At 36.9% G+C, this 69267-nt stretch overlaps 9 protein-coding genes and 1 pseudogene across 13 annotated transcripts in view; 7 read left to right on the top strand and 3 right to left on the bottom strand.

The window, feature by feature from the left end:
• The window catches only part of LOC137714719 (protein SMAX1-LIKE 6-like), a 4445-nt gene extending 3559 nt beyond the window's left edge, over positions 1-886 (top strand). The window contains exon 3 of the mRNA XM_068453862.1: positions 1-886. This exon is cut by the window's left edge and continues 1183 nt beyond it. Within this exon, the coding sequence (XP_068309963.1) occupies positions 1-707 (707 nt within the window). The 3' untranslated portion in view covers positions 708-886.
• Positions 887-5313: 4427 nt separating this feature from the next.
• Positions 5314-8817, top strand: LOC137714993 (zinc finger CCCH domain-containing protein 66-like). Its single transcript, XM_068454188.1, has 2 exons — positions 5314-5538; positions 6296-8817. Exon 2 carries the CDS (start codon positions 6317-6319, stop codon positions 8429-8431), a length of 2115 nt encoding a protein of 704 aa, XP_068310289.1. The 5' UTR covers positions 5314-5538; positions 6296-6316; the 3' UTR covers positions 8432-8817.
• A 1777-nt stretch (positions 8818-10594) lies between these two features.
• Positions 10595-12405, bottom strand: LOC137714994 (uncharacterized). The gene is made up of 2 exons (XM_068454189.1): positions 11502-12405; positions 10595-10970 (listed from the first exon to the last, which is right to left on the bottom strand). Exons 1-2 carry the CDS (start codon positions 12370-12372, stop codon positions 10642-10644), a joined length of 1200 nt encoding a protein of 399 aa, XP_068310290.1. The 5' UTR covers positions 12373-12405; the 3' UTR covers positions 10595-10641.
• A 14773-nt stretch (positions 12406-27178) lies between these two features.
• LOC137716160 (omega-3 fatty acid desaturase, endoplasmic reticulum-like) lies at positions 27179-29498 on the bottom strand (annotated as a pseudogene).
• Positions 29499-42190: 12692 nt separating this feature from the next.
• LOC137715799 (acyl-lipid omega-3 desaturase (cytochrome b5), endoplasmic reticulum-like) lies at positions 42191-45079 on the top strand. Its single transcript, XM_068455148.1, has 8 exons — positions 42191-42925; positions 43012-43101; positions 43409-43475; positions 43647-43739; positions 44001-44186; positions 44279-44359; positions 44490-44627; positions 44745-45079. The coding sequence occupies exons 1-8, from the start codon at positions 42429-42431 to the stop codon at positions 44934-44936; spliced, it is 1344 nt and encodes a 447-aa protein (XP_068311249.1). The 5' UTR covers positions 42191-42428; the 3' UTR covers positions 44937-45079.
• Positions 45080-46831: 1752 nt separating this feature from the next.
• Positions 46832-50895, top strand: LOC137716151 (putative disease resistance protein RGA3). Its single transcript, XM_068455553.1, has 2 exons — positions 46832-50498; positions 50620-50895. The coding sequence occupies exon 1, from the start codon at positions 47541-47543 to the stop codon at positions 50469-50471; it is 2931 nt and encodes a 976-aa protein (XP_068311654.1). The 5' UTR covers positions 46832-47540; the 3' UTR covers positions 50472-50498; positions 50620-50895.
• Positions 50896-51950: 1055 nt separating this feature from the next.
• On the top strand, positions 51951-53303 carry LOC137714210 (selT-like protein). 2 transcript variants are annotated; one of them, XM_068453479.1, is made up of 3 exons: positions 51951-52149; positions 52260-52333; positions 53138-53303. In XM_068453479.1, exons 1-3 carry the CDS (start codon positions 51967-51969, stop codon positions 53301-53303), a joined length of 423 nt encoding a protein of 140 aa, XP_068309580.1. In that variant the 5' UTR covers positions 51951-51966. The 2 variants fall into 2 exon arrangements, with proteins under 2 accessions (XP_068309580.1, XP_068309579.1); XM_068453478.1 differs by lacking the exon at positions 53138-53303 and adding an exon at positions 52625-53103.
• Positions 53304-55361: 2058 nt separating this feature from the next.
• On the top strand, positions 55362-64463 carry LOC137714872 (selT-like protein). Of its 4 annotated transcripts, none has more exons than XM_068454029.1 (4): positions 55362-55553; positions 63265-63332; positions 63629-63947; positions 64106-64463. In XM_068454029.1, the coding sequence occupies exons 1-4, from the start codon at positions 55377-55379 to the stop codon at positions 64214-64216; spliced, it is 675 nt and encodes a 224-aa protein (XP_068310130.1). In that variant the 5' UTR covers positions 55362-55376; the 3' UTR covers positions 64217-64463. The 4 variants fall into 4 exon arrangements, with proteins under 4 accessions (XP_068310130.1, XP_068310129.1, XP_068310132.1 ...); XM_068454028.1 differs by having other exon boundaries at positions 63265-63338; XM_068454031.1 differs by lacking the exon at positions 55362-55553 and adding an exon at positions 62964-63154.
• On the top strand, positions 58062-61259 carry LOC137715530 (putative disease resistance protein RGA3). The gene is made up of 2 exons (XM_068454882.1): positions 58062-61040; positions 61160-61259. Exons 1-2 carry the CDS (start codon positions 58096-58098, stop codon positions 61257-61259), a joined length of 3045 nt encoding a protein of 1014 aa, XP_068310983.1. The 5' UTR covers positions 58062-58095.
• A 408-nt stretch (positions 64464-64871) lies between the features above and the next one.
• Positions 64872-68607, bottom strand: LOC137714871 (internal alternative NAD(P)H-ubiquinone oxidoreductase A2, mitochondrial-like). The gene is made up of 8 exons (XM_068454027.1): positions 68024-68607; positions 67303-67516; positions 67047-67207; positions 66835-66900; positions 66433-66596; positions 65938-66052; positions 65538-65717; positions 64872-65455 (listed from the first exon to the last, which is right to left on the bottom strand). Exons 1-8 carry the CDS (start codon positions 68498-68500, stop codon positions 65303-65305), a joined length of 1530 nt encoding a protein of 509 aa, XP_068310128.1. The 5' UTR covers positions 68501-68607; the 3' UTR covers positions 64872-65302.
• Positions 68608-69267: the final 660 nt, after the last annotated feature.

The following is a 69267-nucleotide window of genomic DNA, read 5'->3' as shown; positions in this document are numbered from 1 at the left end:
GCCACTCTGTAGAGATTGAACCCCATAAATTTTCTGAGGAGATCATACTTGCCGCCAAGAAATGTCAAATGCAAATTCGGAATCATGGGGATGCCAACCAAAGCAAGGGCATGACTGTGACGGTTTCACCAAGAGAAGGAACCTCGAACCCATATTCTTCTGTAAATAAAAGAAAGCTGATTGACACCAATGCCTCCATAGAGCAATCCTCTGAACTACAGAAACGGTCCAACAAGCAATTAAGGAGCCTTCTCGATTTGAATCTGCCAGTAGCGGAGACAGATGAGAACATAGATTCTGAAGATTGTGACAGTGACTCCATCTCCGAAAACTCAGAAGCTTGGTTGGAAGGTTTCCTCAATCAAGTGGACGGAGAAGTGGTTTTGAAGCCATTTGATTTCGATGCACTTGCTGAGAAAATAGTGAAGGAAATCAATCATGAATTTAAGAAAATATTCGGATATGAGGTTCAGCTGGAGATTGATTTCGGAGTCATGGTTCAGATGCTCGCAGCTGGTTGGTTATCGGACAAGAAGAAAGCCGTAGAGGAGTGGGTTGGACAAGTTCTCAGCCGAACCTTTGTTGAAGCACGCCAGAAGTTCCGTCTCAATGATCATCCACTAATGAAACTGGCTGCTGCTGGAACTCTTTCCGTCTACGAGCAAGCTCCCGGCGTTTGCCTACCTGCTAGAATTAGTCTAGACTAATTTTTTGCTAAACTGTGCTTTTTGTAAGTACATGTACGTATACCGTAGCTTTTAGCATATAGCATTTGGCACTAGAAAAGCCTCTGTTTTTCTAATCAGTCCTATAATTTATTGGTAAATCCATTTTGTGCTGTATTAGTGACTTGTTTGTAAGAATGTAAATGTTCCTGTTGATCTACTACGACGGTTCAGTTTTGTAATTTGCATTGTGTTGTATTGTCAGTTTAGCTTATTTACTCGATGGAAAAACTTATATACATGCGATTGAGACGTCAAAGTGCTGGTATCTCAAAGCAATAACGTAATGTTACGCCTTTCATAGTGGTTGAGGTGAGTGTGATACCTATATATATGAGTCAGGCATCCTAAAGCTTAATTTTTATAACAATAATGCCACACTAGTGTAAGTGCAATATATTGTACCACACTCATGAGTTTGATATTTTGAACGCATGAGTTCAATAAATTTGTATCATGCTCAAATTTCCCGGCCTACTATAAAGATGTGATTCCTATATGTGTTCAATATATTGATGCCACGCTCACTGTTTCTGGCAAAGGTCTTAGGTAGGTAAATTAGACCACATAGAGTGGGCTAGGAATACCATAATACCAACGTCTTGCAGCCCATAGTTTATGTGCTTGGGCCTCTTTAGTCAATGTTTTGGGTTGGATCTCTGAACAACTCTCTGCCCCTCCTCTGTATTGGGGAACAAAACACTTGGGTCCGGATCCGAACTCAACGTAATTGTGTAAACATTAAAGTACACAATAAAAAAAGGTAGGGAATACAATAAAATTTAAAAACTCGTTTGGAACTATTTTAAAAAAAAAATAAAGCATTTTTGATAAAAAAAAAAAAAAAGAAAAAAAAAAGAAAGAAGTTTTTTGAATAAATTTTTAGTAAGAATGCAAGTGAATCTTAAAAAAAAAAACCTCTTAAATTGCTTTTGAAACAAAAAAAACATTTTATCTATAAACGATTTCAGTTATTTTAAAAATTATTCCAAGCGAGCTCTACACTCTCATTCCATTGTTTTGCTCATTTCTCCCCATGTTTTTTAAATTTTCCCCAAAACAAAAAAAGACCACACACAGCAGTGACACCTGTCCCTCTAGTAACATGACATTTGTGCATTGTTTGTCATCCAACTTTCCCTTCACACTTTATGAAAAAGAAAAAACAACAATTGAGATTTTGGAAGAAAGTGAATGTGAATGCATTCACTTTCTGAAAAAAAAAGGACAATTGAAATTACCCTTTCCTTTTAGCTGATTTTCTTCATAATTTTTCTTACTTTTATCATCTAAAGATAGGTAATTCGATCGTGTTCATACAAGTAATTAATTTTTAGTGTCGGAACGTTGTGTGAAATGAAATTCTACTACTTTACGTCGCTTTTTCACAAAGAATATTCAAATACTTTTCAATACTGTTTCAAAATACGAATAATAGCCGTAAAAAAAAAAACCAAAACAAACAAACAAACAAGAGGAGACCAAAAACAAGCATACACTGTTCCAGGTATCAATATCTAATTAGAATCTAAAAACTTTGATGCTGAAAGGATTGAACTAGAGTGATCACACACACATAAGATGTCGTTTTCCACCGAAGTAAACGACATAAAATGAAACCGACATGCCGCTTATCTTGTATTGCACGTAATATTTGATGTCGTTTTCTCACTTGCATAGTCAAATTTGGCTTTGGATTTTTGGGACACACTTTGAGCCGTTGATTTGTCCATTGTTCATGGATCGGAGGATGACCGTCCGATTGTCTTTGGGTTCAAGTTGGAAAGTTTGCTTTGAAGAAAAGTACCAAGCCATAAGATGGGGCTTGTCCACTTAGTCATCAATTGTCACTTCGCTCTTTGTCTTTCAACTCAACTTAATATTCCTGGCTTTTAAAAAATATTAAATGATTCCTATAACTCTGGTGTACTAGTTAATGTGCTCACGTTAAATGCTATATAACCAAGTACGGAGTGGATAACTGTTGAAAACATTTAAGTAGTAAGTCCACTTCAAGATGAGTGCTCTCCTATTTTTGACTTCTCAGAAGCCTCCAGTAGCACATCTAAGACAACAATGAGTTTTCTGGCCCTGTGAGGGTGGAGTAATAGAAGTTTTGAGAATTCTAGGTTGATTGTATCCCTTTAGTGGGTTGTGGTTCCCTTAAATGAGTATTATGGTCTTGCTGAGTGGTGATGACTTGATGTGGTTTCGTTGTATGACAATGAATTTTGTGTGCTACCAATACAAGTCTATTGTGTCTCTTGTCATTGTAACATGCATGTATTAGTGTCATTTGTTTCTATGTGCATACTTTGTACAAAAATGGATGGCTCTTGAGCTTCTATGTTAATTATGCCCTAGTTTGCTTCCAAAAACTTCATGTGTATTGCTCAATCATCATGTGGATGCTCTTATTGTGGACAACGTTATTTTTAACTTGGTAGCATATGATGCACAAATTTGGAACTTCCAGGATTTTTAGTTGGTACCAATTATCACCGTCACCGTCACCACTACTAGCATATTTTTTTAACTACTATCCCTCATTTATATATTAATGTTTCTATACACACGTTAAATTCTGCATTCAAATTTCATTGTTATTTTATGTTAATTAGACAAAAAAATTCACAAATATACAAAAATATAATTTTGTCATTTTATAATAAGAGAGCTGTTATTCTCATCCTAATGTCTTATCTTCCCACCCACATTTTTATGAATTTTTTAATTACAAATTTGTCAATTTGTAAAATGACTAATAAGGACCTTAGTTACTCCCTTTTGCAGTACTTTTTTTTTTTTTAATAAAAAAAAAAAAAAGTTTGGGCATGATAACTCTCACGCTATGTTTAGACGATTTGTCTCCCTTAAACCCTAACCCATCTTTCCCATCTCCTTTCAGTCAGAGAAAACAAAAAGAATGAACTTAGAAGATGATGTTTCTATTGGAAGAAGTAGATGATTATGTTTCTGTCGAAGAGGTAAAAGAAAATTTTATGTGGGTCATCTTGATTTGTCGAATCATATAATTGAAGTATAGCTCTGTGACTTTTTATTTCTATATATATATATATATATTAAGGGTTATTTTAGAAATAATAGTGGGTGAGAAAATAACATTTTAATTTTTTTATAATGGGTGTAAATATAACATGGGTGGGAAAATAAGACAATGAGGTGGGTCTAACAACTATCTAAAATAATTTTTGCATCCAAACACGTGTAAGGAATCAAATCATTGATTGGATTTTGTAATGACATATATATTCTTGGCGACTAAAATAATTACATATAGATTAAATTCAATTGTGTCACAATTGGAGCACTTACTAAATCATGACAATTACAACTTGTCTATAATTTTTATTTTATCTCACCATGTGTATTTCAACCTATTTATTTATTACAACTTTTTTTTTTTTTCAAAAAAAAGAAACAGAAATGATTGGGCCATAATAACAAATGCGCTCGTCCAAAAAAGCAATAACAAAAGTGCATGTCCGGTCTCGGTTTTTCGAATGTAGCAAGAAATGATACTTTTTACCTCGTCTCTTAAGAGGCAAAATCTTGTATATGTAATGAAGCAAGAGTAAATTAAGAGGAAGATTAGTACATGGTTTAAAGATGATGGCGATGATTAGGCTGAGATAATTGTGGAAAACAAGGCAATTTGCAAACCATTCAATTTAATTTTTTTTAAAAAAAGTCCAGAAAAAAGGGGACAACTTAAATGGGAGAGCCCCACGATGGTAGACTTTTTTTTTTTTGCCAAATTTATCTACCAGAAAAAAAAAATTCGAAGAAAAAGACTTTTTTGCTCCATTTATTACGTCCTTAATTTAATAAATTCAAATATTTATTAGGTTGCAGGCGAAACGAAAGCGAGGGTTCTAGAAAAAGCATCGAGCCTCTCTCATTCGTCGATGGCTCCAAGAATTCCAAAGTGCGCGGTGGACAACGACTACCACCCTGTACCGATAGCCTCACCGGCCGTCTCCACAACCCTTCGCTGACAGACAAATCATCGACCTTACAGTTGAAAAACTGCACTCCCAACAGGGAAGAGATCCCCATCTCTCTCCCATCAGAACCCACCAATTAATTAATTTAAATCATTAAAATTTAATTTAACGATTACAAATAAGAAGTTTTTAAAAAATTATTAATTGATTGGAAGGAATCTCCTCCCCTCCCAACACATTGATTCAAAATTACCAACCTATAAGATATCTCAGTCGTTTATGTTTCAGTGACAGTGGGCAAAAAACTATGATGATCTAGAAGCGAATTGGTTCTTTTCCTCCTCGGATAACGGACGGTGGAGGTATCGCCGCGTCATTTGTAAAGACAAAAAGGCGAAGAGCGGTGACCGTCCCGGAATCTGCACACATCACTCTGGTGTGGTCGGTTCCACAGGATCGTCGACACGCGGCCATCCGCTACTCGTGAGCTCTTAGATATTTTAAAAACGGCGGGACCCACTGGAATTTAAAAATAAAACGAATTTATTAGCTTCTCTTTTAATTTGCTTTTTTTTTTTAAAAATTTTCTGGAAGAAAGAAGTTGGGGGGGGAGAGAGAGAGAGAGAGAGAGAGAGAGCACTTGCATATTTAGTAGGCTCCTTCTATTTTTACTGGAGAAAATAAAAACCATAAAAACTCAGAAGGAAGGAACGAAAAGTCTCTGTCTTGGCTAATAGTTTGGTATTTTTGTAGAGTTAAAAGAGGAGGTTGGAGGAGTTGGGTTTTTTCTGAGCAACTCTGAGAGTTCTTTCTCCCTTTGTATATCATTTCTCTGCTGCAGTAAGGTATGCCCGTGCTCTTTAATTTTTGTGTGTTTTCTTTGTTTAATTCGATAATTTGGTGTGTAATACCACTTGGGTTTTTGTTTTCTGGAAGTTTTTGTTGATTTTTCTGTTTGGTTCTTGAGAAAATGGGTGTTCTGAATGAAAGTTTGGTTCTTTTTCTTTGATGGGTTTGTTTGTTATTTGTTGGGGATTAAAAAAGTTGGAAGAAAGAAGTAAAAGAATTGAGTTTAATTGAATTTTAGTTCTCTTTTACTTTGATGGGTTTTGTTATTTATTGGGATTAGAAGTTTGGGAGTAGAAGAATTTGTGTAAGAGTTGAGTTGTGGATTGGTTTACTAGAAGGGGGTAGAGAGAGAGAGAGAGAGAGAGAGAGAGAGAGAGAGAGAGAGAGAGAGAGAGAGAGAGAGAGCTGTATGTGAATTTTCTTTTCCCAGTTTCCTGGCAACCAAACAAGTTGGGGGTGTATTTGTTATGAGGGGCTGTGTTTGTAACAGATTTCTGTTTCAGTTTTTGCTTGAAATTGGGTAACATGTGCGTGTTGATAATATGGTTAAATGATGACACCAAAGTTTGAATTTTTATGTTTTGATCAAATCCGTAGCACACCTTTTCGAATCGATCTTTATGAATTTTTTTTTTTTATGCCTTTGGATGATTGAATTTCGCTCTTTGTTCGTGTATCTTTTTCCTCCATTAAGTGCCCATGCTTGTGATCTTGCTGACAGAAGGTGTTTGAATTGATGTGTTCTTTTTATAGGAAGAGACTGTCTTGAGATCCATGTGCAGTGGTTCCAAGAGGAAACCTTCTTCCACTGATATGGTCATGGAGCGTGAGAAACAAGAAGGGATGCGGTATAGCTTTTCGATTTTGCTTGAACTAGCAGCCTGCGATGATCTTGAAGGGTTCAAAAGGGCTGTCGAAGAAGAGGGTCATGATGTTGATGAGGCGAGCTATTGGTACGGGAGGCTGATTGGATCGAAGAAGTTGGGGTTTGAGGAGAGGACGCCCCTCATGATCGCTGCTATGTTCGGTAGCAAGAACGTGTTGAATTATATTCTTCAATTGTGTCTTGTTAATGTTAATAGATCCTGCGGTTCAGATAGAGCCACTGCTCTTCATTGTGCTGTTGCTGGTGGCTCTGCTGCTTCGGCAGAGGTTGTCAAGCTCTTGCTTGATGCTTCTGCTGATTCGAGTGCTCTTGATGCTAATGGAAACCAAGCTGGTGACTTGATCGCATCTGCTTATGGTTCGAGCTTCAATTCGAATAAGAAAGCTTTGGAGGGCATGCTCAAGGGTGTTCCCAGTATTGATGAACCTTTTGACTTCTCGGAGCAAATGATTAATGAGACAGAAGCTCAAGAACAGAAAGAGATTACAACTCCTCGTGCTTCGAAAGATGGAACGGAGAGGAAAGAGTATCCTGTTGATCTCTCTCTTCCAGATATCAAGAATGGGATTTATAGCACAGATGAGTTTAGAATGTATACTTTCAAGGTTAAGCCTTGCTCTAGGGCTTACTCACACGACTGGACAGAGTGCCCATTTGTCCACCCTGGAGAAAATGCAAGGCGGCGTGATCCAAGGAAATATCATTACAGCTGTGTTCCTTGCCCGGAGTTCAGAAAGGGGACCTGCAGGCAGGGAGATGATTGTGAATATGCACATGGTATTTTTGAATGTTGGCTTCACCCTGCCCAGTACCGCACACGTCTTTGTAAGGACGAGACAGGATGCACAAGAAGGGTATGTTTCTTTGCTCACAAGCCGGAAGAGCTTCGTCCCTTGTATGCTTCGACAGGTTCTGCTGTGCCTTCTCCGAGGTCATTCTCAGCCAGTGGTGCTTCTCTGGATATGGGGTCAATTACCCCACTTTCCCTCAATTCTCCATCCATGATGATTCCTCCTACGTCAACTCCGCCCATGACTCCCACTGGACCTTCTTCTCCTAGGAGTGGTTTCATGTGGCAAAACAATCCAAACTTTGCACCCCCTACCTTGCAGCTCCCAGGTAGCAGGTTGAAATCTACTCTTAGTGCTAGAGATATGGATTTTGACATTGACATGCTTAGCCTGGAGAAGGATCGCCGAAGGCAGCAACGCTTGATAGATGAGATATCTGGGTCCCCATCTAACTGGAACAATAGCTTGTCTCCTGCATCGCCCTTTTCTGCCTCTGGGAATCGAACAGGGGAATTGAATAGCCTGGGAGGAGTGAACCCTACTAACCTTGACGACATTTTTGGATCTGTTGATCCTGCAATTTTGCCTCAATTTAATGGCCTTTCGCGTGATTCAACAGCATCCCAGTTACATTCTCCAACTGGGATGCGCCAAAACATGAACCTGCAGGCCCGTCCCAGTTACTCTGCCAGCCTCTCATCCTCTCCTGGAAGGGCTTCTTCGATGTTTGGAGTTGATGCATCTAGTGCAGCTGCTGTTTTTAGTTCAAGGTCAGCTGCATTTGCAAACAGGAGTCAGAGTTTCATTGAGCGTAGTGCTGGCAACCGTAACACTGGAGTTTCTTCTTCTGCTGATTTTGGAACATTAAGGCCCTCTAACCTTTCAGATTGGGGCTCACCTGGAGGCAAATTAGACTGGGGTATGCAGGGGGAAGAGCTGAACAAGCTGAGGAAATCTGCTTCTTTTGGAATCCGAAGCAACGGAAGCAGTTTCCCAACAGCTTCATCCACTATGCCAACACATGGTGATGAACCTGATGTATCATGGGTTCAATCTCTTGTCAAGGATGGACCTCAACCCTCGCAACAACGTGGGCAATTTGGTTTCGAGGATCAGCAGCAGCAGCAGCATAACCCTAACAACGGAGGTCCAGAAATGCTCCCCGCTTGGGTGGAGCAGCTGTACTTTGAGCAGGAGCAGATGGTGGCTTAAATTGATGAATCCCCGGAGTGCTCTTTTCGTTGACGTTTAACTATGTTATTTTCTTTAGCCATTTTAAAATTTTTTATCGTATTCATCGTAAGTAGGTTGAAGGAAACCGGAGAAGAGAGGAAATAACCCGACGGAGAAGAGAGATAAGTCAGTGCAGAATGCAAGTTCTGTACGTAGTGTTTCCTTTTAATTAGTTCGTCTTCACTGTAATCTCCATGTGAAACTCAAGCTGAAAGATGCTGAAGAACATGAGATAGCCTTTCCCCAATGAGATCATTAATTATCAAGTTAATTAAGATGTTTTTGGTCGACTGTATAACCTTATATGTATCACCAGCTCTTACACTGATGAATTATTCATAAATTCATAATATTCATATCCATTTGGCCAACTTTATGTTTATCATGCTGAATTTTCTGTCTACATTTACTTGTCAACAGAAAGATATTGAGAATCTTGGGTGTCATCGAGTGTTTATACTCGTGCATCACTATTTCTCATCCTATGATTACATGATGAAAGAGACATGAGATGTGTTATCTTGTGATTAGACGATGAAAGAGAGATGAGATGTGTGGTGTGACACGTACGCACACGATGACATGGGAAAACCTTTCCTTCCCGTTTGAACTTGGAAATACAATTCCCCCTAACCCACCTCCCAATCTTGTGCAATCAGAAGTATCCAGCTTTTAAGACTTTTTAACTTACCGAAAAAAGGATTTCCACACCTTTTTTTTCACACTCATATTCGTTTATATCCGTTGATTCTCTTTTGATTCATTCAATCTAACAGTTAAAAACTACACTGGAGCGTAAAGATGACAAAATTGGGTGAAAATCACTTCCGTTAATCGATCTTTTCCTGAAATCTGCATATTGCTTTTTGGCTTTCCAATAGGTGAATCTCTTCCCAATCTTCCTAATCTCTGTACTTTTTCCACCTTTCAATCTGCTTTTTAGGAGTTGGGTAATTGCTAGTGGCATGAGCACTAGATAAAGAAAGGATTAGTGGCTTCAGTCCCAACACCCAGAGATGCCTTGGCCCACAAGTATCAACACTATACCTTAAATCCAGGGAATTTGATATTCTAAAGTTTCTACCCACTCATCTTCAAACAGTAATATCACAACACATGTACCCTTTTAGATTGAGGTTAAACTACCTACTTTATTACTACTAAACTAATAAAAAACCTCCCTTAATAAAGGTTGATATGGGGGGATTCACCCACCTTTTAATTTTCAAAACAAGAAAGCATTTTTTCCTCGACAGAATAACAACAAAGTTTGATTGTATGAATCTTAGAATGTTATTGTGCTCGATTTTATGCCAAATCTTCTGTTAACTTCAAGTACTCCATATTCATGATCGTATTTTCTAATTAGTGCATTTGTAGGTCTTTGTTTCACATGTTCAAATCACCTTGAATGATTTTCTCTTATCTTCAATTATGACTACTCCTACTTTACTTCACATATCCTCATTCTTAATCATGTCCTTGTTCATATGCCCACACATTCAGCAAAGCATTGTCATCCCGCTATACTTATTTTTTGCATGTATTGATGCTTGACTGCCCAACATTCCTTCACACAAAGCTTTAAGACTCTAAATTTTGGTCTTACTCTACCTCACGCTGGTCTTAATCATTTTAAAAGTTATCTTAGTCAGGCAGTCGTGCCGAAGTTTCTATCTTGATGGAGATCTCCATGAATATTTATTTACTCTAGTTTACCAACTCAAGGTTATTTCTCTTGAAACTTGACCATAAAATTTAAACGAAAATTTGTTGCTTCAATTACTTGACCAGGAACTGCCTCTCTTGGAACCCTGGTGGCTAAGTCGTAATAATCCAAGGGAAGATGTTCCTACTTTAAGTACAGAGGATAAGAATTAATTAAGCATCGTTATAATGCAAGCTCGAGAAAGAATCTGCCCTACAATTAAGATATGTCGGTAAGTCGTACAACACTTATCACATGACTAATTGATACATTCCCTTGTGTTTGAAACATTCTTCATGCTACTGAGATAATGTCTCTATCCCTCTGCATCGAAGTTCAAATCTAACTCTTCATAATTTAAATTTAATTAAGACAGATTTACTATCGCTTGAACGAAGAAAATCTATGCTTCTAATAAATACAATATTTTGTTGGTTGATTTGATTTATTTTGATGCCAAAATTTACAAAGGTTGTACATCTTACAGGTTCTGAATTTCCATGGGAAAATCAGCAAATTGATCTACAAGCTCGTCTAATAATTGACCAAGAATCTGTGACTCGAAATCTGCACCAATGCCTGCAGATATAGCTTCAAAATTCCACGTGCCTTTGTTTTTTATGATCCAATTTGAACCGACCAATTCAGCTTCAGTCAGCCTATAAATCTCACTCCACATCCCAATATGCTTTGCTCTGTGAAATTCTTTCTTCTTTGGTCCAAGACGATTGCCTTGTCTTGTCTTTGTTCTTATTGCATCACCATTTGGACAATTTTCTTTGCATGAATTGGCTAAACTTGGATCTTCTTCTGTCACAAGAAAAATATTAATTTTAATACATATAACGATATTTTATTTTAAACTAATTTAAATTGCAGAGAGAAGATTTGAAGTTGAAGACATGGGAGAAGCACATTCCCTCTAGCTAACACGGGCCACACGGCTACGCCCACATCTGCTAGGTGGTTTAATATTTATGAGTAGGGTTTGGCTGATGGATGTAGTCAAGGGTAGGGTTTTCTGAGTTTTTGTACGAGTTTGTTGATGGATCAAAGTTCAAGTACCAATTTGAAATCGACTCTAATTTTTGAGTAATTCTAGGTAGTTTAACCACCGAATTAAAAAAATAAAATAAAAAACATAACAGCAAAAACACTAAACAAACGCTAATCCCTATATATAATATTAAGTTTAAAGAAACCCCTTTATTTTTTTGTTTAGCGTCCCTCTAATTCTATTTTTGCTTCAAAGTTAAAACCGTACTTAAATAATTTGCAAATGACTGAAACAAATAGTGCAACTCAAGTTGAAAAATGGCCTACAAAATTGAGGAGACAAACCTGAAGAAAGGACTTCCGGATCAACAAGAAATTGACCACAATCGAGAATCGAAACCGGGGTTAAATCTTCTGAGCTGAACTCAGATTCTACATTTTTAAGCACATCACATGTAGTCTTCTTCTTCTCTATCGTCTTTGTAGCAATTGAAGTACTTTTTGAATCTTCATCAGAAGTGCTTCTATCTGAAGTGCTTCTGCTTCTCATCATCTCTCTCCCATTCAAATCTTTCAAGGTCCTTCTGCTTTGTCCTTCTTGAAGTTGCTTCTTCTTCTCTGCCTTTCTTTTTCTTCTGTTTTCGGTTTTTTCGTTCTGTTCCTTTTCACATTTCCTCCCTTTTGTTTTTGTTTCCTTGCTTTTCCTCTCACTCTCAAAGGTGAGAACAAAGAATTCCTCATTATCTAGCTCAAAAAATGTAGGCATCTCTCTAAATGATTGACTCGACTTTACCCGGTGATGCTGCATTGAGTCACATCCATCGAACCGGTCAGCAGAATTCATCGATTTGCTGCGTGAAACTGAATTTTGGGTTGATTGGCTGCTGACCAAGTTGTCATCTGGAATTGAATCCAATCCCATCAGCCTTGCCACCATGCTTGGAGTGGCAGAGATCTCTGTTTTCTCCCCTGTTTTCTCATTGGAATTGAAATCTTGATCCTTGGAACTAGATTCCACAGAATTTTCTTCTTCTTCTTCTGTGATGTGGTCAGAAGGGTATGTGGGGAAGCTACCATAGCATAGAATTCTGCGCAAAATTCCGGCAATGCAGCCGGGGGTGGCGCTTTTCGAACTGCACATTGTTGCATCAAAAGCAGTGGTGGTGGATGATGATGAGCATGACGAAAAAGAAGGGGAAGAAACTAGTAACTTCATGATTGAAATTGGAAGAAATTAGTGAGTGAGTGAGTGGGGTTTTGGTCTGGTGGAGTTTCAACTTTCAAGTTGGAAAAAAGTGAAAAAAGAAGGATGAAAAATGCAGTGACAAAAGAAAAAGAGAGATTCAAATTTGTTTTGTAGTAGCAAAACTGCAAAAGCGTTTAGAGACAAGGTGGGGAGAGAGAACTGGCGGCCTGTGGATTTGAATAATGTGGTGTTCAGGAATATGTTAACAGGCGCATGGTAAAGTCAATTTTGTACGAAATGTTGTCACATGGTTAGATTCAGTCACATTATTGAGAGGAATGTAAAGTACAGTAGTCCACGCTCATGGCGCGTCTAAGTTGTGATGGATTCGTTTAAGGGCGAGTGAAGATTATTACCCCTACTCGCTCATTTTGCTACCGATATGTTCCAAAATTTCGTAGAAGCTTGTTATGGTGTATGCTGTTTGACAAAAGTTCCCAAAGAGTGTTGAGGTATATGACGAGCAAGGGCAAAGTGACGTAAGTATGGACTATTGGGTTGGGAAGGAAGACAAACAGTTGTATGGATTTGGGCTACATCTTTGATCCCAATAGCAAAAATTTTAGTATGCCAAGTACAATGTTGTTGTACTTGGTGATTGTCAGTGGTAGATACGTGTGATACTCGTACTCATCAACGACTAACAGTTACCCACTCGTTCGATTGTCACGTACAACTTAATTGTTAGTGTACAAGAGTGTGTGTGAGGAAGAGTTATTGTTGGAGAGGGAGGATTGAGTGTGGGATAAAATATTTTAAGTGTGGTGGCCACATTGGTGAAGTATGGGATTTCAGATTTGCAGCCCAAGATGCTGACCTTTCCCTGCATTGTTCAAACTGATGAGCCTGCTTTGAGAGTCAAAAGAGAGGAAACATATCAGTTTTGGGCCGGACGGTAAATGTAATGTTCCCCCGACCGGCTCTTCTGTCATCTGTCAACTTCTTTGACCATTAGGGTTGGTCCCATTGCATCAACACCTATTCATGATGAGACTTGGCATTGCTGTAGCTACCGTGCAGAGCAAGCAAGATGATTTGGTTCATTTCTTGGATTACATGACCTCAGTTCATGCTATCCCAATGCACTGAAAAATTTTGGACTCTGATTATATTTGAATATAATGCTTCAGAACTTAACATTCATGTATGATTTTTGAGTCGTATTAAAATTTAAATTTGAGTTCTAATATAAGATTTGAGTCTAAAGTGGAGCTCACGCCAATTGAGAAGTATGTATTTTTTTGCTTTGTCACCGAAAACTTCATTAAAAGAAGACGATGTTATAGGGAAGAAGATTTGAAATTAGATGCAAAAAGGAGTACATATTCCTTTAATCAACGATTATCTCCAGATTTAGAAATTGTAAAGATGTTACAATAAAGAGCTATAATTGATTCAAAATTTACAATATATAACCTCCATTGTTAAACCCCTAAACCATATAAGAGAATATCTTCAGATTGGGTGCATAATCACAATCTCAATTCAACCCAGTTTGTTTCTATTTTGAAAGCTGTTATAAGTGACAATCTGAAAATGTCATTTTGCACTTCTTCTTCATACAACCGATTAAGTTGGATCATCCGATTTGATTTCACAAAATATGCCAATCCCAATTGTCACATAATATTCATAATATTTTATTTTATTTTTTAAACGAAACGGTACATACATCAATTAATGCATCATGGATAACACCGGAAGCTCGTCAAACTAAAAGAATTTATGCTAAAAAAATAAGTCAATTTGGCCAATCTAAGCGCTACGACATTAGATGTCTGTCGAGCGTGAGTGACAAGGAAGTTGGAGAAGGATCTCAAGCCATATTTAATGTCATCTATCACGGGGCTGAGATTGGAGTGATCTTATCGGAGACTACCCACTGCCTACAGTAACTGAAGAGGATCACTTTCCAGGATAATGTGATCAAAATACTTCTCCAAAGACAAACGGATCCCCAACCTTGCATCCAAAGCTTCAACCAAGGCAGCATCACGTCAATGGAAGGCAATGCATTGTATATAGTAACCATTAGATTTGAGTCAACCAATTACGTACTACCCCAAATTAGAATAATTATAACCTTTGATTTAGCCGTTGTATTATATATGAAGTTTGATTGACTTTGATTGATTATGAAATCTACGTGTATTCCAGACATACGTCTTATTGAATAAAGACTTTTTATGACTTCTAAAAAGCTTAGGAAAATCTTATGGTATTCAATTATGACTTTTTACGAGTCTACAAAATTTAGATGTATTCAAAATTTCATTGATTTTAAAGGATTTTAAAAGTCATGGAGTTGGATGGGTGTTGAGTGCTTTTATATAGTTTGTTTATTGTCAAATCAAATTCAACTTCTACCCTGAGGATTTTTATGGATTTTATTTATTCATTTTTTATAAATACTCCATCATAATGCAATAAATATCCTTCCACCGCCATGTCGCTATTGTCTTTTTACCATAACCAGTCCCATCGCCACTATTGTTATCATCGCCTTCACCACCGTCATTGAGCATCATCCCCACAGTCACCTCCACCCCCATGCCACCTCAATTACTACCACCTTACGAAGAGTGCCACCAAGGTCCCATTTCCACCATCTTGTCATGATCATCACCATCATACTACAACCTTCTACGACCACCTTTTAGTGTCGTCATCACCACCACCATGACCACCATCGACACCACCTTCATCATGACAACCACCTCTACCATCGTCATCACCACCCCACCCCTACTCCTCCACCACACCCCACACCATGCTGCCGCCACTATTTCCACCCCTATTATTATCGTCGCCACCAAGACACCACCTTTACTACCACCATATTGCCAAAATTCATCACATGACACTTCCACCAACTCATACAATCACTTGTCATGGTCATAATCACTATTTCATACAATGTGCAAATTTCAAAAAGAAAAAACTCTATTAATAAATTGGTAATTAAAAAGTTCATGACAATCCACGTATCTCTATTAAAGTCCATGATAAAAGTCTCACAAACCCCATTAAAATTTATGTAGAATTCAATCTAAATCCAGGTGAATTCTATGGAAATCAAGTAAACTCATTCAAAATCTATGTATTCATAACTCTATGAAAACTCATCAAACTCTATATACAATAGACCTTAGAAACTTGATAATGTAGGAAATTAATAGTGTAACAAACTACAATTGTAGGCAATGCCTTCATTTGTCCATAGCATTTTAGATCCCAAAAAGATTCATTTCTCCATTGTCACTGACATATTTCTCTTCATTGATGATGCTGGTAGTTAAATCTTAATCAAGTGAAGTGGAATTGGCCCCGATTTCTTCGTCTCGCGATGATATTTCCCTAATACAAATCTAGCTGCCTTGGTCTGTACGATAAGTAGGCATGCATAATAATTAATAATACAAAGCCGATTCAACAAAACAATTAAGCAACACAAAGTTAATTATACACAGTCACGGTTATCAATGGGTTTTGTAAATTCGTACATAAATTACCGTTTAATCTATTTATTTTCACCTTCGCCTCACTGTGAAGTTTTCGAAATTAAGGTGAGACTTTCCGTTGAGATTCTTGAATGTAGAACCCCATTGGACAATACTATATTTTTCACTTATTTATTTAGTTTTCGGCTTAAATATTCTGCTAAATATACATTTGTTGCTCAATAAACCGTAAAACTGCTTCCAAATTCCTTCAAAAGTTTAACTTAATGCTTAGGAAAAATATCTTGCGAAAATAAAAAGTTTGCATTTTTGTAAAAAAAAATATGGGTGTTAAGCGGGCTTAGCACATGCAAAACGAGGCAGACTTAACTCACGCAGAACGAGGTGAACCATGGCACGCAAAACAAGGCCGGCTCTGCTCACAGAAAAATTGGCGGGCTTCTGGCATGCAAAACAAGGCAAACGACGTGGTGTATGCCATGCACGTTGTGTTAAGCGGGCTCGGTGCACGCCAAAATGACGTGGACTTCATGGACACAAATAGGGGTGGGCTTCTGGCAAGAAAAAGGATGCAGACACCTCACATGTAGAACAAGGTGAACCCAGGCACAAGACGTGGCAGACTTCGTGCACGCAGAACGTGGCAAACTCTTGGGTGCTCAGAAAAAGAGTCGGGCTCCACGCACGAAAAAATATATTCTGAAGAACTTGACTTTCTGGCACCCCAAGAATTTGAATCATTTTTGTTAATTTTTCTTTTATTTCTCTTACCACTACAACAAACTATCATAATCATGTTCTTCACAAGATATTTTTTTTTCGTGTAAAATCTATTATAATTTGTATTTAAACAATTTTAATCAACGATTTAAAACCTAAATTTAAAGATATTTGAACCTTTGTTTTTTTGTTAATTTTTCTTTTATCTAATATATCAATAGAAACCTCTTTGTCAGTCAAAAGAGGGTGAAAGACTATTTAACAAAACAAAATTTTGTTATTTTTTGTTTTAGACTCACATACAGGTGATTTTAACATATATAATTTAAAATAAAATTAAAAAAAATATACACTAAGTATACATTTTAACATCTCTATATTTTTCACTTCTCGGCTTAAATATTATACTAAATATACATTTGTTGCTTAATCAATTGTAAATTCGCTTCCGAATACATTGTAAAGATTTCCTTAATGCTCGCGAAAAATGTTTCGTGAGAAAAAAAAATTGTGTTTTTTTTATTTTTTTATGTATTTATGAAAAACTTGAATTAACACTCACGTAACACAGGTTGGTGTAATATAGGGATCACTTACGGCTTCTTCAAGGTGCAAACTAATGTGGTAAACGCTAGTATCGTTGTTATGTACATAAGAACAATGCTAAACACGGTCATCTTGCAACGATACCAAGGGAGATTTCCTTTAACCATGGTGATACATGTGACAATATTGTCCAACGGTTGGACTCCAACCACATTACAAAAATCTTTAAAAAAATTTGTGTGCATGATCAAATTAAACTGACATATAAAGTATAAACAAAACCCTAATTCGGTTTTTAAGGCACTAGATTACCGACTAGAGAAGGCTTGCAATCTAAACCTTAATAACTGTGACGATTTGTCCCTAATTTTTCATGTAATTTCCTTTCTGAGTATGTAAAATGACGATTATGCCCTTTTTGGCAAAGCGGAATCCGACGTGGACGTTTATTGTTCGGCTTTTAAATTATTTTTCCTATTATCGTAATTAAATAGTACTTGTTATTATAAACGTGTGAGCGTGAGTTAGACCCGAATCAGATTTGTAACGAAGAAGTTACGCTTAATTAAAGTACGCTAACAACGGGTAAAATTGTACACGCATGTGCGAATTAATCAGTGTTAGTGAACAATGTTTTGGATAGGGTGAGCTAGATATTTTGTATTTTTAAATTATGTAAATTTGGACCCTTTCCCACTTTAAAAACCGGTCCCTCACTTACCACACCAACCAACCACACCTTTCTCCCTATTTTCCATCACCTAATCAGAAACCCTCTCTCTTGTCCAATCAGAAACTCTCCCTCTCTCTCTTCTTCTTTTCTCTCTCATCGTACCTCTCTTCTCTCTGCAACAACAAAGATCATCATCAAACATCATAGATCGAACTTTAAACCACCACCATTGTATTCCTCTAATCCCCACAAGTCTATCAGTACGAGTTGATTTGAAAACGAACGAGTATTGAATTCCCAACTCAGAGCTCCGAATCGGATCATGTTTCTCCAGGTGACTTTCCGTTTGAGTTACAAGGTTTTGGAAGGTTTAGAAACAACTACAAAACTCCGCGAGGTCCTTAGCCTACGTTTGAAATGAAGCCAATGTGTAAACACGCGACTTTGGGACGTTGGAATAGGGCTTAGACATTTGAGCCATTTTCAGTCTATTTCCATCCACTTTTTGGACTTTCGAAAGGTACAAACTTGTTCTTCTCTTCCCAAGCTTCATTTCCATATAAAGTACAACGAAAATGGTTGAGAAATGAGAACGATATGAAGTTTTAAAGTTTTTAAGATAATCTGGCAAAATTTTCCAGATTCCGACGAACCAGACGGCGACGACGGTGACTGGAAAATTGGAGAAGAAGGAGAATATTCTCACGCCTTTACTGACGCTGTTAAGGTAATGTCGTTAGACTTAACGAAATATTCCCTAGGGACCTGCCATCGCTTGCAGGCGTGTGACCTGTACATGGTGCACGTGTCGCAAGCTGGCGGTGCGTGGAGGGGTGTAAGGGTGCGTGCCGCTTCGTGGCGGCACGTGGTCGACGTGTACGGGTCCGTAACGTCGTGTAGAATGTTTTTGTATATTTAAACCCTCCGTTTGAGAAAACTATTGGGGAATTTCCTAACCTTTTCATGTATGTTTTAATTAATTAATTACTATAGTTGTTTCACATATAGAAGAGAATTATCCCGAGGAGGTACGAGGTCAAGCAAGGCTAGGAGGCTACGATTCGACTACGTATCAGTGAGTGGGCATTTGTTTTTATATATATACTATATATAAAGTTTTATGGTTTCCACAAATGTTTTTGGATTAATATTATGCTTATCATGCCATATTTTATTTCATTTTAAAAGTGCTATTATATTGTTAAGATTTATAAATTGTCATGGCATGTTCATATACGTTTTACCTGCTCATCTTGCATACTTGCACTGGTGTAGTACTTGCCCCGGACTAGGGGCAAGCTTCATGTGTATGTTCACATTGCACTGCACGCTCACCTTGGATCCATTGTAGATGCCAGTCCTGTCCTAGGTTGCAATAGGCAACTAGGATTCGTATGTGATGCGCCTAGCGCCAATCTTCACGTGATTGTGGTACTAGAGTGTATATTATGATTACACCCAGTCATGTTCATGTCAAAATTTCTCTGCATGAGCTTGTGTGTTAGCATAGATTGATGAGCACTTGATTTTCTTATGCCATGGTAGACATATAATGATTTGTTGCTTTTTTGGAATTATTGATGGATTACATTTGGTTTCATACTTATACGTAGTATGATTTTCTGGAAACTATACATGTTTTCAACGAGAGGTTAGTATATTCAGAAAATAAATGTGTTTCTTCTGAACAAATGTGTTTCATAAACCTTTGTTTTTGCCCACTCACACCTTCTGTTTTTCGCCCATCCAGGACTTAGTTGAATCATTTATGGCGTACGAGGGATCTCTGGTGATTCTGACATCTACCCAAATAAATGTAGGAGCACATTTCCGGTTGTGTAATAAGTATCTTAACTAGACTTGATTGCTCTACTTATGTTGTACTGTCATCTATACTCTGACTACTTATGTTTTATGGGTTATTCCCACTACTGCTTATTCTCTTTATTAGCTTAATAAATTCTAGCTTCAGTTTAAATTTATCCATATTTTTTTTACATCACTTTTCTTTTGGTTATGTCACTTTCGGGTGTCGGCCAACGTCCCTCGACTCTAATCGGGATGTGTCAATAACACTATTTAACTAGATTAATTAATTAGATATTTAACTCGCAGTAGATTCAGCACATAAAAAAGGGAAGCGAAGAATAAAAAAGACAGTGTGAATGCATTGGTGCTACTATCCAAACATTTGTAAAACGTCTCAGTCTGTAATTAAGCAAATAATAATTACCATGTTAAGAAATGAACAAATATTGCAAATTGCGAAGCAAGACATCTAAGATAAGTAAATTAAGCAAGATACTGGAACCCAAGACTCATCTTTCTCAACATTTCCATAGTTCTGAATCTTTTTAAGATAGTTTTTATTTAAAAAAAAAAAAAGTAGGACAATATATTGGTACTAGAAAATAATAACTTAAATCAAAACAACATTTAGGACTCACTGATTGTAAGTTTACAAATATCATTAAGTAAGTAAAAAGAGTTACAAACATAACCTTCACTAAATAATAAAAAAACATTTCAATCTTAAGCAACTAAAAAAAGAAAAAAAAAGCTTCAAAAACTCTAACTTTAAAGTTTCACTTGAATATATAGCATTATTATATAATAAAATTGAAAAAAAAAATTGTTTTTAAGATGTTATTGGCACTCCTACTAGCTTATTGTGCACTCCAAATTTTTATATTTAGAAAGAAAAAAATTTACACTTATAAAAAGTACACTATAAGATTTCAAAGTGCTAATAAAAGTATATTTTAATATATAACATTATTACATATAATTATAAGATACCAAAAATTTTTAGGGGCCTTTCAAATTTAGGGGTCCTGTGCGATTGCACATTTCGCTCTCCCTCAACGCCGCCTCTAATTGTAGCAACCGTTCAAAAGAACTGAACAAGATCATACTATATATTAAGCAATTAGGTTTTATAATAGATAATTGATTTTAAGTTTACTAATGTTAAACCCTAAACCGTATAGAAGAGAATATTGAAAGATTAGTGGCATAGTCACAATCACTACTTAACCAATTTGTTTCGATTTTTAAATTAATCAAGTCGAGTCGCTCAAATCAATTGACTTCACTTGATTAATTTAAGGGGTTTTTAGAGATAAGGGCTTAAATAAGATGATTCTTAGAATATAACCTAGAAGGTTTTCTATATATTAAAAAAAAAAAAAATCTTTTTTTTTTAATGTACCACAGCATGTCACTTATAACAATATCACAGATTTTGTTACCGTTTACACGAATCTCATCTTCATTTTCTATAATGACATCCATTGTCAAAGTTTCAGAAACATAACCGTAAATTCATTATCACCTAAAAATGAAAAGACATGAACGTGAAAGCAAACATTCAATTGTACCTGTAATCAATGAAAATTTTCAAATAGGCAACTATGTACCTTTTGGTATGATACTCTCATTAAGAGCAATTCCACCGGGGAACTGATAGGCCGACACCCAGCCAAAAAAATGACCCGGCACCCAGGCTTTCCCCTCCAGCCCAGCAGATAGGCTGGCACTTAGCCCAAGCTAGGCAAGAGGCCGGCTCAAAATCGACAGACCAAGATGCCGGCCTATCTGACGTCAGCCGAGCCATCAACCGTGACAACCTCCGATTCTGAGCTGTAGCATAACAGAACAACGATAAACAAACCTAGAAAACAACCCGGCAAACCAAGAAAAACCCATATCACAATTTGCAATATCGAGCTCAAGAAATTAATTTTCTGAAAATTTGGATAGAAAAAGGAGGCCACCTTCCAATAGAACCCATGAGGAAGAACTGGTTTTTGTGAGATTTGTTGGCTGTTTGGTTGATTTTCCGAGAAAACCCAATTGAGGATGGAAAAGGTGGGCCCAGGAACCTTACTGCTGCTGCGGTGTTTCATTTTTTCTGTGGGGAAGACTAGAATAGTTCCTTAAATCCAAATGGGGAGGGAGGGAAAGAGAGAGAGAAAGAGAGAGGGAGAGAGAGAGGGAGATAGAGATGCAGAGGGAGGTTCCAGGGGAGCGGTGCGACATGGTGAGGTTTTGAGGGGGAAAGGGAGCGGTGGATTAAATGGGATTTAATAAAATTGATAATATTTTAATAAATCAAATTATTATTTTATAATAAAAATTAATAATATTATAATAAAATTGACTAGGCTATTTAGTTTTGGGGGTGGAGATGTTCTTGGCCTATAACTGTTCATTGGGGTCTATTACTGTTCATTGGGGTCTATCACTGTTCACTGAGTGAATAAATGCACTAGGTGCTGGTGCAAAGTTTTTAGGGGTGGAATTGCTCTAATCAGTATTTTAGTTGTTACTACCTTCTGGAATGGGGCTATTTGAAAATCTATTTGAAGCTACGATTAAAGGGAAAACTATTGTTCGGCTTAATCGATTTGTTGACTTCGTTAGAACCCACGAATCACTTGTAAGCTTCGATTTGAAGTTATTTTTTGAAAACCCCGCTCATCAATTTTTTTTTGGGTTAATCTTAGTTTACTACCCTGAAGTTTTTCAATTTTCAACATTTGATAGATAAATTTTTTTTCATCCTAGAGTGGTACCTAAAGTCATAATTTTGGGACACTTTCTTACTTAGGTCAAGATTGCTATTAAATCAGTCGTTAACTGGTGACATGGCGTCGACGTGGACAATCACTGGACGGCACATGTCAATATAGGTCCCACGTGGATATTAAAAAAAAATTAAAAAAAAAAAGGTGTCTTCTTCCTCAAACCCCGAACCCCCCTCCCTTATCCCTCTATTCTCTCCTCTGCACCTACACAACCTCTGCACATCCATCATTCCCCCTCCATCTTTGACTCCACCCACTCAACCCTCATCATCTTCGACGGCCCCGTGAGCTTGAAGGAGCATGCCCCACCTACAAGATTTGACGACAAATCTCGAGAAAATCAACCGCAAATCTGGAGAAAAGTAGCGGATCGAGCCGCATTCGCATCTCCAACTTCATTCTCAAGCCGATTGAGCTCAACCTTGATCGGATCCAAGTGGTGCAAGAGGTTTATGAGCTTGTCGCCGTCCATACTAGACCTCCTGAATCCTCTCCTCCATGATGAGCTCTTCCCCTCATTAAACGATTCCGACACTATACCGATGGCGGCAGTGTCCGTTACTCGTGAGCCGATGCGGGGAATCGAAAAGGAGATGAGGGTTAGGTGGGTGCAGAAGAGAGAAATGAGGGAGAAGGGAGGGAGGGTCGGGGGGGGGGGGTGGGGTGTGGCGGCGGTGTCCGCTACCCGTGAACCGGTGTGGGGAGTCGAAGAGGAGATGAAGGTTAAGTGGGTGCAGAAGAGAGAAAGGAGGGAGGGAGGGAGGATCGGGGGGGGGGGGGGGGGGTGAGGGAAGGATGGATGTATAAAGGTTGGGTGGGTGCAGATGAGAAAAGGGAGAGAGAAGGGAGGGAGAAGGGAGGGAGGATCGAGGGGTTGAGGAAGAAGATGCCCATTTTTGTTTTTCAAAATTTTTAATTATTTTTTTATGTTTAATGTTTTTCATTTTTTATTTTTAATAGACCCTTATTGACATGTGGCGCCTAATCATTGTACATGTGAGTGCCACATCACCAGTTAACGGTTGATTTAACAGCAACCTTGACGGATGTATGAAATTATGACTTTAGGTACCACTCTAGGATGAAAAAAACCTTATGTATCAAATATTGAAAACTAAGAAACTTTACGGTAGTAAACTGAGATTAACTCTTTTTTTATGTTCTTGATATTTATTCAAATTTGGAATATTGTATAACCGGTTTCATTGTCATACTTATGAAAGCTCTCATAACGATATTGTGTGGAAAATGCACTAATTTACATCCAAGATATGTCTTAACAAGACATGATTACTTTACAATGCATACCATGTGTTTGTTGAAATGCCTATGTGGGGATTTTGCTTTGTTTGGTTCTATTTACATTTAGGTAAGGACGGTTAGGTTTGCTTGATTCGGTATGTTTGGTTATGTGTTGTAAATAATAATTAGGTACGTACTAGTTTAGGTTCGATAGTTTCGGTACGGTTAATTAGGGTTTGATTTCAATTAGGTACGTTATATAGTTGAGGTCCAAGAGATTCAATAGGGTTAATTTGGTATGGTTTGTATTTTTTATGTTTTAGTCCATTAGGTTCAATAATTTCAGCATTATTACTTCGTCGAATGTGTGGGTACATAAGAAGGGATATGATTAAGAATGAGGATATCTGAGGTAAAGTAAAAGTGGCAACAATTGAAGATACGATGAGAGAAAGTCAGTTAAGATGGTTTGGAAACAAGAACCAAAGACCTACAGATGCTTCTGTTAGAAGATGTGACTGTGAGACGGAGGCTCAAGGGAAAAAGGGTAGAGGAAGACTTAGGGAAACTTTGAAAGAGACTATAAAAAAAGATACAGAATACTTGAAGCTAACGATGACTTGGTACAAAACCGAGCGCAATGGTGTTTAAGGATTCATATAGCCAACCCTACTTAGTGAGATAAGGTAAGTTAATTAGGTACGATTTGATTTCAAATCGTTCGGCCTTATACATTAGCTATGATTCGTCAAATATTTGGGCCTTATACATTAGTTATGACTTGTCAAGTCGTTAAGCCTTATACATTAGGTTCAATTGATTCGGTACAATCAATTTGGTATGGTTTGTATTTTTATGTTTTAGTTCATTAAGTCTGATAGTTTCAATAGTATTACTTCGTCGGATGTGTGGGCACACAAATTATGATTCGTTAGGCCTCATACATTAGGTACAGTATGTTTTCAAATCGTTAGGCCTTATATGTTAGTTATGATTCGTCAAATCGTTAGGTCTTACACATTAGTTATGATTCGTTAAATCGTTAGGCATTATACATTAGGTTCGATTGATTCGGAACGGTTTGTATTTTTTATATTTTAGTTCATTAGATCAGATAATTTCAGCATCATCGATCCGTTAGGCTTCATACATTGGTTATGAATTGTAAAACCTGATGCTTTACAATTTTTTTGTGTTTGAATCCACCTGATGACTTATTTACCCATCTTGTTGTAGTCAATGAAATTACACATATTACAATTACTTCATGCCGTCATGTTATGAATCCCACTGGTGGCACGAATATGGCTTTCTAAATCATGCAGGTTTAGGGTATCCCCTATTCTTGAGTCCAATTTGTCCACTACAGGGTGACTCATCCTACGTGTATTGAATTCTCTTTTCATTCAAATTGTTTACAATTTACATGTATTAGTGTTTAATATTCATTTGAAAACTCAGAGTTGATTGTGTTGTGGCTATTATGTACTACATGGAGCATTTAGCAGAGGGATGACCACAAAAAAGGCATTTTTGAGGTAGTTGAACTTACAATGATGATGACAAAGATCATAAGCATGTTGTTGAATGCACCGATAAAGGGGTGCATTTTCGCTTACTAGCCTCAAGTGGTGATCATCATCTTACTTATTATCATTGCATAAGTTTAAATGGATCCAATGGAGATAAATAGGATAGTAAGCATCACTATCACTTGAGGATGGTGAGCAAAAATATTCTCCCGATAGAAAGATGAATGAATTAGTTAGAGCCTTTTGTAGCCAAAAAGAAGTAGTTGGAGTTTTAATTACATACCATCAATGACAATAGTACGTTAGCATTGGAACATCTTTGTGGAAACAAGAATTATTGTAATTTGTTTTTTTTTTCAAATACATATTTACGAGTGTACTTAATAATGATTCTATATCTGGTATGAATGAATTTTCTGATTTGGTAATGATTCGATCAGCTTGTTTGGTCATACTTCGGTTTCTACCTTCTGATGCCTAGTGTTTTGATCACTTAGTAATCTGTTATGTAGATCTTAATGTATGTTAGTTTGTACCTACCTGATGATTATGATCTTGGCAACTTGTACCCGATGCCATTTGCTTCTTGTTTTTCATGATTTGCTTCTTTTTTGGTCACTTCTGATGTAAGACAAATTCCATTTGTTTGTTGTATTAAAGAAAAGGAAAAGGAAATTTGTTGTCTTCATTTATACAGGCACACACGAATTATTTAGAAGAGAGTATTGCACATGTTACAGTGGAAATTACAAATCTCTAATATTTTTGGCATTATGAGACAGTTAATGGATTTCATTAACCATTGTAATAAGCTGAATGAAGGCCATAATTGTTTTTCACACAACATGAACAATCGTAGAATCGATCGAACCCAATCGACCGTGCCTAAATACATTTGTAATAGTCAATGTGATTTAAGCATGATTACCAATGACCAAAACAAGACACAATTTCATTGAAAAGTAAATCTTTATTCAAAACTCTCTCATAATAACCAAATGAAACATAGTTCTAACAAAATTAACTAAAATAGCCGAAAGAAAAAAACATAGTTCTAGCGCCAAGATAAAATAAAAAGATAAGCTCTCAAATGTGAGCCTCACATGTGCATAAATTATGCCGTCCAAATTGATGACACCTCCCACATGTTATCGGCCTTGATTGTTTGCCAAAAGATTTCATCCTCTCAAACTTTGGCCTCCCAAATTTTTTGGGTCAATAGTGGTTCCACTCCAATTTCTTCAACTTCATCAATATCAGGCCTGCCAATTTTTGGAATTGGATATATTAGGAAGGCGTTAGAATGCTTGTAGTATTCAGCAATGTAGAAATCTTTAATATAGTCATAAGGATTCTCGTCATCCTTATAAACGCAGCCACTGCATGCTCACACGAAAACCCTTTGATTTGCTATTGATAACATGATGTCATGAATAGAAATGCTTTTCCAAATATTATCTAAAAAATGATATTTTTTAGGAATTAAAATGAAAGTTATCTATTAATTTAAAAATGGAAACAAATTGGTTAAGTAGTGATTGTGACTATGCTACTTCCACCACAATTGGTTAACATTGCATCAATTACTCATTAGGTTAATTTGTTAGACCATCTCCAATGGTTGGGCTAAAAGCCAAATTTTTTAGCCCGGAAAATTTAGCTTTTAGCCCAGAAACAACTTTTCTGCTCCAACCATTCTAGCCTAAAATTTTAGACCGGGATTATTAAAAAATAAACTTAGGCTATTTTTTTTGTTAATTAATTAATTTTTTTTTTTAAATATGTAGACTATCATAAATTAATTTTATGAACATTTTAACCTAAAATAATTTAAATTCCGATAAATATTGAGTGAAGTTCACTCCGATTTCTGGGCTAAATTTTGGGGGGAATTTGGCATTGGTTTAGCATTTAGCATTTAACCCAAAATTTCCCCTTGGGTTGGAGTGGGTTTGGGGGAAAATTTTGGGGGGTAATTTGGCTTTTAGCCCACCATTGGAGTTGGTCTTAGAGAAGTTTGCACAACCCCTTTAATTAGGGTTTGAATCCATTTCCTCGTAGACAAGGAAACGACAAAATTATTTTTCATGTATTCATGTCTAAAAAGCTTAATTTCAAAATTCAGTGACAAAATTAGAGCCTCAAATAGAATAATTATGTAGAAACTTAAAACAACACACAACAACTAGGCATTGCCTTCATTTCTCCACAACACATTATATCCCAAAATGATTAATTAGACTTATTCTTGAAATATTTAAGACGCTGAGGATCTGTCTGATAGAAAACAATTCCTCCATGGTCACTGACATAGTTATCTTCATTGAGGCTTGTAGCTAAGATCTTGAGCAGGTGAAACGGAATTGGCCCTGCTTGTTTGGGCTCACGATAATACTTCCCTAGAATCGGCTTAGCTGCCTTCGTCTGCAAAAGAAGTTGGTATGCATGTAAACCAAATGTTACAGAACAACTGCAAGGACACAAAATCAGTAAGCTAGTTCATCAAGTGATAGCTAGGGATCACTTACTGCTTCTTCCAGGTGATAATGTGGAATTTGAGAAAACAGATGGTGTATAACATGGGTACCAATATCATGATGGATCTTGTTAAACATTCCGTAATCACTGTAAACTACATTTCAAAAGATAAGGTTGGTACAGAGGAAGAGGAAGATGATAGAGAGAAAACCAGAGAGATTGTATTCATTGAATGAAGAAAATGTATACAAATGAACTTAATGAAATAATAGCTATACAATCCCTTATATAGCCATATATCTCAATTACAATAATATCCTTCTAACAATACTAACAACTCCACTACTGAAATAGTACCATGTGACATTTCTGTTATTACTAAATATTTCTGTTATTAATCACGATCAACGGATGTAAGCCCTCCTCGCAAGTAACTCCATTCCTGCACCAAAAATAAAATAAAATAATGTCAGCATCTTAATAAACAATTGTTATGTACATAAACACGATGTAAAACACATCTACTGACAGTATAAACAGAATATTTTTACCTTGCCGCGATACCAAGGGAGCTTTGTCTCGTAACCATGGTGATGCAAGTATGTGACAATGTCCAACCACATCACAAAAACCTGTGAAAATATAGTGCATGATCAAATTACAGAAAACAAAGTCCTAATTCGATATTAAGGTATTATATTACCAACTAAACAAGACTTTTAGAATCAAACTCACCCAATAAGGAACAAAATATAACTTAAGCATTTGAATAGGGCCCTGCAAAATGGAGAAATACAAAAGCAAAGCAGCCACTAGAACAACAGAAGCAGTTGAAGTTATAACATCTAATCGTTCGTTTGGGGAGAATAGGCCACTGCTTGGATGAAAGTAAGATGAGATCCTTCTTTACCAGGAGATCTATAAAACTGCATTAGCGGACAAAATAAGTAAAAGTTAAACAACTAATGATCAAGTAATAAAACCCTTAACAAAACTGTTTAACTAGCTAGACAGATTAGTCCCTTAATTAAAATAACTCTCACCAGGTAAACAGGATAAGCGAGGAACAGAAAAGGAATTGTGAATCTCAACGTTTTTGTGCTATTATCCAAACTTTTGTAGAGGGACTCAGTCATCTAAAATAAATAATAACCAAGTTAAGAAATTGAAATATTGAATATCAACAGAAGTTACATAGCAAGAGAACTAAAATACGTAAAATACGTACAGGAACCCAACTCATCTTTCTCAACATTTCCATGGTTCTGACGGTGAGTTCAGTGGCTAATGCTCCTGCAACATTAAGAAGTAATGTTGATAAAGTACCGTAATTTAAGAAATCAAATTTATAAGACACATCGTAAACAACATCACTAACACGTCCATCTTCTGTTACAAACATGATCATTTGCAACATAAACATATTATATATTATGTCAAACATGGTGACGTGATCAAAGAAATATATCGAAGACCCACCAGCCATGATAAGGTACAAGAATGGAAGAGGGCGAAATGTGTCCGACAAAACTATTCAGCAAGCGAGAGTCTGAGAAGCTTCAATGGCCACAGCCATGTCCGATAACAAACACAGCCCAAAACATGGTTCCCTGAGCAACCCAGTTACCCAGTAGATTGGCCAAACATACCAACTGTCTGAGTATTTGGCTATGGCTGGCAGTACAAAACCGACCAAAAAATCCCGAACAACATAATTCAAAGACCTCTATGGATTCTTTACCCAGCAGTGTTTGGGGATTTTTAATAAAAAAATTTAATAAAATTTAATAAAATTGAACGGTGGAGGGGCACTTGGGTCAAAATCAACTTGGTCTCCAGTTACAATAGTTTCCATTTTTCTGCAACCAACTAAGAATTTTTAATAAAAAAATTTAAAAGAAAATAAATTTACCCTAACTAAAACTATTTGATATTTAAACTATGTCCAAATTTAAACTACAAGACATAAAAAAAAATGAAGGAGAGCAACTTACAGTAAAGACCCTTTGAACCCTTTCGACTCTAGGTATTTCTGATTTAAGAAGTTGGCTATATTTATATGTGCTTAGGCTTATTCAGTTACTTAAAGAGAAATGCTAAGAAGACTATGAAAGTAAGATTTTTTATGGACTCTCTGTTACCTCATGTATTTGACATAATGTTTTATAATGTTAGCACGGAAAATATGCCAAAAATATAAAGTGGTGGATAGTCCATGGAGAGTTTCACTTTTGAGAAAATCTCCTAAGCATTTCTCTTCATTTCAAATGGATATGTCAAAATTTATTTTATTAATATATAAGGCTCTTAGTTATATTAACTATTAATAAATAAATAAATAAGAAAACTAATAAAAATGACTTAAAAACTTTGAGTTTTAATCAAAAGGACAAAAAATTGATTTTAGTTCACATCTTATTAGTTGTCAATAAGGCCCATGCATTAAAAAAATTAAATTAAAAGCATTTGACTCCATTTTTGTTTGCTGTTAAAAAAAAAGAAGAAAAAAGATAGCTAGAAAGCGAGGCATCAAATGACTTAGCTGCCATGTCATATATGACATCTTCCTTGGAGAACACCTTGATGTCTTTTAGTCCTAGTTGATGTATTTGACATCTCCTTCGAAAATGATCTAATTTGAAATCTTCATTGAAGATGGTCTTAATATGTAGTTTAGATTAGAAAGAATAATAATTCTAGGAGAAATGTTAAGGGGACTCTCTCAAAGTGGGACTCTCTATAGACTCTGTACCACCTCATGTTTTTCGTACAATGTTTTATAATGTTGGCACAAGAATTGACATTAAATTGTGACGTGACAGAGATTCCATAAAAAGTCTCATTTTTGAGAGATATGAATGCATTTTATTAATGATGTAATAAATTTAATCTAGAATATTTCGAGGATTTTCCTTTTGAACTTGTACCTTACTGTCAATTTCTCCCTTTGAATTAATGATTTTTAATTAAGTTCACTACTATGTAATGGAGATAAACAACTTGCATTCAGTTGATGCAACAATGCATGCATGTAACATGCGACATCTCATATGTATAATATCATGTGAACGTAAGAAACCATACGAAGGCTGACGAATACGCAGACTGACCATGACAGAAATTGAATGAAAGGAGTTGGGAGGTTCTATCATCTAAAAGTTGAGGATGATGTGAAAGAGAGTTTGGTTAAGATCCCCAATAACGCAACTTGGAAAGGGATGTGACTCACAGTTAACTAACTAACCATCAAAGAAAATGAGTGATAAACTCCACTTGCTGAAACAGTCGTGGGCTTAGCAATGGAAGAAAATGTTGGACAAACTTGTGAAATGGACCAGAAAAGTCGGTAAACAGCGTCCGCCTTCTTCTGGAAAGATTTATTAACATGAGACGTTTCAAAGTTAGGGTTCAATTCAACTTTGGTGTTTCAATATTATAAGTCAGGTGGCATAATTAACCTAGTTGCTAATGGGACCTAATCAACTTGTACTTTCATCGTGTTATTCAAAGTTTGAGACTGGGTGCCGAGAGATGTCAAATCAATTTATTAGGTTGTTAATAGATATCTGTAATCGTTTAATTTGATATCATCATATATAATATGAAGGTGAGATTGGTAGTGATGATGGTGTAAGGTGAAATTGAGGGGTGTCAACAGTTCGGTTTAGGGACAAAAATGTTATATCCATCCTCATAACAATGAAAATTAACATATCCATAATCACAAATTAACCATCGGGTATTATCTATAACCATATCCACAGAGTAATGGACTTCCCATTGATTAACAGTTTTATCCATCTTAATTTAGCACTTCTAGTCGGCCATCTTAATTTAGGTTAATTTGTGGCTAATACAGTAATACTATTAAGCATTAACTAGTAGGTATGTGGTGTTAGGAATCTACCAATTCATCTAGGACCCGAATAGTCATTCTTGCTAGAGTAAAAGAGAGGAGGGAATGTGAAAGAGTAGAATAATAGATCTATGAAATGTTTACTTACATGAAATAGAAATTAAGGACTAGCTAATACGATTTTTTTTCCATACTTCTCATATCTTTAAGTTCTTTAAGTTCTCTAATTTTCTCATTCTCTCATTTCTGTTAAGTAAACATGTTCGATCTTGTTTCAGTATATAGGGTGATTATTAGTCCCTAACTAGCTACTTAGTGTCACCTGTTAGGAGTCATTATGTGCCCGCCCTTTAAAGCATTATTTGGAGTGTTGGGGCCTAAAAATTGCATATGTACGTCTAATTACGTCAAAAAGACCTATTGTCGTAAGATATCCCAAGTCAAGCTTAAACACATGCAAAAGTGTGGATCGAGAATATTTACAATAATGCCATGCTAATAAAATAATAAATTAGGGAATAAGCGTTTGTATAATCACGCCAAACCCATGCATATTCACTACACCAAGCTTTGACACAATATTATTGTCGTGTACAAATCATGCTAACTATGATACATGATTGCTTAAGCTTAAGCAACGTGTTAGGGCTTGCCAAGTGGATCGTGATGTGGATGGTTACGGAAGTTTATCAGGTTTATGTGGAATCAAGATTATGAAAGACTTTGGGCTGCTTGTGAGCACCACGGATTAAGGCCCACAACTTGAATCCCACGTAGGTGAGTTTAGGAGAGAACAAACTAAGTTTCCCTTTCCTTTAGCAAACCAACTAACCCAGTTAGGAAGATACCAAAATCCAAAGTCTCTGGTTCACGTGAAAGCCTAGTGTAAGGTGTCCACTCATGAAGAAAGAAGGGATATTTCCCTTCCCAACTCACGCAGAACAACGATGATGGAAAACAAGGAGGCGTGTTGCCAGAAGTAGCGGCTATGGAAAGCTAACTAGGGAAGAGGGCACTCTAGGCAGATTGTGCGATGCAGTCTTCATGGGAGCAAATGCGTTCATCAATGTTATGCTGAAAAGGAAAGTTGTCGTTGCACTGGGGGGAAATAGAGAGAAAGACTTAGCCAAAACGAGATGAAGTAGAGAAACCAAAGGATTTCCTAGGGAAACCTAGGAAAGATACCCTCCACCTATAAAAGGGAATGATCAACTCGATACAAAAGGTACAGAACAAAACAGAGAGAAAAAACGGAGATGACACAAGATTGTATTGCACCAAGCAGGGAAATCATAGGTGTAGGGTATCCTTTCCCTACTTGGTGTAATCATAGGTGCAAATGATACTCTCCACCTATAAAAGGGAAGGATCAACTTCTCTAAGTGCAGGCAATCTTGAATCCTTGGAGAAATCATCCTTTTAGGGTTTCAACAGTTCCTTTAGGTTTCCTCAACCAATAGAAACATCCTTATAACTTTAGGAAACCTAGATTATCCATCCTCCATGACCATGCAGCCATGCAAGTTCTCTTTCATGCTAAATTGATAAACTTCTAGCTTCTACACCACGCCTTGCTTAGGCAAGTCATTATTTGCCTAACCACGCTATCTTTGAGTCATTGATCTAACCAATATACTTCATAAGACACGCTAATTCTTTCGAGGTATCCAGATCTTCGTATGCAAACGAACCATGAAAAGCAAAAGGGTGTTCACCAAAGCTCAAGTCCAACTTGGCCTAAAAGTCCCCAACAAGGAGCAATTAACTTTTCCACCCCTAATTAACTATTATTAGCGGTGTAGAATCTTTTATGTCTGTATGCTCGTTTTTTGATAATGAGTAAAATAGACACATTATGAAGGTAACATGTAGAAACAAGAACTTCATAAAACACTAATTCTATTTTGTTGGAAGTTAAACTGTTAAAGTATACATGCATAAGAGCATTTCTAACAACCTAATTAAACTAGCTTGCTTATCTATTTAACAAAAAAAATCAGAAAAATTATAGCTCAAAGAGATTACCCATCAGGCTCGCTACTGACTTTATGAACAAGCACTTGCTATATTTAGTGAAGAGGAAAGAAAAATTAACTAAGCATAAAAATTATAAATGCATTGCACGCTCCTGCTGTACTCCCTCTTTCAAAGTTGTCGTTAGACGGCGGAGAGCCATGAGTTCTTACTTCTAAGCATTTGTCTAACCATTGACTTCATTCCTCATGTGCAGAGGGACATGCACACTTCACAGACTGATTAGCTTAAATCACATATGTTAAAAAATTAGACGCGATTAACTGCTTTCTTGTCATATAATTTAAACAATATATTAGAGTGTTCGGTATTCTAGACAGATGCAAATATGAGGTTGATATTCAAGTAAAGACTGAGCAAGATCAAAAAATTCACACTCACTGTCACACACACGGTAATCTGGCCAAGGGAACATTTTTCTGAAATCCCATTTACCAAAAACAAATAAATAACCCCAACGTGAAACATTGTACCGGTCATTTGTCATTTTCACTCTCACAGTTTCACTATTGGAGTTGGATTCTCTTTCCCTTTTTTTTTCCTTCCTTTTTTTTCCTCTTATTTGAATGATCACGGTTAAGTTACTTCAGCATCTTATATTAATTTTTTATATAAAGAGAAAGACAAAATGGAGAATATGAAAGGAGAGAATGGAATGAGATGAGAAGAGGAGATGAGGAAATTCTAGTCCCTCACTCTCACCCTTTTTTTTTATATATATAATATGTAATATTTTTCTGGGAATGGGTGCAGAGCTCACATTTAATATATTGTCATGTATTAGACCCGGTAGTTTCTAATACGACAAGAAAATAACGGGTTTCAGATCAACACAATAACTAATGGGTATACACACAGGTAACACGTGGGTAATCCGTTTTGACCCGTTAAGAAAAAAATTATTTTGATAATTTTAAAGTTTAATTACTAAAAGATTTATTATAAAATATAATAGCCATATTAATATATACAAAGTTAAAATAAACTAGTATAGTATTTGTATAGACAAGAACTAAGAAGACATACATACAAGTATGAAAAATATGAAAGAATATATAAAAAATCGTGATTCATCATTATTCCTCCACGAGTAGATAATGGCTACACTTATATTATTGTTTAGATTTTTAAAATCCTCCAAACCCTCATGAATAATGTTTTTTATTTGAGGGCAAAATTAATAAAATTAATAATAATTATTTTAGAAGTGTAAAAAATGTAAAAAAAAAATATATACAATCACTCATATTGACAAGCTTTACAACTTTCATGAAGGGGTCTGCTTCGAAATCCAACACTATAATCCATAAACCTTAAATTTATATTTAACAGTCGATTGTCATTTACGCTTTATTCTTCTTACTGAATTTCATTTTTTTAATTTTCTTTTCTGAAAACATGAACATCTAGTGGATGTAAGAAGATGAACGGTTTAGATCTTTGATATCACATTTCGATATTTACGGTTAACTAAAATATGAGTCGATGTCATGTAGTTTGTAGAAACTTTATAAACATCAAGCAATATTTCCACTAACCATAAAACTCTGAATATAATATTAACGACCCAAACCGTTCATCTTCCTGCATCCTCTAATAGATCATGTTTTCTAAAAAGAAAATTTGAAAAAACAAAATTTGATGAGAACAATGAAGCGTAAATGTAAACAACAATCAACGGTTAAATTTTGATCTATGATTTATATGATTGTAGTGGCGAATTTCAAGGTTAAGTTCTTCATAAAAGTTGTAAGGCTTGTCATTATGAGCGTTTATATATTTTTTATACTTCTACATTAATTATAAAACTATTAAAGACTTTACTTAAATAACAGCCATAAGATAAATGAAAGTAAATTTGTAATGTTGGATTCTATTTCACTTATATTATTAGAATTTTTTGGACGAAAAAACCCCTCCTCTATTCCAATATTTTCCAATTTTACCATTTGATCAATTTAGGTAAGTGAAAATATACTTAAAAGAAAAATGCGTTTTTATGTTTTGGATGTGACAATATGGTATGTTTATACTTATTTAGTATTATGTTTTTCATTTGATTATTTATTGGTTTAAAATATATTTTCTTTAACGGGTAACGGGTCGGGTAATTTTACCCATTTATTTTAACGGGTGTTACACGACACGACCCGTTAAGATATCGGGTGTGACACGAAAACGATACGAACACGGAAAACACGACACGAATGTCAAGTCTACCATGTATCGATCTCTCGTTGTTTTATAAACTGTCTAAATTCACACGATTCCTTTTCTAACTCAGAAAATTTAAATAAAAAATAGACTCTTGTGATTATAAAAAGCTCATGAATGACGCAATGTTAAATAGCATCGAGAGAGGATCCTCGTTAGATCCTCTTTGTAAGGATTTCGGGGATTCTCTAATCAGATCCGTTCATTGTACATCGTGCGGTCAGTTTTTGTCAGGTACTGTACATCGTGATGAATGAATGTGATTGAAAGATCTCCATAATCCTCCTGCTTAATAGCATCAGCTATACATAAAGAAAATCTTATCAAAATAAAACATAAAAATGCTCTCTCTACCTTTTTTCTGCTTAAAAAAATTAAACGAACAGTAATTTAATTGATTAAGAAGTTTCACTTCATAATATTTGATATCTCTTGATTTTGATTTCTTTCACTCTCTCCATCTAATGCGTTTGTATAAAAAAGGTTCAAACGAAATTAGAATTGGGTGCAATCATACTGTTTAATCTCAATCAACTTTTTCTTTTATGTTTTAAGGCAGAAAGTATAAAAAAGACATAATGCCTTTTCTTTTATGTCTGCAAATTAACAAATGTCTGAAAGATATGCTTTTTCCTTTCTGTGATCTGAAAAGTATATATGCCTGAAACAATTGGGAAAAAAACCAAATTATGTACACGCATGATCTAAAGATGTATTGATGCTCTGTGTATACTGATTATTTATGTTTAGTCCTACACATTTTTCTATTAATTATACTTAATTGCACACCTTCTAATCAGTATCTCTTCCATATGTGACAAACCAAAGATGCTATTACCGGATATTATTTTGGCTTTTTAGTCAAAATGGTCCATGAGATTTGTATAACTCATCACCTTTGTCTCTGAGATTTGAAATCAATAGAAGTGGTCCCTGAGATTGTCCACAATCAATCATTTTGATCCTTCCGTGAAACATTATGTTAAATAATGATCAAAATAACAAAAATACCCTTAGTTCAATAAACAACAAGCCAAAATGATTTGACAAAAATTGGGGGTATTTTTGTCATTTTATTCTTATTTAATGGATATTTTTTCACGGAATGATAAAAATGATTGATGGTGGAAAATCTCAGGGACCACTCTATTGATTTCAAATCTCAAGAGCCAAAGTGAATAGTTATACAAATCTCAAAGACTATTTTGGCTAAAAAGCCTATTATTTTTCCATTTAATTTTCAAATTTGGGATCACACCCTCCCATCGCTTCAGCTTTTAATTTTGGTATATGGGGCTTTGGTGATGGACAAGGATTATCTCCCCTCTTTTTTTTCCTTCCTTTTTGTTTGAACGCTCAAGATTTCATCTTTATAGAAAGAGAAATATATTAAAAAAAGTAGAGAATAGGGATTGTGTGCTCTAATTTTCTTTCCTTGGCCAAAAAACAAAAAGAAAAAGAGATCCTAGCATATGCCTTCTTAATAAATTAAATGTCAATAAAGGTTTTACAAAAAAAAAAAAAAAAAAAAAAAAAAAGGTGATAGGAAGTGGATTTTTTCGTATGCAATTTGAACATATAAACTTACTTTTGTGGTTGTAGGATTTTTTATTGTTGGATTCTTTTTCGCGACTATTATTTTTATGCATGTTATACATTAGAGCACAAAATAATTTTTGGCTTGTAAAAGTATATTATGTGTAACCGATCTAATAAAGGTAGCGTTTCACCTGTACAAGCATTCTATTAAAAACGTGTGGTAGAATATAATACAAATAATGTGGTTTCTCTGGCTTTTTGGTCAAACAGACGTACCATATTTCCTTTTATATATAAAATACACCACACCATCTATACTATTATTTTCTTAATACGTTCTCATTGTAATAAAATTCTAGTGCCGGCACTAACCTTGATTAACCTACTCAAATTGCAAAATAATTTCTATGATCCGTAAAAATATATTTTAAAAAAATGCCTCTGTTTACATACGCGACCAATAATTCTTTGGGTTTTATGAAGTTATTACATGACTGATAAACTCATGTATTTTAATTTACTTGTTCTATGGTTTCAAAAAATACAAAAATAAAAACACACTTTCGGTTGCATGGGGCATCCAACCATATTGGTGCTAAGTGTAATCTGCAAAAATGTCTCTGGAATAGGCATAACCGCAGACCAAGGCTGCCAAACACATACTTGAAGATGAAGGAAGGCATGTCCAAGTTCCCATAATCTAGATCATCTCCTGATCTCACATTCTGAGCCGACAAACTGAGTAATTCAGATCTCTTATTTTAAATTTTACGGTCCCATTAGTTTATTTTGCTGGTCCACACAAAAACCAAAAGTCTAATCTCTCTCTTCCTTTTTTTAACCGGTTCGAATTATGCAGTCCATCAACTTTGGACAACAAAATCTGAAGAGGATCTGAATTCAAGTTCCCATAACCCCTCTTTTGAAAAATGTAATAGAAAAAGTTTATTCTGATCTAAATATCTTCTGAACTTTCTATCTCTTTTCTTCTACATCGTGAAACCTCGATGCTCTATCTTTATTGATATATGTTGCGAGAGCCACACAGCCACGTTGTAGTGAAGCATTCATCCAACCCTATCGCTCAAATGTGGCGATTCTTCCCACACCATTACCCATTGCTCACTTCTGAGAAAATTTGTGGTTGTCCCTGTTATTATTTAATAGTGGATGAAATGGCATTTTCTGTACAAAACTGGCATTTAGACTCTTCTGAAAGTAAGTCCGGCATTTTCAACAACGCCAGTAATATTTTTGTTATTTTAGCAAGAAAAATTGTTTGTTAGTTTTAGATTATTTTTCGTGATTTTTGAATTAAAATAACCATACAAGATAGTTTAGTTAGTTTGCTAGAGATGTTATTCTCATACATGCACGTCTACCTTAAACTTATGTTGCTGCTTCAGCCTATTATAACAAAATATAGCAATGTTCCTAAAAAAACTGAACTGAAACAATTTACGCGTGTTAGCGATAACTTGCTTTTGAGATAGTTTGAATAGTAACTTTATTTTTTAGGGCGCCTGAATGGTATTTGAAGTCTTGTATATTTTTTAGGATTAATTTCAACTTACAACCTTGAAGTTTCTTGATTTTTAATATTTGATACATGAAGTTTTTTTCGTCGTAGTGTGATACCTAAAGTTATAACTTTAGGACACTTTCATACATCTGTTAAGTTTTCTATCAGAACATCCGTTAATTAATGACGTGATACCCGCGTAGACAATGATTAAATGTCACGCGTCAATATGGGCCAACGTAGATATTAAATAATAATAATAATAATAATAAAACTGTTCTCCTCTCCTTCTTCTCTTCCCCGATCTGTCCGACTCCTCCCTCTTCACCCCCTCCTTTCTCTCTCCCCAGATCAACCTTCACCCACCCTAACCCAAACTATGCCGCCCCCGTCGCTTTCCTCACTGTCATCGCCCAAACCCTAAACCTCTGTGGTCGTTCCTTGAGCACCGTCTCCAACACATCCTCGCTTCTCCAGATCTGAAATGTTCGAAAGGAGACAAGTCGTTGCAAACCCCAGTACTCCACTGAAGACCTCAGTTTCTCACAACCCCCAACCGGGCATTGTAATTACGAACAATCAAAACATTTGCAGACTTAAAATCTCTATGAATTACAGGTGGGCTCGATGAATATAAAATGTCAATTGCCTTAGCAGTTTGCAAAGCTAATTTAATCCTACAACCCCAATTAGGAGGCTGATTCGCACTGGAATGTAAAACATCATACAGCGTACCGTTGCTCATGAACTCCACCACCAAAAGCCTGTCTTTCGAATCATTCGAAAACCCCAAAAGATTGACCAGCCTTGGACTCCGAATCTTGGACAAGATCTCGATCTCGTTGTCGACCTCGTTGGCGGTCTCCGGCCCAGAACACGAGTTGGGTCGGAGAGTCTGGCTGTGAGCTCTAGAGGGTCTTTTGACAGTAACGAGACGGCCGCGGAGCATAGCTTTGTAGACGTAGCCGTGGCTGCCTTTACCCAAAAGCTTATGGTTGGAGAAGCCATTGGTGGCGGCAACAAGATCACTGTAGTCGAAGTGTTAGATCTTGATGGGCTTTTCTGCGGTGGTGGCGGTGGTTTTGGACGATGATGTCTCCCAAAACAAACCCCAGCCGTAGAGGTTTAGGGTTTGGGCGATGGCGGTGAGGAAGGGGACGAGGGCGGCGTAGTTTGGGTTAGGGTGGGTGAAGGTTGATCTGTGGAGAAAGAAGGGAGGGGGTGAAGAGGGAGGAGTTGGACAGATCGGGGAAGAGAAGAGGGAGGAGAAGAGAGCTTTTTTTTTTTTTTAATATCCACATGGGCTCATCATGACACGTGACGCTTAATTATTGTTTAAGTAGATGCCACATCATCAATTAATGAAGATTCTGACGAAAAACTTAACGGATGTATGAATGTGTCCTAAAATTATGATTTTAGCTACCACTCTAGAACGAAAAAAATTTCATATATCAAATCTTGAAATTAAAAAAACTATTTTTTAATAAGAAAAATTAAATTATTAGAAAAGTCCTGGGGTGCCACGAAAGCATGGCACAAAATTTGACCAATCTTTACAACCGCATTTTGCCTTCCGAAAAGTACAGAAAAATATATGTTCTGAAAAGTGGCAAGCTGACTTTTGAATACCGGAGAGAAGGGTTTTGAGACACCATTGATGGAATCAGTGAGAATCTTTGAGTCACCTTCCACCTCCTCTGGAGCAAGCATCCAATAAACCATCAAGCAAAGCCTAACATTTCATGATTAGAGATAGTAGCTACTCATTGGTATTGAATCCCTTAGACCATCTCCAACATCTCCAACCTTTGGAGTAAAATCTAAAATTTTTAACCCAGAACATTTAGGTTTTATCGCATAAACAGTTTTTCTTCACCAACCCTTCAGGCCTAAGTTTTTTAGCACAAGGTTATTAAAGAATAAATTTGGGCTAATTTTTTTTTAAGAAAAATTATGTATACTATCCTAATTTAATCTTATGAACATTTTAACCAAAAAATAGTTAGATTCCGATAAATATTGAAAAATCATTAAATTTGGGTGAATTTTGAGTTAAATAATTTTTTTAACCGTTAGATTTAAATTTGGGCTGTTAGATCTTTTTTTTTTATACAGTTGGATTTGATCATATTAGATATCAGCCATTGAATTCAATGAAATTATAAATATAAAACAAAATAAAAAAAAAACAAATATAAATATGGACCGTTGGATCAGAGAAACGAACCGTTGGGCTCATTGTTGCGGCCAACAAGAGGAGGACATGCCCACGTGGGTGGGGTCCAGCTGGTGCTGGGCTGGCACGTGCAATTGCGTCCGAACATGGGTCTTGGGCAACTGGGCTTCACATCCCGTTTTCCACTCTCACATGTGGGCTCCACCACTAACCTTGGCCTAAATCTAGCTTTTTTTTTTTAGTTTTAAGACTTAACCCCATTTTAGAACAAGGGTTGGACTGAAACGGGGGGAATAGAAGAGAAAATTTAGAATTTACTCCAAGGGTTAGAGTTGGTCTTAGTAAAAAGGTCTTGGTCCATTCATTGGCCACAGCTAGAAACCAAAGGGTAGTGGGCAATGGGCGTAGTATGGACAAGTAACCCAGCAGGCTTTCAGGCTTTCAGGCTTTGGTGGAGAGTTGCACATGGCAGGCTGCCTCATGTTCAATTTTTGGAGGTAAGATTTGGCCGAAAGGCCACAACTTGTGACCAAAAGACATGCAAATTTCTCGATGACTGGAATGAGTGATGAGTGTGATGACCACCCTTTTACTCCATCTTTTGATTTTTCTTTCTTCTCTTTTCGTATCACAAACAAATGTACAAGTGCACCATGACCAAGCGTAGAGATCTTTTTTTGTATGTGTTTGCTTACGTGATGAAATACTTTCATGCAACGAGATGTTTTAAACCAATCACATATTGTCATACTGAAAAGTTAAAATATATAACAGTGCATGTTTGACTTTAGATACTACACAATGATATCCTTTGTAAATAGTTTTTTATTTTATTTTATTTTTATTTTATTTTATTTTTTTATCTAAATGGTGCAGTGTACTCTCGCTCCGTGCATTCATCATGCAACCATATTATCCAGCACGTTAATTATGTACTCTCGCTCTGTGCATTCATCATGCAACATGCAACCATATTATCCAGCCCATTAATTGTGTACTCTCGCTCTATGCATTCATCATGCAACATGCAACCATATTATCCAGCCCAACCATATTATCCAGCCCATTAATTGTGTACTCTCGTTCCGTGCATTCATCATGCAACCATATTATCTAGCCCATTAATGGTGAACCTTATTCATCCAAGCATAGAGTTTTTTGTGTCCGTTTGAAGAAGAACTTCATCTCATTGTGATGGTATCTTAAATTAATTATGTACTATCTTTGTTGTATGTAAGGTTCTTTTCTATGCAATGAGATGTTGATTGTGCTGGTTTTTCAAATCAATTATGTACTACTATCATGCATGAAGTACAAAATGTAAAGCATGGACTCCGAAAATTGTCGTTTGGGCTATCTATTGACCTACGATACTGCCATAAAAGGGTTCTATTGATCTAAGATACTGTCACAGTGAAATACCTTAGCTTCTCTAGTGTGTATGGTAAGGTGTACCCTTGTGCACCCATCGTATCACTGTGCTTACGCTTATAAATATAAACTTTCTGATCTTAACCTCACTGCCAGTAGCAGCCCTCTTGTCTGCTCCACAGTGGATACAGAGATTTTGAGCCAGTGGTTTCCTCCTCCTCCACCAAAGGATTCAACTTTTGCTACAATGATGGAAACTCAGACTCAGAAGCAGCAGAGCAAGCCCATCAATGGCGTCAATGGGATCCATAACCACCACCATGACGAAGCAGATTTCGACCCAAGTGTCCCTCCTCCATTCAAGATAGCTGAGATCCGAGCTGCCATTCCCCAACACTGCTGGGTCAAGGATCCATGGAGGTCTCTGAGCTATGTTTTCAGGGATTTGTTTGCGATTTCTGCAATGGCAGCTGCTGCCATTTACTTGGAAAGTTGGTATCTTTGGCCTTTGTACTGGGCTGCTCAGGGAACCATGTTCTGGGCTGTCTTTGTTCTCGGACATGATTGGTAATTCTCACTCACTCACTCCTCACTTCATCCTCCATTTTCTGCATCTGCTTGCTTCTAATGTGATTGGTTTTTGGATTGAACAGTGGCCATGGAAGCTTTTCAGACAGTAGAATTCTGAACAGTGTTGTGGGGCATATATTGCATTCTGCAATTCTTGTACCTTATAATGGATGGTGGGTTCCTCATAAACCTCTTTGCTTCATAACCTGCTTCAAATGATTTTTTTCTGTGAAGTGATTTTCGTGCTCCAGTTTTATCTCCCCTGTATTTCTCCCGTTTGCTCTAGCCTTTGGATTGAATAAATCGAAGGAGTATAAGTGACGGAAACAAGAGGAGTGCACAAGAAAACGAGAGCGTGAAAATCACTACCCTGTTTATTTCTTTCTATTTTTTGACCTTTTAGCCTTTCCTTTTGAAACTGTTGTTGATTTTTTAATCTTGGATTTAAATTTTGAGTAGATTTTCATGTGATTTCTTCAGGAGAATTAGCCACAGAACTCACCATCAGAACCATGGACATGTTGAGAACGATGAGTCATGGGTTCCTGTAAGTGCTTCTCTTAATTCAAACTGTTCCATCTATTGTTAATCATAATGCTCTTACTTTGCACAACAGAAATAATTAGTTCTGGAATCTAAATCTGCTGATGCGGCTTTACTTAATTTTCAGTTAGTAATTGATTAACCTGTATGTTTGTTGTTATCTTTATGGATATAGCTGACTGAGAAGGTTTATTCGAGTCTCGATCAAAGTACCCTGAAATTCAGATTCAGGGTGCCTTACCCCATTTTTGCATATCCTTTCTATCTGGTGAGAAAAACCCATCTTTTATTGCTCATATGTTTTCGGAAGAGTGATTTTCGCTCTCCTGTTTTCTCCCCGCACTTCTCCCTTTTGTTCGAGCCTTTTGATTGAATAAATCAAAGAAGAATCAAGGGCGAGAAACAAGAGGAGTGCAGGCGAAGAAAACTGAGCGTCGTGTAGTGTTTAGATTCAAAATTGTGTGTTTCTGATGGTTCATGAAGCTAAATTTTGCCTCCTTTTTTTGGTTGGGTTGCCTTTCGCTATCAGTGGACTAGAAGTCCAGGAAAGCAAGGTTCTCATTTCAATCCGTACAGTGACTTGTTTGCCCCAAATGAAAGGAGAGATGTGATAACATCAACTACTTGCTGGACTATGATGGTTTCCCTGCTTGTTTATCTGTCATTTGTCGTAGGCCCTGTCGAAATCCTCAAGCTTTACGGTGTCCCTTACTGGGTTAGTCCAATTTTTATTCCTGATAAGTTGCACTTACTTGCATACAGTTTTTTTTTTTTGTTTTCCTTATTCTCATCAACTTCGACTTGCAGATTTTCGTAATGTGGTTGGACATGGTCACATATCTGCATCACCATGGTTATGACGAAAAACTTCCTTGGTACCGCGGCAAGGTAAAACTGATACATTAACCCTACTACATTGATCATACATGCTGCAAGTGAAGATCTTATCAGAAGGGTTAAATCAATTAAGACTCTTAATTAAGAAGCCATATTTCCTCTCATGGTTTTAATTCTGCAGGAATGGAGTTATCTACGAGGAGGCCTTACAACCGTTGATCGCGATTATGGAATGTTCAACAACATCCACCATGACATCGGCACTCATGTTATCCATCATCTCTTCCCTCAAATCCCACACTACCACCTAAGGGAAGCAGTATGTTACTTACCATGCTCTTCCCCACTTAAAACAAATTAACCTTCTATTCACAATTTGCAGATATTAGCCCTACTTGTTGATTCTAATGGTTTCATTCACATGATTACATTGCAGACCAAGGCAGCTAAACCGGTTTTGGGGAAGTACTACCGGGAGCCAAAGAAATCCGGGCCGTTTCCGGTTCACTTGATTGATAATCTGTTGTCAAGCATGAGCAATGATCACTATGTTAGTGACACCGGAGACATTGTATACTACCAGACAGACCCCAAGCTGTTCAAAAGTCTCAAGGGCAAGTCCAATTGACTTTTCTTTTTTTGGGGTTAGCTCAATTGGGATGGCAGATATGAAATGTTTTCTGTATTGCATTATCTGCTAAAAACCTTGAGAAGGATACTTGTATTTGGTGATTTGTTTAGTTTCTAGCAAATAAACAATGTTTTTGTCAATTTTGCTTTGGAGTATTTATTCTAGATTGTTAGTTTTATGACAATAGAGGCCTCGTCCCGTGAGTTATCCTATCCAAGCTAATTTTAGACAACAAACAAGGCCAAAGAGTAGATGAAGTACTGGTTTGGTACTGAGGTGATTCTGAAAAAAGCTGGTATCAAAAAAAGCTGTGAGCTGTTTTTGTGTTTGGTAAACATTCAGCTTCAGTTTTTTTTCACAGTTTTGGGTGAAAAAAAGCCAAAAACAAGAAGCTGCAAAACCCAGCTTTGAAAAACTGGCTTTTTTTCACATCTGTTTTACATAAAAGTTTACCAAATACTATAATACTGTTTTTTTTTTTCAAAAGCACTTTTACAAAAAAGTTTACCAAACACTCTACTGCTTTATTTCACAGCTGCTTATTTTCACAGCACAGCAGAAACAGCTTTTTTTCAAAGCACAGCAATACCAAACCAGCCCGAAATCGCAAGAAAACACAAAATATTTTTCTTCACCAGCCCCCTAAAGTTTTTCATATGAAGTGTCGTCGTGAATAATGTGTTGCAGTTTTATTTTTTAAATTTAGACATATGGTTTGAAGTCATGGGGGTGAGGAAAGAAAAAAACAATAAGATTTGGTTTGTAAAAAGTCATAACTGACGATAATTTTATTTTGTGATATAAGATCAAATTGTCTTTTTATCCTCTTTTGATTGACAAAAAATATTTTGTAAATAGGTACACTAGCAATCAATACGCGCGCTTTACGTATGCAATTAAGTTTGTTTTTTAATTTACTGCAACTTATCATGAGCAAGAATGACAATTAAAAAAGAAAAATAAAAGAAAATAAAATAAAGATAAAGAGACTGATGCATGCTGCTCTCTCTTCTCCATCTCTCAACCTTTTTTCGCACTGTACCAAGCCACTTCCCCCGCCTTCCCCTTCCTTCCCTACTCGCACATCCCCACTTCTCATCGCCCCCAACTATACCCACCAAATCCCCAGCCCCAATCATTTCAATTGCAGATGCCAATTTTTCAAGTTAATTTTAATTTTTAAATAGAACTGTTATTATTATCTAGTTGTGAGCTTCAAGTAAAAAATAGTAAAATACGTTTCAGGTAATTACTGAATTGTCCATAATTTTTATTTCTGTTCAGTTTTAATTAAAATGTCAGAGTGGTAATTTCATTATGTTTTGGTTGACGATGAATGTTTCATTAATATGTAGTTTAGATTAGATAAAGAGAGAAGGCAAAAAGGGCGAACCTTTCATAATATCCAAATTACCCTTTTTCCCATTAGAATGTCAAAAAAATTAAAAAAAAAATCATAAAAAAAAACCTACATATTGAGACCATGGGTGGTCACGTACTCACGTTTATTATTTTTTAAATTGTATTTTAATGAAAATAATAATATCTACCATAAGTATAATTAAAAAATATATATATTAAACAATAAATAAAATAAAATAAAATAAAAAAACCAATTTCTAAACACATAAGCGTGTGACAAGGTTTGTGTATGTTTAATTGGGAGTGTCCAAAGAATACGCGTCAAAAGATAAAAATTGGGTGCCCACTGCCCAAACAATACTTTAACCGGGATCCAAACTTTAGTGCAGAAATCGATAAAACGTATTCGTTGTAGAAGGCCAAAATTATTTGGGCTACAACACACAATGAGCTGATACCAATATCTCAAAAGGTCCAAATAACCATCTTCCTCTCTCTCTCATCTCTGTAGAGTGCAGCAATGGATCGATCACAGATTGTTCTGCTAGGATTTTCACCACCACCACCATCACTTCCAGCTTCCGGAGAAATCTGAGGATTCTTGTTACAGGTATTTTGCAAACTAAAGTAATCTTTAATTAAAAAGTCAATAAATTGTTAGTTGTAAAATGGTAATTAAGCTCAAGAAACACTCTTTGGCATATTACAATAAGCTGTATTTTCCATTAAATTTAAATTTAATTCTTGGGTTAAGCAGCTAAGCATCTGTAATTGTCACCCACGAACCCCTCATTACTTAGTTAACTATACTACTGCATTATAATTTGTTCTAGTAATCCAACTCTGATGGTTAATTATTTGTAATTGTCACCCACCACCAACCCCTCATTACTTAATTATTTGTTCTTGTTGTCCAACTTTGATGGCTTAAAACTTGAAATGAATATTGTCACTTGAAATTTTTTATGCATTATAATTTGACTATTTGGCTTTAATATATTATAATTTGGAGAATTTTCAACTCAGTTAGCTGGATCCATGTATCAAGACAGGGTGTCCCCGCCTAATTTTTGTTGAATTAAAGGTTATGATACGTAATATAATTGACTTGGCGTTTGCCTTGAAAACTATAATCTTGGTAGAGGAAGGACACTTGCACAACCATCCTGCCTTTCTTCTTCATACATACTTCCCTACTTACTTCACCAATCCACTGTCAGTTGATTCCAAACACTAAACATGGCTGATGCGATTGTTTCCGTGCTGCTAGAGCGATTGGCTTCAGCAACTTTTCATTACATAGAAGATAAGGTGGAAAATGTTTTGAACGTTAAGAAATACGTTCAAGAATTCACTAGCAATCTCAAAGCTATTCAAGCTGTGCTTCAGGACGCAGATCGAAGGCAAGTGGAGGACGAAAGCGTGAGAAACTGGTTGGATGACCTCGATGAAATATCTTACCAGATGGGGGATGTGCTGGACGAGTGGAACTATGACGTTCTGAGGCAACAGGTTGAGAAGCAAGAAAGAGAAGGTGCAGCTGCTCTTGTTCCTGAAAAGAAGGTCAGATTTTCTGTTTCCTCTGGTTGCTTTTGTTTTGGCCAAGTCAGTCAGGTCTTTCTTCGTGATGACATTGCTTCTAGGATAAAAGAGCTGAATGAGAGTTTAACTTTGATTTATAAGCAAAGAAAAATGTATGGGTTTCACAAAGAGAAAGGCACTCAACGACTTGAACGACGGATAACTTCGTCTTTCGTCGATGTATCTAACATCTTTGGACGAGAAAACCAAAAAGATGTTTTGATAACAAAGTTGTTGACTGATAGTAGTGAACAAGGGAGCGGGACCCTTGTCATCCCTATTGTAGGGATGGGAGGAATGGGCAAAACAACTTTGGCCCAACTAGTGTATAATGATCCCAAAGTTAAAACCCATTTTGAAAAGAGAATATGGGTTTGTGTGTCAGATCCTTTTGAGGAGATTAAGATTGCCAAAGCTATTATTGGTAATGACCCCCCAAGTTCAAATGAGTTGGACGATGTCTTGCAACATGTGTCTAAATTCATTGAGGACAAAAGGTTTCTCCTTGTCCTTGATGATGTGTGGACCCAAGACCGTGAAAAGTGGGAGCAATTAGAGGTACCATTGATCCAAAGTGGTGCTAAAGGCAGTAGAATATTGGTGACAACAAGAAAACATGAGGTTGTTGATATGATGAGAGCAACAAGTCACATGATCAGTATGGGAGAATTGAGTGAACAGTCTTGTTTGTCAATCTTCAATCACATGGCCTTTTATGATAGGGAAGTAGATGAGTCCAAGAAGTTTGAAGATATTAGTCATGAAATTGTAAAGAAGTGTAAGGGTTTGCCTCTTGCTGCAAAGACTTTAGGTTGTCTGATGCACAACAAAAGGACACGGAGAGAATGGAAATATGTTTTGAGCAGTAAAATATGGGATCTAGAAGATGTCGAGCAAAAAGTTTTCCAACCACTGTTACTAAGTTATTATGATTTGACCCCAACAGTTAAATGTTGCCTATTATATTGTGCTGTTTTTCCTAAAGATTATGAGTTTGACAGAGATTGTTTGATTAATCTCTGGATGGCACAAGATTACCTTAATTCGAAAGGGAATAAAGATAAGGGAATAATTGGTCAAACATATTTTGATAACTTAGTAGCACGTTCTTTTTTCCAAAATTTTGAGAAAGATCGTGGTAGTGGTAAAGTCGTAAGTTGCAAAATGCATGATATTGTGCATGACTTTCTACAATTTCTCACCAAGAATGAATGCTTGATTATTGAGGGTGAGGGTGCTACCAATGAAATGGCAGTATGGGGTGATAAGGTTCGCCATTTGACCTTAGCTTCAGTACCCCACGGTCCACTTTCACCAGCTATCTCATCTTCCAATTGCAAAAATCTACGCACACTCACAACTTTTAAATCAAAAATAACTGCAATAAGCTCAGATTTTATTTTGCAATTGAAATGTCTTAGGACATTAATTTTGAGTGGTGAATGGATAGGTTATACTTACGTCAAAGAACTCCCAGAGGAGATTGGACAATTGATACATTTGAAGCATATTGATTTGTCTTATAATAGTAGTTTGGAGAAATTACCGGATGCTATTTGTGAATTGTACAATTTGTGTACCTTGCGCCTTTTCTATTGCGTCGCACTTGAAGAACTACCTGATAACATGGGAAAATTGATTAGCTTAAAACATATTTATATTGAAGGATGTCATTCTCTCGAGTACTTACCAAAAGGGATTGGGAGGTTATCAAGTTTGCAGACACTGGATACGTACATTGTGTGTTGCGATGACAAGGAAGAAGCATTACAGTTTGAAGATCTGAGAACCTTGAAACTTCGGGGTAGTCTTGTCGTACGGGTTTCTGGGGATGTAAAAGATGTGAGGGAGGTTGAGAAAGCTCAGTTGTGGGATCAAAAGCAACTTTTTCATCTTGGAATAGATTGTAGAGATGTGCACTACAAGCAGACAAAAAGCAGTGTAGAAATATTGAATGTCTTACGACCGCACAAAGATTTGGAAGCTTTGGATATTCTTGGGCATACTGGGACCGCCTGGCCAATTTGGATGGCATCGTTAAACCACTTGAGAATCGTGACCATTGTAGGGTGGGAAGAGTGTGAACTTTTGCCTCCTCTTGGGAAACTTCCGTCCCTTGAAATACTGACCATAGATGGGATGCCACGAGTGAGAAAGGTTGGTGGTGAATTTTTGGGAATGGAAGATCAAACATCATTCAAATCATCGCCATCATTATTCCCAAAATTGAAAGAACTCCGCCTTCGCAAAATGGGTAACTCGGAAGAGTGGGAAGGCGTGGAAGGGTGGAAGAAAGAAGAATCTGAAATTACAATCATGCCATGCCTTTCTTACTTAGAAATTTATTTCTGCCGTAACTTAAAGACACTACCAGACTTCCTTTGCAAGGTACCACTACAGAATCTTATCGTCAACAGATGCTCGAGCATCCTTGAAAAGCTTCGCGAAGAAGGCAGTGGAGAGGAGTGGCCCAAGATTTCTCATATCCCAAACATCCATTTTCTGTCCGAACGGAGGGCTCCAAATCTAATGCATCCTGAAACTAGAAATTGGCGGACCCTGGAGCTTATTTCAGAGTACGAACTCTGAAAATACCAATCTCGTCCACTTCTTCTGGTAATTGAACTATTATGTAGATATTTATGTATGAGATTATTAATAGTCACTGCCATTATATTTGTTTTCTTATGGCACAATCTTCTGGTAATTGTACTCCTGTGGGGATATGTATGATCAGGAGCAATGCCGCACTTAGTCCCAACATCTTCTTACTTCAATCCGAGGATTACTGATGCTGATGGGTAATTTCTTCAACTATCAAACCATGATTTGATTTAAGCTCTGGGTTTGTCTCACTTTCTTGTATCTTTTTTGTTTTCGTTTCTAGAGGGGTAAGGTTTATGCACCCCTTCTTTTACATGTTGTTTTTTTCTCCTTTTTTTCTTGTACTATGAGGGGTTAGGTTTATGTCCTCCCTTCTTTTGCACGTTGTTTTTTTCTCCTTTTTTCTTGTACTATGAGGGGTTAGGTTTATGTCCTCCCCTTGACTAGATGTAATTTCTTTTTTCGTTATTAATAAAATTTTCCTTGTACGATCGAGGTTTTCTAAAAAAAAAAAATGTAATTTTGACTTTGTATGGACGAACGTTCTTAACAACTTAAGTTATGTTGTATTTATCGTTCTATCTACGAAGAGTTTATCGGTTTTTTCTCTTTGCTATCAATGGATGTCATGCTCTTCGTCCTCCTTTCTTTTTATTTAATTTTTTTTCTTCAGTATATAGTTTTAGGGTTAAATTCTCTATTATATCAAATCAAATGTAACTTGTAAAAGGTTTAATTTTGGTCGATTTGTAAACTTGTTTGGGTATCCAAACCAATGTATTTTTTTATTTGTTAGGCAAGCGATTTTGTTTAATGAATAAATACTCTTAATCAATTGAATTTCAAGCTTCTCACATATCAAAATTTCTTCATAAAATTTCTATATAATTCTCCAAAGAAAGCGATTGTCTAGCAAAACACATGTAACTCAAGTAAGTAAGAGCGTTTACTTTTAAGGAGGTAATTTTCACTCTTTTTAGCTTTATGCACCTTTCTTTATTTTTGGTCGTCGGATTGAATAAATCAATCGAAATCAACGGACTGAATTAAATAAAGGAAAACTAATGAAAAATGCATGAAAACTTTGAGTTTTAATGATAAAGACAAAATAAAGGGTAAAGTGAATAGTACCAGGATTGATTTTTAGTGTAAAAATGTGATTTTTCTTTAAAGTGAATAGCATCGTAGACTTTTCGTTAAAACTCCCGTTAAATAAAGATGTGTGAAGCTGCAAACGGTGTGTGTTTATCTCCCCCTCTATTGTTCATATTCGTCTAAAATGAGAAAAATGACTATCAATGTGCTAGTTATGGGCTAGAAGCCCAAATTTATTTGGGTTACATAGAAGGAACTGAGCCCAAAGTCTCCTTGAGGTCCAAAGAATATTATCTGCTAACTACCAATAGAGTCAAGGCAACCTTCGTCTCCTACTCTCTCTCTCTCTCTGCGTCTATCTCTACAGTTTCTGTTGATTGCATCAATGGATCGAGCACAGCTTGTTCTGCTAGGGCTTCCGCTCTTCCTCTTCTGCACCGACCTCCTAAACTTCTTTACTCCGCCCCCTCCTCCGCCCCACAAGCCTCCCCACCACCACCATCCCCACCTCCAACACCAACACCAACCTCCTCCAGTCGCCAAAGAAACCCTAGAGTTTCCCTCACAGGTATTTCAATTTGAATTCCTCTTAAATTCCCAATCTTTGTTGCAATTGATTGCATATTTTTATCGTATTCTAATTCCCGTCTGTAATTCTTTGGTTTTATCGGATTTCAGAAACCAAGCGCTTTCGGTGCCATCGGCGTCGGCAGCACGGTCAAGATTAGCTTCTGCACTTCTTGCTCTTACAAGTAATTCTCTTGTTTCTTTTGTGATTTCTTGAATTGGGGTTTTAATTTTATGTCGAATTATGATGTGGGATAATAGAAGATCAACTTGAACAGCTATTCATTTGAAATTGAATTGTTTTTCGGATCCTGGGGTTTATCAGTTAACCTGTAAAATCCTCTTGATTTATCTGTTAGCTCCGAATTAGTGCTCCGAGAAATATGTGGTTTTCTACTTATTTTGCTCTGAACATGTTAGATTGGATCATCGGGGTTGGGCTATATTTACTTATCGAAAGAATTTGCATTTGGTAGGGGAAATGCGGTAACAATGACGAAGATGTTGGAGGCTTCTTTTCCTGGAATCCATGTTGAACTTTCGAACTATCCCCCACCCCTTCCAAAGCGTTTGGTCAGCAAGCTGGTTCCGGTTGCTCAAGTTGGAGTTTTTGGGATTATAATGGCGGGCGAGGGCCTCATCTTTAAAATTCAAAAAAAAAAAAAAAAAAAAAAAAAACTGGCCTTGGGCCCGTGTCTGGGGAAAAAGAGGAGTAGGCCAAGGGATTTTTGGGCCGTGGAATCGGACCAAGCTTCGGCCCGCTGGCTGCTATTGCTTTTTTTTTTTGGGCCGTGAGGCCTGATACCTTTTTTCTTTTTCTTTTTTGTTTTTGTTTTTGCTTAAGGGCCTGGCCCCGTGTCCTAGAGGAGAGAGCGAGAGAGAGCGAGAACTGCTTGGGCCGTGAGGCCTGTTGTGCTGCACCCTTTTTTTTTCTTTTCTTTCTTTCTTTTCAAGTAGCCGTCTAATGAATTTTCCTTGCATCTTTGAAGAATTTCTTCAAGCATGTCTTCCTTAAGTCATAGAAACGATGATGGTGTGCCGCCATTGAAGGAGTTGGGCGGCTACAGTCTTGCCATAGGCTTTTTGATCATTCAAGCAAGGGAGATCATGACTGGCCAGGGAGACTTTGGAGATAAGTGGAGAATGAGAGTTTGATTCTTCCCCCAAGCTACGTGTTCCAACGATCTTCAGAAAATAAATTTGAAGTATATTGATTTGTTTAATAATGATGTTTTGAAGAAATTACCGGATACTATTTGTGAATTATACAATTTGTGTACCTTGCGCCTTCTTGAGTGCACGTCACTTGAAAAACTACCTGATAACATGGGAAAATTGATTAGCTTAAAACATCTTTATATTGAAGCATGTTCTTCTCTCGAGTACTTACCAAAAGGGATTGGGAGGTTAACAAGTTTGCAGATACCGGATACTTTTGTTGTGTGTGGCGGTGACAAGGAAGAAGCATTACAATTTGAAGATCTGAGAAGCGAAGGAGGGAATCCGTTTTCTTACATAGAATCATTCATATATGTGTGGATATGGATAACATATCGATTTTTTTATATGAATTCATTTGATTCATGCTCAAGCTGAATGATGAAAAATTAGCATGTCCGGTTTTTTCGGAGGATGGATCTAGAATAATTCACCTATCCTAATAAAAAAAAAAACTTGACCCTGTGTTAAGAGCTAAATTGGCTAAAGGGATGGGTCATAATTATTAGGGGGAGCCCGCTTGAAACTTCAGGGTAGTCTTGTCGTACAGGTTTCTGGGGATGTAAAAGATGTGAGTGACGGTGAGAAAGCTCAGTTGTGGGATCAAAGGCAACTTTTTCATCTCGAAATAGATTGTACATGCACTACAGGCAGACAAAAAGCAGTGTAGAAATATTGAATGTCTTTCGACCGCACAAAGATTTGGAAGCTTTAGACATTCTTGAGCATACTGGGTCCTCCTGGCCAATTTGGATGGCATCGTTAACTCACTTGAGAATTGTTACTATTGTAGGGTGGGAAGAGTGAATTTTTGCCTCCTTTTGGGAAATTTCCGTTCCTTGAAGTGCTAACCGTGGATGGGATGCGCAATGTGAGAAAGGTTGGTGGTGAATTTTGGGGAATAGAAGATCAAACATCATTCAAATCATCGCCATCATTATTCCCAAAATTGAAGCGACTGCGCCTTCGCAGCATGGATAGAAGGCGTGGAAGGGTGGAAGAAAGAAGAATCTAAAAATACAATCACGCCATGCCTTTCTTACTTAGAAATTGCTGACTGCGATAACTTAAAGACACTGCCGAACTTCCTTAGAACGAATTGGGGAAAAGTCAGTGAAGAAGAGTGGCCCAAGATATCTCGTATCCCAAACATCCGTTTTGGAATCGGGTATGAGACGGAAAGTGTATTGCATCCCGGACATAGAAATTGGCGGTCCTTGGAGAGTATTGCGGAGCGGGAATCATACTATGCAGATATTTATCAGATTATCAATTGTCGCTGCCATTATATTTGTTTTCTTATTTTTCTTATAAATCTTCAGATGATCTCCGGACACGTTTTGGTTAAAGGAGCAATGTCGATCAAGTGGTGACTCGCTAGGCATAATCTTCTTATTGTACATGATGATCATCAAGTTTAATGATTGTCCTGTGGGGTATGTTTGATGAGGAGCAATGCCGCACTTAGTCCCAACATCTTCTTACTGCAATCCAAGGATTACTGATGCTGATGGGTAATTTCTTCAACTATCAAACCATGATTTTTTATTTAAGCTAGAGGGTTTGTCTCACTTTCTTGTATTTTTTTTGTTTTCGTTTCTAGAAGGGTAAGGTTTATGTCTCCTCTTATTTTGTATGTTGTTTTTACTCCTTTTTTCTTATACTGTGAGGGGTAAGGTTTATGTTCCCCCTTCTTTTGTATGTTGTTTTTTCTCCTTTTTTATTGTACAATCAGGGATTAGGTTTATGTCTCTCCTTCTTTTACATATTGTTTTTTCTCTTTTTTTCTTGTCCTATGAGGGGTTATGGGCCAGAAGCCCAACTTTATTTGGGTTACAAAGATGAAACTGAGTCCAGTCTCCTTGAGGTCCAAACAATATTATCTACTACCTACCAGTAGAGTCTTCTTCTTTTTTTTTTTTTTTTGTTTGTCAAATACCTACCAGTAGAGTCAAAGCGACCATTTTTGTCTCCAACTCTCTCTCTCTCCACTCTCTGTTGACTGCATCAATGGATCGAGCACAGCTTCTTCCGCTAGGGCTTCCGCTCTTCCTCTCCTGCACCGACCTCCTAAACCTCTCCACTCCGCCCCCTCCTCCGCCCCGCAAGCCTCCCCATCACCACCATCCCCACCTCCAACACCAACCTCCTCCAGTCGCCAAAGAAACCCTAGAGTTTCCCTCACAGGTATTTCAATCTGAATTCCTCCTAAATTCCCAATCTTTGTTGCACTTGATTGCATATTTCTATCGTATTCTAATTCCCGTCTGTAATTCTTTGGTTTGGTCGGATTTCAGAAACCAAGCGGTTTCCGTGCCATCGGCGTCGTTAGCACGGTCAAGATTAGCTTCTGCACTTCTTTGGTTACTAATGAGCCTTTACGTGAATTGGTAGTTGGATTATTGGTGGGCTAATTCCAAGTGGAGGACATGAGCCCTTTTTTTTCGGTCAAACAATAAATTTTATTAGGTTAGTCATCGACATGATTGAATTTACGCCGTTATAAAAATCCAACACCTTTTTGCATGGGTATATTTCTATTTTACCTTTCTATTTTTTGTGATTTTCATTTTTTTTTTTTAATTTTTTTTATGAACATGATGACGGCTGGCAACAGTGGCAAGTTAGAGTTGATTGCGATGGCCACTTGAAACGTGCAATGGCCTTAGAGCTGGAAAATGATTTGTTCGCTGAATACTTGAAGTAATGGGTCCCGGTTAATTAGTGCGAGTTGTAACTTGTAAGTATAAAGCGACTGACTTGATTGGTTTTGGTTGTTTTAGGTGGCAATTTCTTCCAAGTTTGGCAAATGTCATTATTTCCAAAATTTTCATTTGATAAAAACATCATGTAATATAAACTTATAAATAATATATTTATCAAACTATTAAAAAATATATATTAGTATGTAATATTTCAATATGCTTCTATAATGTGACGATAATTTTTTTTCATTCTCACAAATTATTGATACCATAGCCACATCACAAATTTTGTTTTTGAATTTTTTTTTCCTATTTAATGTCGCAGGATATTTTAAACGATTCTAATTTACAAGAATTAAAACAAATTTTGAAAGCGGCACACTTTTTGAGACAACTGATAAAATTACCATTAACAAAAGCCCTGTATTTGCAAAACAAAGATCAAAGACCATTAACAATGAATGATAAAATTACCAAATGATCAAATGCAATATAAAGACCATTAACTAAGAAGTCTTTGTTTATGTTTATCACCCACTTGCTGGCATAGGTCTTGGTTTATTAGCAATCTTAGTTGTTGCTTGAAAATGTTAACATGATCGCAAACTATGTGATTCGTTTTATTTTATTTTAAATGTTATCGTTTTTATATTAACCACTTGTTAAGGAGACTCTCTAAAAAAATCACGTCCCACATTTGTTAATATTTCAATTAATTTACTCTCTACTGCTTTGAGCTGTAAAAATCGCTTAAATTTATAAAAATAGAAATTTTCAAAATATCCTTAAATTTAACATTTCTTTCAAGGTTAAAGCGAGACAAAATTAGTATCAGAGAGTACATTTTAATACATTAAACTCAATTAATGATACTAATTGAGTTTAATGTATTATAATTGACTAATTGGAGAGATTTTTCAATGTACTCGGAACACGGAATGGTACACTATGTGTCTCTATACAAGTGGTGAGATTCTTATGTTAAAAAATTAATAAAATAAAAAAGAAAATTTCATGTAAGTTATATAAGAACACGTAGTATACCAGCATGTGTTCCTAGCATATTGAAAAATTTCTCTACTAATTGAGTTTAATCTTCTCTATAAAGCCAACAAGCCCAATGAATAGTATTTTTTGGTGTCACAAGCTTCACCAAAAAGAATTAGACAAAAATGCTCCTCAAACAAAAAACTTCAAAAGCAACTCAAAATAATGGCATCAAATGTGGCATGGGTATTTTCGTTTTTAATAGTATTTTTTTAATAGTTATTTTTTTGTACATTTTTTTTTCTATATAATTAGTAACTCACAATAGGTTATGATTAATGTGATTCAATCATTTGTTGATCAAATATTATTTTCTCTATTTTTAAACACGTTCAAAATATCTTAAGAGGCGCCAGTTATAAAAAGGTATTTCACACGCGGATAATAATGTGATTAAATTAGTTGTTAAATGACTGTGTTTTTTTGTTTTTGTTTGAACAAACGATATTATCTACACTAAGAGGAAGAGAGTGGATTAAGTCTCACAATGAGTTAGCAGTAATGTGATTCAATCAGTTGTTTATTAATTAAATATTATTTTCTTTATTCTTAATGTAAATTCTATAGAGATCGATTTTTATTGTGAATTCAGCTGCTTTAATTGGTTTATGAAGGGTTTCTTCTAACATAATTTAAAATTATTTATTTATTTTAAATATTTGACTTTTCTTTTGTCAATTTACACATATAAATACATTTAAAACGTATAAGTAACGCGTGACATACTGTAATTCAAAATATGCATTATGCATGCGCGTGTGTAGTATAATTCGAGCTGGATTCATGTATCAAGCCAGGTTGTACCCATCTAATTTTCGTTGAATTCAAATATAACTGAGTCTTGACTTGGAGTTTGCCTTGGAAATTATAAACTCGGTAGAGGAAAGGCACTTGCACAACCATCCTGCCTTTCTTCTTCATTCATACTTCCCTACTTGTTTCACTAATCCACTGTCAGTTGATTCCAAACATTAAAAATGGCTGATGCGATCGTTTCCATGCTGCTAGAGCGGTTGGCTTCAGCAACTTTTCATTACATAGAAGATGAGGTGAAAAATGTTTTGAACGTTAAGAAAGACGTTCAAGAATTCACTAGCAATCTCATAGCTATTCAAGCAGTGCTTCAGGACGCTGAGCGAAGGAAGGTGGAGGAGGAACGCGTGAGAAACTGGTTGGATAACCTCAAGGAAATATCTTACCAGATGGCAGATGTGCTGGACGAGTGGAACTATGACATTCTGAGGCAACAGGTTGAGAAGCAAGAAAGAGATGGCGCAGCTGCTCTTGTTCCTGAAAAGAAGGTCAGATTTTCTGTTTCCTCTGGTTGCTTTTGTTTTGGCCAAGTCAGTCAGGTCTTTATTCGTCATGACATTGCTGCTAGGATAAAAGAGCTGAATGAGAGTTTAACTTTGATTTATAAGCAAAGAAAAATGTATGGGTTTCACATAGAGAGAGGTACTCAACGACTTGAACGACGGATAACTTCGTCTTTCGTCGATGAATCTTACATCTTTGGACGAGAAAACGAAAAAGATGTTTTGATAACAAATTTGTTGACTGATAGTAGTGAACAAGGGAGGGGAACCCTTATCATCCCTATTGTAGGGATGGGAGGAATGGGCAAAACAACTTTGGCACAACTAGTTTATAATGATCCCAAAGTTAAAACCCATTTTGAAAAGAGAATATGGGTTTGTGTGTCAGATCCTTTTGAGGTGATTAAGATTGCCAAAGCTATTATTGGTAATGATCCCTCAAGTTCAAATGAGTTGGACTGTGTCTTGCAACACGTGTCTGAATTCATTGAGGACAAAAGGTTTCTCCTTGTCCTTGATGATGTGTGGACTCGAGACCGTAAAAAGTGGGAACAATTAGAGGCAGCATTGATTCAAAGCGGTGCTAAAGGCAGTAGAATAGTGGTGACAACAAGACAATATGAGGTTGCTGATATGATGAGAGCAACAAGTCACACGATCAGTATGGGAGAATTGAGTGAACAATTTTGTTTGTCAATCTTCAAGCACATGGCCTTTTATGGTAAGGAAGTCAACGAGTCCAATAAGTTTGAAGATATTAGTCGGGAAATTGTAAAGAAGTGTAAAGGTTTGCCTCTTGCTGTCCAAACTTTAGGTAGTCTGATGCGCAACAAGACAACACGGAGAGAATGGCAAGATGTTTTGAGCAGTGAAATGTGGGGTCTAGAAGATGTCGAGCAAGAAGTTTTCCAACCACTGTTACTAAGTTATTATGATTTGGCCCCTGAAGTTAAATGTTGCCTATTATATTGTGCTATTTTTCCTAAAGATTATCAGTTTGACAGAGATTGTTTGATTAATCTTTGGATGGCACAAGATTATCTTAATTCGAAAGGGAATAAAGATAAGGAAATGATTGGCCAAACATATTTTGATAACTTAGTAGCACGTTCTTTTTTCCAAGATTTTGAGAAAGATCGTGGCAGCGGTAAAGTTATAAGTTGCAAAATGCATGATATTGTGCATGACTTTCTCCAATTTCTCAACAAGAATGATAGCTTGATTATTGAGGGTGAGGGTGCTACCAATGAAATGGCAGTATGGGGTGATAAGGTTCGCCATTTGACCTTAGCTTCAGTACCCAGAGGTCCACTTTCACTAGCTATCTCATATTCCAATTGCAAAAACCTGCGCACACTCACAACTTTTAAATGGGTAATAACTACAATAAGCTCAGAGTTTATTTTGCAATTGAAATGTCTTAGGACATTAAATTTGAGTGGTGACTGGATAGATTGTAATTGGTTCAAAGAACTTCCAGAGGAGATTGGACAATTGATACATTTGAAGCATATTGATTTGTCTTTTAATAATGGTTTGAAGAAATTACTTGATGCTATTTGTGAATTATACAATTTGTGTACCTTGCGCCTTTTCTGTTGCTTCTCACTTGGAAAACTACCTGATAACATGGGAAGATTGATTAGCTTAAAACATCTTTATATTGAAGGATGTCCTCTCATGTACTTACCAAAAGGGATTGGGAGGTTAACAAGTTTGCAGGCACTGGATACGTTTGTTGTGTGTTGCGGTGACAAGGAAGAAGCATTACAATTTGAAGATCTGAGAACCTTGAACCTTCAGGGTAGTCTCGTCGTGGAGGTTTCTGGGGATGTAAAAGATGTGAGTGAGGTTGAGAAAGCTCAATTGTGGGATCAAAAGAAACTTTTTCATCTCGGAATAAATTGTAGTGGTATGCACTACAGGCAGACAGAAAGCAGTGTAGAAATATTGGATGTCTTACGACCGCACAAAGATTTGGAAGCTTTAGACATTCTTGGGCATACTGGGACCTCCTGGCCAATTTGGATGGCGTCGTTAAACCACTTGAAAATCGTTACCATTGTACGGTGGGATAAGTGTGAAGTTTTGCCTCCTCTTGGGAAACTTCCGTCCCTCGAAATACTAACCATAGATGGGTTGGACAGTGTGATAAAGGTTGGTGGTGAATTTTTGGGAATAGAAGATCAGACATCATTCAAACCGTCGCCAGCATTATTCCCAAAATTGAAAGAACTCCGCCTTCGCGGAATGGTTAACTGGGTAGAGTGGGAAGGCGTGGAAGGGTGGAAGAAAGAAGAATCTGAAATTACAGTCATGCCATGCCTTTCTTACTTAGAAATTTATTTCTGCCATAACTTAAAGACACTGCCAGACTTCCTTTGCAAAGTACCACTACAGAATCTTATCTTTAACAATTGTTCGAGCATCCTTGTAAGGCGTTGCAAAGAAGGCTGTGGAGAGGAGTGGCCCAAGATTTCTCATATCCCAAATATCCATTTTCTATCCGAATGGAGGACTCCAGATCAATTGACTCCTGAAAAGAGATATTGGCGGACCCTGGAGTATCTTGCAACGTATGGAACTACCAATTGTCACTTCTTCAGGTAATTGAACTATTATGTAGATATTTATGTACGAGATTATCAATTGTCGCTGCCATTATATTTGTTTTCTTATTTTTCTTTTAAATCTTCAGATGATCTCTGGACATGATTTGTTAAAGGAGCAATGTCGATCAAGTGGTGACTCGCTATCACATGATGATCATCAAGTTCAAATTGTCCTGTGGAGATATGTTTGATGAGGAGCAATGCCGCACTTAGTCCCAACATCTTACTGCAATCCGAGGATTCCTGATGCTGATGGGTAATTTCTTCAACTATCAAACCATGATTTGATTTAAGTAGGGGTGGAATTTTTTCCCGAAAATACCCGTCCCGAAATTTGACCGAAAAATGCCCGAACCGAATTTTCCGAAAAATTCAGTACCCAAAATCAAACTGATCCCGAAAGTTTCGGTTTGGGATTTGGCCATATCTTTGAAAGTGTTTGGTAATCCTGAACCGAACCGAATATTATATATATATATATATATTTATTTATTTATTTTTAACTTATAATTAGAAATTACTTGGACCGTTATATTGGTTAAAAACTAATCCAACCGTCTATTGTGAGTTGGGTCTGCTGTATTCCTCTCACAGTCTCACTTCCTCAGACTCTCTCAGTCACTCACTCTCAATGATTTTGCTTTAAGTATGCAGTTTGCACACCGTCGATTGATCTTTTATTTTTTTTTGGTAGTGCAGGCAATATCATTGTTTGGAGCTCAAACTCTAGAGCTCATTGCGGCTCTGCTGCTTCTGCAGAGTACTGCCAAGCCACAATATAAGTTTGTGGATTTCTTCAAAGCTAACAAACTATCATTACAGATAGAACGGATTCCACCCAATCCCAAAGTGACCTGAAAATCCCGAAACAGTTTCGGGAATTGTGAATTTCGGGAATTGAATAATTTCGGTTCGGTTTTGGAATATAAAATCCCATCCCAAAATGTTTTGGTTTTGGAATTTGGGTTGGGGGTTTCGGTCAGGATTCCGACCCGAACCAGCCCTAGATTTAAGCTAGAGGGTTTGTCTCACTTTCTTGTTTTTTTTTTTTTTTTCGTTTTCCCTCTTCTTTTGCATGTTGTTTTTCTCCTTTTTCCTTATACTATAAGGGGTTAGGTTTATGTCCCTCCTTCTTTTGCATATTGTTCTTCTCCTTTTTTTTTTCTTGTACTATGAGGGGTTAGGTTTATGTCCCCCCTTGATTAGGTGTAATTTTTTTTTTTTGTTATCAATAAAATTTCTCTCGTAACGCCGAGGTTTTCTTAAAAAAAAATTTGACTTTGTATGCACAAGCGCTCTTAACAACGTAAGTTATGTTGTATTTATTGTTCTATCTATGAAGAGTTCATCGTTTTTTTCTTCTCTTTGCTATAAATGGATGTCATCCTCTTCGTCCTCCTTTCTTTTCATTTCTTCAGTTTATAGTTTTAGGGTTAAATTCTGTTATATCAAATCAAATGTAACTTGTAAAGGTTTAATTTTGGTCTAATTGTAAACTTGTTTGGGTATCCAAAGCAATGTTTTTTTTATTTGTTATGCGCACAATTTTGTTTAAGGAATGAATACTTTTAACCAATTGAACTTTAAGCTTCTTACATATCAAAATTTCTTCATAAAATTTCTATATAATTCTCCAAAGAAAGCGATTGTCTAGCAAGACACTTGTAACTTAAGTAGGTAACAAGGTTTTACCTTTAGGGAGGTAATTTTCACTCTTTTTAGCTTCATGCACTTCTTTTTATTTTTGATCATCAAATTAAATAAATCAAACGAAATCAACGAACTGATTAAACATAGATTTGTGAAGCTACAAATGGTGTGTGTTTATCATTTTCCTACCTTTAAATCATTATCTCCCCCACTATCATTCATATTCGTCTCCAACTCTCTACCTTTAAATCATTATCTCCCCCACTATCATTCATATTCGTCTCCAACTCTCTCTCTCTCTCTCTCTCTCTCTCTCTACGGTTTCTGTTGACTGATCAATGGATCGAGCTCAGCTTGTTCTGCTAGGGCTTCCGCTCTTCCTCTTCTGCACCGACCTCCTAAACCTCTTCACCCCGCCCCCTCCTCCCCACCACGCAGCCTCAGAGTTTCCCTCACAGGTATTTCAATCTGAATTCCTCTTAAATTCCCAGTCTTTGTTGCAATTGATTCCGTATTTTTATCCTATTCTAATTTCCGTCTTTAATTCTTTGGTTTGGTCGGATTTCAGAAACCAAGCGCTTTCGGGGCAATCGGCGTCGGCAGCACGGTCAAGATTAGCTTCTGCACTTCTTGCTCGTACAAGTAATTCTCTTGTTTCTTTTGTGATTTCTTGAATTGGGTTTTTAGTTTTATGTCGAATTATGATGTGGGATAATAGAAGATCAACTTGAACAGCTATTCATTTGAAATTGAATTGTTATTCGGATCCTGGGGTTTATCAGATAAACTGTAAAATTCTCTTGATTTATCTGTTAGCTACGAATTAGTGTACCGAGAATATGTGGGTTCCTACTTGTTTTGCACTTAACAAGTTAGATTGGATCTTCGGGGTTGGGCTATAATTACTTATCGAAAAAATTTGCATTTGGTAGGGGGGATGCGGTAACAATGACGAAGATGTTGGAGGCTGCGTTTCCTGGAATCCATGTTGAACTTTCGAACTATCCCCCGCCCCTTCCAAAGCGTGTGGTCAGCAAGCTGGTCCCGGTTGCTCAAGTTGGAGTTTTTGGGATTATAATGGCGGGCGAGCAGATTTTTCCTATGTTGGGGGTTGCGACACCTCCTGCTTGGTATTATTCTCTGCGTGCAAATAGATTTGGTACCATTGCATCCACTTGGCTTCTAGGCAATGCATTGCAGTCCTTCCTCCAGGGCACTGGTGCTTTCGAAGTTTACCTCAACGATGAATTGGTGCGCAAACCCCTTTTTCTTCTTGCTGGGAGCTAGATTATCATTTCCTATTCGTTTAATTCCTTTTGGTGAAAGCCGCTTTTGGCCTTTTCAATAACGCTTGTCTTTGATTGATGCATACGCGTGAGTGTTAGCTTCTGTTCTCTTGTATGTTGCAGGCTTTCTCAAAGCTGAAGGAGGGAAGATTTCCGGGAGAGATTGAACTAAGAGATGCCATTGCGAGTAAGTTGGGTAGTTCAAGAATCACAGACTCGGCTTTATCGTCCTAGTCTAGTAGCTGGGTTTGTAAAGTCCAAATACTTGCGGTTGGAGTTTCAAGCTCGCATACTGGCTCGCATACGTGCTTAGTAGGTTCAAAGGCTTCGAGCTAGCAGTTGTAATGAATTGTTTCCCATCACTGTTATACAAAGTTATAAACTATAACCTGTGCATGCTTGCGTCCTGAGATGGTCATTGATTCGGTTTAAAATCGATTTCAACTCTATTAAGCCTGTTAATATAGTTTCATTCAGAATATTCCGTATCTTATCAAAGTATATATTCTTCCTGGTTTGCACGTATAAGTATGTTTTTTGGGTACTTGATCATGTACGCGCTCTAAGTTCTGCTCTGCATGCTGGAACTGCCTAGGATGAAATGGAGCCTGAACGGGCATTTCAATTTTCTTGAGTTTATGGAGGTGTTTTGGATATGCACTGCATGTGTTTTCGTTTGTTCAAAACTTCGAACTCAAGGGAGATGACGGTTTACGTTTCATGTCAAGAAATAGCCGAAGACGGTGGTTATATTGACAACAGAACTGCAATGTAAACAAGTTTCAGTGGTGTTTCGAGTTGTAACCGTACGTACTTGTAAAGAACTTCAATTGTCACCGCGCGACGATAATACACGATAACACGATGTGATGACAATGCTGCAGTTCAGGAATGACATCCGTAAGGAAACCAAATCACATTAGTATTCATATAAACAGGCACAATATATGTCCTATAAACTATAAACAGCAAGAACATCTTGCGTAACCCCGTCGTTCGAAAGCCATATGTTCTTAGAAATGAATAGAAGTAGAGTGAATAAGAGCACCACGTCATACACTGAACTAAACCAACTGATATGACACAAAACATGGCAATCGTTATCATATCTACATCATCTCGTAGTAATTTATTTTATTTTTTTATTTTACCGTGGGAGTGGTTCAATCGCCACCGCCACCATCAACCGTCCATTGAATCCAATCCTTAACCATCACAGCACTCACCGCCACCCCACCGTAGTTTGGTCTCAGCCTCTGCTGCCAGCATCACCTAGTAGCAGTATTCATGCTACTAGGTTTCTTCGTTTCCTTGTCAAATCTAGATTCTGCTTATATCGCGCCCAAACACGAATGTTGTAAGCCAATTGATCGCCACATAGAATCTGTTCCTCCAGCTTATGACTCGGGTTAAATATGCCGAGCGCCAAACAAACCAACTGAAGAACCCAGCCATAGATACGCCTTTACCCGCCTGCAAATATGTGCGCTACATAAGGTCAGTTATCTTAGCTTAATGTGCGAGAGCAGAGGCTTCGAAGTGGCTTGAAATTCACCTTGCTCTGTCTGAGGTCCACAAGAGCCTTGTATCTCCCTAGAGTCGCCATGCTTCCTAAATGCTTGTACACAAATGGTTCCTCGTATTTATACTCTCTTGCAGCGTTGGCACGTCCTCCACCAGCTTTGCCAATTTTGTTCAGTAAATTGGCCAAATACTTTCCTTGCCTCTCTGCAACCTTCATAGATTTAAAACAGAGATGCATAAAGATCATTTCAGTTGCCCTTTAACAGCAGACCGTTAGATCTCGAATAACTTTTAAAAAGAAAATAATTTCATTGAATTTGCCGGTTGGCTAGAACTTGACAGTATAATACTACCATTACACAAAGTTTATGGACTTTTGCACACATGGGAGATGGGATTCTATGAGAATGGATAATCGAACAAATCCTAACCTGGGCCAAGGCTGGAAGAGTTGGTTTTCCGGTACTTTCAACAAAACCACTACAGTCTCCAATTGAGTACACATCCTGCACGTCAGGAACACGCAGCCACTCGTCAACACCAATCCTGCAATTAGAGAAAAGGGTCATAAAAAATTACGCTAACAGGATATGTCATTCTAAAGCATACTAAACAATTCGGGGAACACATGGACCAAATCATACTGAAACCTTATGATATGAAAAGAAACATGACATTTACAACAATTAAAGACAGATGGTATTGAAATGAAAGATTTGTGTTGCAGAGAAGAAAATGGAACAATATAAACTGAATTTGGGTGAAAAGTGAAGTAAAAAGTTCACCAGAAGGTACTGAAATTTATGAAAACTCATGAGGTTCTAAGATGAAGATCAGAACAATACTATACCGTAAGCTTAGATTTGTTAGAAACTCGTTGAAAGGAGGAACAAACTCCTTTCATTAGAAACAAATTAAAGTATTACCTTCCACCAGGAGACTTTGTAAGTGGCAATGAGTTCACCAAAGGTGATGGACCAACACCGGTAGACCATACCAAAAGACCATAAGGAACCTCTGTGCCATCATTAAGAATTATTTTCTTATCCTTGACATCCTTAACGATCCCACGGACAAGACGAACTCCTGACTGAGAGAAACAATCAAACGTGCAATGAACATACCCAGCAATTAGTGGGAAAACTGTAGCAACCAACAACTGTAGTTTGTGGGAGATAATCTCTGAGAACCACTCTTTAGTTCTTTAATACAACAGGTGGTGAAAGGATTTGAAGTTGCCATTATGTGCATAAGAACGATTCTCAGATAATATCTCACTTGACTAATAACAGGGCAATAGGTTCTGTTATGAATAAAATATCTCTTACCTTCGTCAGTTGTTTCGTAGCATAGTGCCTCAGCCGATCATCAAATGATGATAAAATCTCATTTGCCTATGAAGACAAGAATGTTACTAAGTTTCCATATAGAAATCTACTTACTCAGTTGCATGGACTGCATTTTTATCTAATAATTCTGCAAAAGATAAGACAAGGAGTATCCAACATGGTTGAATCTCGTGGCGAGGTAATGAACAAACCTCAATTAAGGTAACATGAATATAATTTTTCACATGAGCATATCTTTCCTGAACATCTCTCTGAATAAAGTCACTAAGTTCACCGCTGAACTCAACTCCCGTGGGACCACCTCCGACAACAACACAGTGTAGGAGTCTGCTTTTCTCTTCCTCTGAAACACCTGCCTCCAAACCAAAATCAAACGAAATACACAATGAGATCTCATATCATGTGATTGTTGTTCTCTAGTAATTAAATCCAAGTGCAGCAGTATACCAGGCACATCCGACAACATCAAGTTTAGGAGCAGCTTCCTACGGATTTCCTGGGCATGAGAGACTTCACGAAGAAAAATTGCATGTTCATGTACACCTTGTATGCCAAAAGTGGTTGGCATTGCTCCCAAAGCAATTATCAACTTGTCATACGCAATTTCAAACTTCCATGGCTTCAAGGGTTCAGCTCCATCAGTTACCGTCTCGCATTTCACCTTCATTTCCCAAACCAGCATTTTTGCGAGTAAGGCAATCTTTAAATCCAAATATTCTCCAACATTTTGTATATTCTCTCCACCAAAACAAAAAAAAAAAAGCTCAAATCTTTGTAGCACTTGAATCAAATAATGAGTTAAAATTAGGGAACCGTTATTACCACTCCAAAAATCTCATTCTACACTCCTTCTATTTTTCTTTCTAATTATACAAAGTCCGGAATGACAAATGAGATTTTTGAAGTGTTAATAACAATTTCCTAAAATTAAGCCACTTTCAGCTGAAAAATCATATTTTTACCAAAATTAACAACGCAGAAGCTAATAATTTGATCCACATTTTTCATTACAGTGTACAGAAAAGCAAAAGTTCAATTAAGTAATGATTACCCATTGCAAACTTTACCCAGAAAGTCAATAAATCAGTAAATCAAAACATCCCAATTCACTATTTACTATCCAAGAACCTAAAAAAAGAAAAAAAAGCTAGGGAAAAAATGGACTTACCACATGCTTATCAGGATCGAGGCCGATACAGTTGGAGAGGAAGAAATACGACCCGGTTTCTCTCGAAATGGCTGGTTGGATCCTCGCAATGGGCTCGGCTACGGACCGGAACTCCAGAGTTCCGACGCAGGTGGACGCCAGCAGCGGCGTGAACACCATATGGTTCCTCGGCGACACGCAGACGATGTCGTATTGCTCGGTGTCCAATCCTTTCATAAGCCGGCACCCGGCCCAGCCGGAACCCAGGACCACCACCCTCGGCTTGTCGCCGGGCATTGTGGGGCCCAGACCCGAGTAAAAGGTCGGAGGTTGAGGAGTAGGAGTCGGATCCGGAGTCTCATGGATCGGACTCGGGCGAGCCGGCTCAGAGCTGAAGCGGGAGAGCAGAGTGTAGGAGAACGGGTCAGAAATTCTGGGTCGGGCCGATGATCTGGCGGTGGTGGCTGAGACTTGGATGAGGCTCCTGAACCAAGACATGGCGTTCGGATGCGTGACGACGTCGTTTAGTGGAAGTTAAGATCAGAGAGTGCCTCTGCAGCACATATACGTGAGCTTGACGAAGGTGGAGAAAGTTCCAATAATTTGGTGTCGTTTTACGAACTTGACACGTCAACAGTGGCCTTCGTTCTCGTGGCAGTTACATTCGTGTTACAGTTGGCTTGGCTGAAACGTTCGGACACGCTGTAATTCTAACGGTACCGTTTCTAGCGTTCCCTTGGTAAGACCGTAAAGCCTTTGAGAACAATCAAGTTCAAGAGAAGTTTTTTGGTATACCTAAAACATCGTCTAGGACACTTGTCATTACATAACAACTAATTATTTTACGATACTTGATTTATCAGACAGTGTTTTTGATACATTAAGATCACCTTCAACTGATATGCTAAATTTAAATTTAACAGCTTATGTGATATTTTGACAATTTTTTAAATTTTACTATTCACCTAATATACCAAATTTTAAATGTAAAATACAAATTCATATTTATTTTCTTTTTATTGGTGATGAAAGAAAATGAATTAAAAGGTATAAAAATATTTAAACATTGCATTGGTAATGAACAATAAAAAGGCAATGCCTTAAACCAATAAAAAAATTAATAAAAAGAATTTAATAATATATTAAAAGAATTTGAAAGTGCTGTCAAATTTGACAGTAAGGGGAAGATATGTCATTTCATGTCATGTCACATTAAATTTGGTTTATGGGTTGAAAAACATTAATGCTATCTTTTTTAACTATTA

Source organism: Pyrus communis, chromosome 14 (assembly GCF_963583255.1).
Source record: "Pyrus communis chromosome 14, drPyrComm1.1, whole genome shotgun sequence".
In the NCBI taxonomy this organism is placed as follows: Eukaryota; Viridiplantae; Streptophyta; class Magnoliopsida; order Rosales; family Rosaceae; genus Pyrus; species Pyrus communis.
The sequence above is the reverse complement of the archived record's forward strand: the minus strand, read 5'-3'. Positions and strand labels throughout refer to the sequence as shown.

What these genes read in the sequence shown, in the direction of transcription:
- LOC137714872 (XM_068454028.1), top strand. Translation starts at nt 55,377, where the DNA reads ATGGATCGAGCACAGCTTCTTCCGCTAGGGCTTCCGCTCTTCCTCTCC. An exon ending in CCCTAGAGTTTCCCTCACAG is followed by an intron (nt 55,554 to 63,264) that starts GTATTTCAATCT and finishes GTCGGATTTCAG; the next exon opens with AAACCAAGCGCTTTCGGGGC. An exon ending in TGCACTTCTTGCTCGTACAA is followed by an intron (nt 63,339 to 63,628) that starts GTAATTCTCTTG and finishes TGCATTTGGTAG; the next exon opens with GGGGGATGCGGTAACAATGA.
- LOC137716151 (XM_068455553.1), top strand. Translation starts at nt 47,541, where the DNA reads ATGGCTGATGCGATTGTTTCCGTGCTGCTAGAGCGATTGGCTTCAGCA.
- LOC137714993 (XM_068454188.1), top strand. Translation starts at nt 6,317, where the DNA reads ATGTGCAGTGGTTCCAAGAGGAAACCTTCTTCCACTGATATGGTCATG.
- LOC137714871 (XM_068454027.1), bottom strand. Translation starts at nt 68,500, where the DNA reads ATGTCTTGGTTCAGGAGCCTCATCCAAGTCTCAGCCACCACCGCCAGA. An exon ending in GATGTTGTCGGATGTGCCTG is followed by an intron (nt 67,208 to 67,302) that starts GTATACTGCTGC and finishes GTTTGGAGGCAG; the next exon opens with GTGTTTCAGAGGAAGAGAAA. An exon ending in CTCTTCCAGCCTTGGCCCAG is followed by an intron (nt 65,718 to 65,937) that starts GTTAGGATTTGT and finishes AAATCTATGAAG; the next exon opens with GTTGCAGAGAGGCAAGGAAA.
- LOC137714210 (XM_068453478.1), top strand. Translation starts at nt 51,967, where the DNA reads ATGGATCGAGCACAGCTTGTTCTGCTAGGGCTTCCGCTCTTCCTCTTC. An exon ending in CCCTAGAGTTTCCCTCACAG is followed by an intron (nt 52,150 to 52,259) that starts GTATTTCAATTT and finishes ATCGGATTTCAG; the next exon opens with AAACCAAGCGCTTTCGGTGC. An exon ending in TGCACTTCTTGCTCTTACAA is followed by an intron (nt 52,334 to 52,624) that starts GTAATTCTCTTG and finishes TGCATTTGGTAG; the next exon opens with GGGAAATGCGGTAACAATGA.
- LOC137715530 (XM_068454882.1), top strand. Translation starts at nt 58,096, where the DNA reads ATGGCTGATGCGATCGTTTCCATGCTGCTAGAGCGGTTGGCTTCAGCA. An exon ending in ACCAATTGTCACTTCTTCAG is followed by an intron (nt 61,041 to 61,159) that starts GTAATTGAACTA and finishes GATTTGTTAAAG; the next exon opens with GAGCAATGTCGATCAAGTGG.
- LOC137715799 (XM_068455148.1), top strand. Translation starts at nt 42,429, where the DNA reads ATGGTAAGGTGTACCCTTGTGCACCCATCGTATCACTGTGCTTACGCT. An exon ending in ACGATGAGTCATGGGTTCCT is followed by an intron (nt 43,476 to 43,646) that starts GTAAGTGCTTCT and finishes TTATGGATATAG; the next exon opens with CTGACTGAGAAGGTTTATTC. An exon ending in TTGCATATCCTTTCTATCTG is followed by an intron (nt 43,740 to 44,000) that starts GTGAGAAAAACC and finishes TTTCGCTATCAG; the next exon opens with TGGACTAGAAGTCCAGGAAA.
- LOC137714994 (XM_068454189.1), bottom strand. Translation starts at nt 12,372, where the DNA reads ATGAAGTTACTAGTTTCTTCCCCTTCTTTTTCGTCATGCTCATCATCA. An exon ending in TCCGGAAGTCCTTTCTTCAG is followed by an intron (nt 10,971 to 11,501) that starts GTTTGTCTCCTC and finishes TTCTTGTGACAG; the next exon opens with AAGAAGATCCAAGTTTAGCC.